This window comes from Haemaphysalis longicornis, unplaced genomic scaffold (assembly GCF_048455015.1).
Source record: "Haemaphysalis longicornis isolate Haplotype H1 unplaced genomic scaffold, Haemaphysalis longicornis Haplotype H1 scaffold_2, whole genome shotgun sequence".
Lineage (NCBI taxonomy): Eukaryota > Metazoa > Arthropoda > Arachnida > Ixodida > Ixodidae > Haemaphysalis > Haemaphysalis longicornis.
In genome coordinates, this window is record NW_027526295.1 from 206,355,239 (window position 1) to 206,426,774 (window position 71,536).

The window sequence follows — 71,536 nt, forward strand, 5'->3', positions numbered from 1 at the left end:
CGCGCCGGATTACATTTGAGAAGCCCCTGCACATATATCCATAGCATTTCAGGAATGTATCGCACAATGGAATGTATTCCGGACTGCAGCGGAAAGTTTTCGTACGTCCGTACGTCATACAGTTCCTCCACTTCGGCCGACGCCATTGGGCTCCCGTAAGGGGGAGCCCATCTAGTTTTTGTACGGGGCGGCCCCTTAAGGATCGCTCCCCACCCTCCCTGTAAAAAACTTCTGTAAACAAATGTTTTTCAGTCAGTCAGTCGCCTCCCACAACTTTAGCCCCGCTGTTTGCACTTCACCCTACCGGCTGAACTGTATCGGCTAAAGCCAAATAGCGTTTAATACTGTAAGATTGTGAAGGTGTTAGCCATTTCACAAGTTTTTCTCGAATCTCGCTTATGCCATGAGCACAGTATACTCCTCCTTGAAGAGGAGAATGTGTCGCACGATATGAGGCATACCTGGTCCCAACTTTACTATTTACTAGAATGCCTGGTCCTACAAGAGGGGAGGCCGAATGCCAATACTAGCGTATACATGCGGGACTGGAGTCCTTCAGTATTGTGTACACTCTCTTGAGGGGGGAGATTTCATCTTAGAATATGATGAATGGTTGACTTTAACCATGATGACGTACAATGTAATGAGGCATCATCGCAGCCTTCATTATAAGCCCCCCCCCCCTCCCCCCTCCGAATCCTATAACTTAAACAGGAGGGATGACCTCGCCGACGAAAGGAAGGAACGGTTGATGGAAGGGCGACGCAGCTCTTGACGAGCGACAGAGACGGATGAGTGTAGGTAGCAGAGTCGACGTACGACACTCTTCTAATCCTTCTTCTTGATCCATCTCCTGTAAAGGAACTATGACGTTATCCAGCGCACCATGGAATGGCATCGTTATTTCATTAAGGGGAAATGCATTGTTACCCTTACTGCACTCACGTGAGGGGGCCGCCTTAAGGAGTGAGCGAGTGAGTGAGAGAGAGAGAGAGAGAGAGAGAGAGAGAGAGAGAGAGAGAGAGAGAGAGAGAGAGAGAGAGAGAGAGAGGGAGAGGGGGGGGGGGCTGACTTGCCGTCGCATCTTGTGTTTTTATTAATTATTTCAAGAGAAAAATAACATTGAACCCCTCCTCATCCACAATACCCGTATAACGAGTAGATTTCGCGTCTTTCCGCCAGCCACGGTTTTACGTTATTCGGAATATATGTGTTGGGTATGGGTGCGTAAGGCCATTTTGTGCGAAGCGGTGCAAAATAGACGGACCAGATTCATCTCAGTTTAACTTCCTTCCTTATGCACTGTACTCAACGCGGATCCGCTAGAACAGAGTTTAGGGCAACGAAGCAGGTTGCGAATTCAACTTGGCCATAAAAAAAGGTGAGAAGAGCCAATGAATATAAAAAGCAAGAACATTAACAAAGGTACTGAGTCTCGTAAGAGGCTTAAACGAGGCAGGCACTCGGCTCCGAGGTTTCTCCGCAAATTATGAGAAATGCACGAAGCCGTAGATTGCAATCTGCGCAAGCGACGAAGAGCACAAGCGTCCGCTGACGGTGGCAGCTCCGAGGCTGCACTGCGATAGCCGTAAAGTCCTGGCTGCCAGCCTCGAATAATAAACCCCGGGGAGTAGGACAACGGATGCGTTCAGCTCCCCGGCTTGAAAACACGCTCGCAATGGCTGTGAGCGCACACAATGGATTCTCTTTGGCACGCAAAACGAGTGCGTTCTTTCTCATTGCGGGCCTTGTTTTTTTTTTTCGGTTATTTTTGCTTTACTGACTGTAGCGGAGCGGACGAAGTTGCACTGCCAGTTTTTTAAAGATTCTCATGCTATTTCTTTTTTAATTTTAAAGTGTAGCGATACTCCTTCTTGCAACACCTCATCGTAATGTAGGAGTTTCGAACCCGGCCAGCCAATAAGAATACTAGCAGCGAACCATTAACTCCGCCTGCCACGTGAGAGCAAAGCGAGATCTGGCGTGAGCTTCGAAATATCTGTCCACTTCAAACTGCGTTTTCAATATCGAAAATTCTTTAGTTACCTCCATTGCCATGCGCCTTCTGGCCGATTTTCCTCGTAACAAAAACAAGAACTAAACCCGCGCTCCCTGCGAGCAATCTCGGAGAGGCAGTACGCACTCATTCACATCTATACCCTCTTCTGATCAATGGTAATAATAAAAGTTGTTCTCTCGAACACCCGCATGGCTGCGCCGAAGAGCGCAGAATGGCAGTACGCACTTTTTCACATTCGCATGCCAGCGGTGAAACGCATTAATTCAATACTGGTTTTGAAATTCGTGCGTTGTAGTTGCGCGGACGTCCGTGATTTCGTTTTAAACCATTTATGAAGGCTGTTAGTCTCGATATTACCAGTCGACCATGGAGACTGCAAGAACATCGACAACATGCATAAATAAAGCGTTCACTCAAACTTTGCACTGGAGTGGCAATTTACAAGAAAAAGAACAGTGGCATTGACCTTTTGACGACAACTGAAGATAACGTCGATGGTACAATGCAAAAAAAAAAAAAAAAAAAGTTGCGTCGTGAGCGTCATACAGGGGCATATCGTAAACAATTGGCGTAGTGGTTTCTGAATCTTTTCTTCCTCTAAAATATTCAAGAATTCCAGCTAATTACAGTACTCTTACCAAGTGATTCCCAGTAACTCCAAATAATCTGAGTCATCCTCCCAAGCCGAACAAATGTAGGAAAAGCAGATGCTGGCATCGGGTCTCTTTGCCGCCGGTCCCGTAATAAAGGCAGCAGACGCCCGCACGCCCACACACACATACACCCCCAAACACACGCGCGCACACGCGCACGCATGCACGAACGCACGCACGCACGAACGCGTTTTTAGGTATAGACGGGTACGGTTAGCAAACTAAACTCTAAGAAGTTTTCCTTGGGTGTCTTCACCAAAATGCTCCAGAATGACCAATCGAAGTGGCTAAATGGGAAATTTTGACGAAAGATGTGGCTGAACATTCAATTTGAATGAAAAGGCCATCTTCGCAGGGATATTGCGCAGTGAAAAACGCCTTGTACGCCTTGCGTGCTGACCCCGCGCACATGCACTTTTTAGATGCGAAGGCATCTCATTCACCCGCCTTGTCCCTGCATCCGGCGTCGGCGTCGTCGTCGTTGGCGTCCGCCCCTCCCTCATTCTCCTCGCCGCGCGGACTGCGCTCTCCGCCGCTCACCCCCTCTCCACTCCGATAGCGAACACTCTCTCGCGAGGGGCATTGAATTGGATTCGATTGGATTGACTTGGCTTGGCTTGGATTTGGATCGGATTGGATTAAAGTGGATTGTGTTCGATTGTGTTGCGTCATAGCCGCGGCAGACGCACTGGCGCCGGCGCGTCCCCTCACCGTTATGCGCGCTATAAAACGCGGTGCCTGCGCCGCTCCGCTCCATCGTTCCAGCGCCGTTCCTCCGCTGTCCAACGCTGCAACGTGAACCCCCTATGCCTCGCATCTACACAGGGGTTCCCGCGGGGGGAGGTGGGAGTTTTTTTAGTCAACTCATATGCTGGGCTTCGTCACTCTCCGAATTTTCACACTTCGCCACTTCAGTTGGTCATTCTGGAGCGCTGAGGTGATGACGACCTACGGGGATTTTAACTTATATAGTGTATACGCCGTAAACATTTTTAAGTTCCTCAATTATAGAATTATTCGTTCAAGTTTTCAGCAATTTAGCGTTATTGACAACCTCCACGGGTCCACCGCTCCTAATCTGCTGGCAAATGTATGGGTTGCCCCGGTCTGGAGCACATCGAGTGGAAGACACCCACGACGTGACGGTACCTTGTTAATTTTGAGCATACAGGTAATTGTTATAAAGGAGGGGCGACAGAAAAGAGCGAGGTGCGTCTGGGTATGCGGCGCCATGACAGCGGTGCCACTCGTCAAAGAAGCGTGGGGTGACCGTTTCTATTTTCGATCTACGGGGACGATACAGTGCAGATACAGATACGCGCGACTACCTGCCCGGTTTGCGGCGACCGGAGAACGAAGCGCGCCGAAAGCGCTGAGCAAACTTCGTGTCGAGCACTAATTTGATTGTCCCTGGAGTATGCGGGGGTGGAGGAATGGTTGAAGAGGAATAATTCTTGAGCACACTCCCTTTCCTGTTTGCTCAAGTGCTGATCCCTCTGGGGACAATTTTTTTGCAAGCATTCGTTTTCGCACTCTGTGGAAAGTTTTTATGCCGTGTAGAAGATTACTACTTTCTGGCATAGTTATTTTTAGTTAGTTTGTTTTTATCAAAGCAGCAACGGAACTTCTTCGCAGTTGGCCCATGGCAACAAGTCATGAGAGCATACCCGTGCTTGCGACAAACGCTGCCGTTCTTCTGGGCCGCCATTTTTGAGCGCACGGAGTGCCGAAAGTTGCGAGGAGACTTTCTGTAGAAGTAATAGAAGTGATTTAACGCTTTCGTGCGCCGCTGCCTTTGGTTATTGTCTATTGCGTTTCGCCTATTTTGCTATTCTAAATAGTTTTCCTTAGTTCAGCGTGACACTTCTGCGACTCAGAAAGCCTTCGTATGGATGTTAAATAATTTGTTTGCCTGCTTGCCTGCTTGCTAGATTGCTGGCTTGCTTGATTGATTCCGGGGTGCATCGCAAGCGGTAGCCTTTCTGCATCCATGATTTTTTTCTTTCTTTTTTTTTTGTTGCATAGGATACTATAAGTGCCCCGTGACACGAACTTGCGTAGAGTAGCGGCATAAAGGGGCTGAGAATCTCCCAGGCAACCTGTGACACAGCTCAATTCAATGAAATTTATTCGCCCTCTAAGTAAAACGCCTCCTTCTAGGCCGCCAATCGCATACACGGCCGAAAAATTATATTTGGCTGAAAGAGTATACACGTAGTTGACGGATCAATGTGTACTGACACAGTCTTATAAGGGCTTCCGAATGTCATTACATTTTGCAACACAATCATTCTCTACGTGCTTCTCGATGGATTCCCAGTCACCGTTCCCGATGCACGGTGAGGTGGTTGAAGAATGAGCGTGACCGCATTGAAGGTGCGAGGAGATAGGACGGACGAGTTATAGAAAATTATATAGGAGGCGGCTTTAGATTGAAAATCGAGTTGCTACACCCCTCGGAGCCGGTTAAGTGGACGTTGAATGAGCTCTAGCGAGGGAAATAATGTTGAAGTGAACGAGCAACCAATTACTAAAGAAAACGCGGGAAAAATACGTTTTCGATTACGGCCTTCTTTCGCACAAAAATGCTGAATGTGTGGAAGTAACGCATTTAATTCTGTTAATAGTGTAAATGGAAATAATTTGTTAAAAGGAATTCAAGAAAACAGGAAATGAAGAAAAATCGAAATGGATGGCTTTATTCTAGCAATGTGGACTCTCTTCGACTTCATGCTAGAATAAAGTCATCTATTTCTATTTTTTTATTTTTTTGGTTTTTCAAAATTCCGTTTAAATGCGTTACTTCCACCCATTCTGCATTTTTGGGCAAAATCAGGGCGTTACTTGCTCTCATTCTGCATTTTCGTGCAAAATCAGGGTGTTACTTCCAACCATTCTGCATTTTTGTGCAAAATCAGGGCTCTGCATCGTCCTGGCCGGGGGATACTCGGCAAAGAATGCTACGCATTAAAAAAAAAGGATTTTTAACAGAAGCCCCTATACTCGCAGTTTTTGCTACATAGTTGGTCACTGAGATCGTTACCCGCTTTGACGAGCTCTTCCGCAAGCTCGATGTCCCAGGCCACGTCACTCACCTTTGTTCTCGGTCTCGTAACTATCCGCGCTTGTACGCTCGTCCCTGTCTTCCCAGGGTCCTCGTTAGCCGGTCGTCCTCCTGAAACTCTACCGAACTTCCTGTAACACTTTCCGTCGTTTCTCTCAAACATTCACCTAACACTAATCGAAGTATACCTTTTCAGTCACGCCTCGCACGCTTACCATGATTTGTCATTTAGTTACTCTGCCCTTAATGTATCCTCATCACCATTAGGTTTGGCCAGTCTCTTAGGCTCACTCGTGCTAGCGCTCTACGTAGCTCCTCGCATGGAACACACTTCTCATCAGTTTCCTAATCGCGTTCCTCTCGTCCAACCAGTAAGTCCTCCCCCCATTTAAAGATATTACTTTGGGATCGCAAAAGAGCACACCATTTTTTACGACAATATAGACTGGGGAGGCTTTTAGGTATGACGCCCCATCAGTATGCTGCACGGAACACTACTCTAGGATTAAACTTTATCTCCGTGGGCCATGTGCCATCCAGGTAATTCCTATCGCATCAGAGGTACGTTGATACGTCTGGCAGTGCGCCCCTGCTAATGCGTGCTATTCCTGAGCCGGGTACATGGGTATTAGGGGTGTTCAGTGGAACTTTTCATCCGCGCTTTTCGTGGGCCGAAAAACCGCTAGCGCCTTCTATAAAAGCGCGTCAAGACGAAATATAGTTAGGCAAAACCTTTCCAAACTACTACCACTGCTGACATGGTTGGTTCATGCATGTCCAGACTACTTAGCGCTCATTTAGCCTTGCACGGAGTTAAGGCCGAACACAAGTGGATGAACACAAATTGCGACCTTCTTTTAATCAAAACTTCACGTGGAAACGGTGTTTACAGAAATGCATAGAAGATTGGGATGACATAAACGCACCAAAGAGGTGAGACAGAAGCCGAATAAAGGCAAAATATTAAGAAAGACTCTGCCAAGCGCTCTCTCTAGTGTCGCCAAGCATATGCAAAACAAGAAGAATACAGGGAAAGACACTGACTGAGTTACGAAAAAGCGCCGAGGAGAGGCGAGATAAAGGCATAACCGAAACAATAAATAAAACCGAGTAAAGAAAGAGATATCCTAACTCCGGCTGTCACGACCGGCTTCAAACATAGTAACAACAAAACACACACTGATAACATTTTCTGGTTTCAGCTGCACTGGGGCAGTCAACTGCTTCGCCATTGCCCGAAATGAAAACGCGACGAAGACGATTCAGCTACTAAATCTACTAACTACGGGATAATTACCGAGTAAATAGTATCTCCCCAATGATTTTCTTTTTTTTTTATTGTTGTAAGCCATTAACTGGCTAACCCCCTTTACGGTGTTCGGCTGGCTCTCTATGAGCCGCCCTGTAGTCTCTTACGCGAGCCATCATCTACTTGTCTGTAAATGGTCCATGGGTATCATGGCAGTGATGCAAGCGTTAGTATTGACGCCCCGCATACTCCTACTCACACCGCTTCCACTATTCTCATTACTCGCACTACTCGCCCTGTGCGCACTACTCGCACTCACAGTACTCGCACTACAGGATTTTTCTCTTGTAAGGATTTACGGATCTCCGTTCGTGATCACCCGCGAGGTAGTGCTTCGGGCAAATTTCCGGGGCCAAAGAACGCTTCGCATTTAAAGACAATCACCAAAGACGAATTCTGTCTGTAATTTCGTCTTTTTCTTGGCTAAGCTGTCAGCGTCGCTTTTCTTGCGGGGTCTTTCGTGAATCCGGCGTTTGTCACAAAAACCGCCTGCGCAACCTGCGCAACCTGCGCATATATCCACGCAGACAGATTTGTCAGTGCTGACGGCAGCTACGATCAGAAGTTCAAAGGTAAGCGAGCCTCTCTTCCGAGGCATTTAACGGCCAAATCGCTCCCCCTCAATTCGCGAGTACCCGCTCAGGAGGATTGTAAAATGACAATCACAGCTTCGTTGCACTGAAACTATAGGAGTTATATATGTGCAATCTGCACTTTTTCTGCGCATGGGCATGCCCTGACAGTCTATATAAAAGCAATGAACTGATGCGCCATCCTTACCCTGCAAAAATGTATGTCCCGAGAAGCTGTTGCGACACCACTACACCATGCTGATCGGACATGGGATGTTTTATTGCTGTGTGGGACTGGTTATGGCGATCGCTTTCTGCACGCCAAGACCAAACCCAAAAACTGCCTGTACCACGTGGTGGGATGATTGTGGTCGTTGTAGCATGGGAGTCCCGAGTGGTGCAAGGAAAAGGCCCGAGATCTTACCGCTTTTTGCAAAGTCTGCATTTAAGTCGCCGTCGATTTTCACTGGTGTCTCATTCTTGTCTCTGCCTTTCGAAGTACCGCTACATGAAGGTATCCATGAGTGCTCTGGAGTTTCTATGGGTAGTGTTTATAGCTGTGAAAATTAGCATTCTGTCACTGGTGTTTACACCAGTGACATCCTCACAGGCGGTGTCATGCGTCTCTGATTTGAACATCAGATAGTATGCGCTGTGTGCTATGTCTTGCTCACATTTGCGAGTTTTGGAACTAACAAGTAACAGAAAATCCCGGGAAAAGCGTTGCACTATAGACATGTATAATGTACGTGTATATACTCCTCTACGCGTATATAACGCTGTCCCGGCCGCGGCGGCCGCTTTTCTGATGGAGGCGAAAAGCGAAAACGCCCGTGTGTCCGAGATTTCGGCGCACGTTAAAGATCCCCAGGTGGTCAAAATTAATCCGGAGCCCTCCACTACGGCGCGCCTCATCGCCTGCGTTGCGTCGGCGCGTTAAACCCTACAATCAATCAACCAATATAACGCTGTGAGTATTGGGATTAGCTCGAGAAAAAAACCAGAGGTAAGCGCCAATACACCTGTACGGGTACACGTTCTGCTCTGCGGGTGTACGTTCTAATACGTCAGTATGTGCACTCGCGCGAAACTAAAAATCTCAGAGTACTAAACGTTGACCAAAACCCCTTTGTGGGTATGCGCCCTTGTTAGGCTTAGCTGTGCGGGAAGTCCGAGCCTAACAGAGGTCGCCTTAACGCAGTGCCTATGGACGTGCCAAGCAATGTTGAAAGTTGTTGAAAGTTTATTGCGACACCATGTACAAGACTGGCTATACAGTTGTCGAGGGGGACGGTCAAAAAGGCTACAGGAAAAAAAAAAAAAAAAGCCTGACAAGGTGACGTCCCCCTCCCCCCCCCCCCACGTGTTGGCGCGACTCTGCGGGAAATGGCACGTACTTTGTGACAATAAAAATTAACAAAATAATGCACACAACTAACACATAGAAAATCAGCTTTCAGTTTACAGAAAGACAATAATTACAATGACAATTCCACTAGGAAAAAACATACACATCAGCTCTCGGATTTCAGGAAACAATGAGTAGAATTCAAGAATTCACAGCAAGAAAGAACAAAAAAAAGACAGTTCTCAGTTTTCATAAACAAACAATAATACAGTAAAAAGATTTCATACAGCGGAAAAAAAAAATACCTCAAAGTTTCTAAAAGAAACAAAAGTTGAAATACACGTTTTTTACTGCAATTCCAAAAGGTACATGTCTAATTTCCTCTTAAATCCTTGTTCAGATTTAGCATCTTGTGCCATGGTTAAAATTGCGGGGTGACTGTTTAAAATGTTAGGAATCTGGTAGCTCAATTTCTGGTGCCCGTAGTTTGTGCGAGTTTTTGGCTTTGTATATATTACCTGCCTAAACCCATATTCATGTGTTCGTGACGTGTATTTTCTGTAAAAGTCATTAGAGTCTGTCTTTGTCATTAGAGTCTACTCATTAGAGTCTGTCATTAGAGTCTGTCATTAGAGTCTGTCATTAGAGTCTACTCTTTGCTGCCGGTACCTGGTAACGTCGTTAGGCCTCGAAGCGAAACGTTATGCTTGCCGTCAGAAAAGTGCCTGGGAAAGATGGATGGTCGCCCTCGTCCAGGGGCTATGTCACGTGATGAAGTGAAACAGGTGGTCCTGCCCGCGTGTAGAGGGGACTGCCCACTGTTCAGCTAGCTTCAAGGAAGCACGGGGTGGCGCATATTGTTTTCTACGCGTGCACGCCTATACGATCGGTGTATTAGGGGCAAAGGTAAACATATTCGCTGCAAAGGTTTACGATGACGTGTAATCACTCCTTATTATGTAGTGAACGCGAGAGGATTAGCGCCCAATTGCCGAATGTGTCTTCTCATTATCATCGTCATCCTTTCCTTTCACGTCTTTTTCTTCTCTTTGTTACTATGACAGAGAGCCATGCCCCATAGCCCTTGTTAAACCTGTATCTAGGCCTAATGCTACGTAGTCATAACGCCGAGCTTTACGTCGTGCAAAACAACCAACTGTGCGTCAAGATGCAGATGCCGGTTGATGTTAGAGGTCAAATCAAAACGTTAGGCCTAACGCCAGTCCGGCACATACCGGCCTCCGCATCGCCATTCACTATATGTAGAAGCCGCCGCGTATACGAGCGCAGGTTTCAGTGGAGCGCCGCATGATGGTGCCATTAACGTTAGGCTGACACATAAACGCGTTCGCGATATCCCGTTTCGAGATATGTACAAGCCAGTGCGACGCAGAAAGTTAATTAAACGTGTTCCTATGCCACGCCCGCCCCTAACAGTCAGAAAAGATACCAAATCACCCTTATTTACGAAAAGAATGCATACTATGCATTCTTTTGAGTTGATTGAGTCAACAATATATATAACTGTAAAAAAAAAGAAATCATAGTTTGTGGGAAAATTTTCTCCACTGCTGGGGCTCGAACCCGGAAGCGTGTTTCCAAACGCTTCGCTGCACAGAGCACGCACGTGACGTGTGATGTCACTGCGCGCGCTATTCTTTTAGGCTCCTGCTAAAACAAACCCACCGTTCTGGCTCTGTAGCCTTGACGTAGAGCACTGAGTGCTGGCGCTGACGCCTTGGGTTCGAGCCCCAGCAGGTCTATCTCATGGGTTATTTTTTTTTCAATTGCGTATATTTTCTTAAATATAATTTTTTTTAGATCTCAAATCTACGCTTTGTTTTTGTTAATAATGGTGATTTGGTATGTTTTAGGTCGCTTTAGGCTTGGGCGCAGCCAATGATCACGTTGAATTACCGTTTTACATCGCGAGAACAGACATGCCACGTGGGTGCGCTGTGCAGCGAAGCGTTTGGAAATACGCAACCCGGAACCCGTGGTTCTACCGATTACGCTTCTGAGGGCGAATAACGGGTTTCTCGTAACAGAAGAATTGTTACAAGTGAAAACTATAGGCGGCGTTGGGTGCGTACAGGAAGTGGCGGGCTTGTACCCACAACGAAACGGAATCTTCTCATCGCCAAACAAAGAGGGCATTTAGCGGGAACACACAGAGATCCCTTGATGAGCGGCGGGGAGGGTGCGCTGGGCAGCTCGGAGTCGGAAGCCCAAAAAGTACGCGTCACTCGGGCTGCCATCGTCGCCGCTAAACTCAAGACGGCGGCCATGACACACCACCAACCCACGGGACTCAATAAACGTGCGTCTTTCCCGCTCACTCTCTACTCGCCATATTGCTGCGTCCGTAATTAGTAAGCTCAAATTAGTTATGTTTATTTCCCGAAATGTCTCGATCGCCAATTTCACAATAGATGTCTACAACGCATTCACTATGTCCATCTTCAGATAGCTTGAGCCATGGAAGTGAGGTGGCGCGTTCGACTTGTGCTTCGGTGGGGATTCCCACCCAGACCCAAATTTACCGTTTTTCTTCAAATAGATTGCTTTACTTTTATTTTATGCGACGTCAGCCAGCTTGTCTTCTCAGTTACATCGACAAAGCTGGACTGCCGGCGGACCTTTCGACTAATGTTCTCGTAATAATACGCTGACATCACAACCAACTCTGGCGTTTCATAGATTACGCGGAGTCACTGGTTAGGTCGACGTTCCATTTACAGCGACAGTGCGTACGGGCATCTAAGTATCTTGTTAGTCAAATCAAAAAGATTTTGTGAAGGCCGCTTGTAGCCTATAACTTTATTTCCTTAACATAAAATGCCAGTGCCCTCGAAATGCTGCGCACCAACCGACTGTGGACGAGTTCTAGTAGGAAACTGGCAGGAATGTATAGGCTAGCATACGTATATAAACGAACTCACTGATCACCTAAACAACCATCAGTAAATTTCCCTTTCACTCTTCTATGGCAAGCTATCGCAGAGTCCTTGCTTTTCCAGTTAAATTCCTGGCGCAAAATTATCACAGTTCTCTAAAAAGGCGGGGACAATTAACTCGCAATGCCACGTTCAAGCGGCGGCGCATTTTCGCGAGGGATTCATGCCAGAGTCTGCGGGGCAGTTGTAGACCTTCGAAAAGTCCCCGCCGTTACGCAGTGCAACTAACAACTGCCGCCCGGCGAGAAAGGGGTTGCTGCTCATGCTGACGCGATCGCCCTTTTCGCACATCTGGAGCATGAGGTAGACGAAGAAAAGCTGCGACTCGCTCAACACTCGACCACCGGGAAGCCGCAGGGCGAGCACCTTGTCCGAAGTCTTCATGCTCTTCTCGAAGTGCGTGTACGCAAAGTGGGCCGAAAGGGAATCCAGGACCCTGTGTAAGCCAGGCTGCGCTCCATGGGGGCCGAAGCATCCTTCCACCTCCTGCAGTTTAGAGCGAGTATCCTCGGTAAGCCAGCCGGTGGTGCCGTTGCTCGAATTTCCTTCAGTTATCAGTGCATCGAAAAGACACCGGTCCAGGCGCAGCCCCACTCTCGACAGCTGCAAGGCGTCGATGTTGTTGTCGAAGGCTTGCGTTACGTTAAACACAAGAAGCGGTACATAGATGGTCCTAGGGTTCGGCTCAAACCAACAGTCTGCAGCGAACGCGGAACGGCTCCAGCGTTGACTGGAAGCGCGCTTCAGCGCTTCAATGAAGGTGTACTCGTAAGTGGCAACGTAAGACTCGAGGCCTCCCCTGGCACCCGTGATCGTGGGAACATTATTGACGAAGGCGTCGACCTGTGCGCCGCTGCTAATCCAGGGAGGGCCCAGCACACGTGTCTGGATAGAAGAGATCAAATTCCGGATAGCGATTTTGGAGCGGGCCTCGAAGAGCGCAGAGTTGTTAATGCCGCGTGAGAATTCCGCAATAACTTCGTAGACTAGATCAACAAACCTTCTCATGGAGACATGAAGCTTAAGGTCGGTAAACAGGGAGAAGACAACTAGAGGGAACAGCGCCCTGTCAATGACTCGGATGCATAGCTGCCAGCGTGGTAGAATGCCTCGACGTTTGCCGTAGAGGAGGGCGCCGTAAGAATCGGTTAAATTAGCGTGCGGAAGAAACGGAGACGTCTCGATCATCAGTCGCACTCCGAGATAATTCATCACGGTATGAGCTTCGGCCTTCCTGACGATCTCCAATATTCCACTAACGACGCCGGGGGTAAAGACTAGCACGTCCGAATCCTGCCCGGTAAAGGGTGTCCCGTTTAGTCCTCGGAACACCTCGCCAATGAAGTTGAGCAGCTCCGGCGTTGATTTTAGATTGTAGAGCACTGGGCTGTCCTCCTTCGGCGATAGCATGATTAGCTCCTCGATCTTCGTTGCGAGCTTGACGACGCTCAGGGCAAGAGACGGCGGCAGGAAGTCTTTCCTAAGTGTCCTTATTGCCGAAAAAGCGGCCGTCGTGTAGAGGTGGGCCGCTTCGTTCAAGTCCACGCTGCCCCCGGATGTTAGCATCTCGGGAGCACCAACTGACACGACGTCCCTATTCGCCCACGGATGGGAGCCGATGCGAACGCTGAGTAGGGCAGAGCTGCCGGTCTTGCGCAAGATGTTCGCTGCTGCCTTCCATACAGACATGCTTTTCCGCACGGGTGGTGTGAACGGGAAACCCTCGAGGGACACGTTGAACATGAGCTCCAGCAACGAATTCCAGCCTTCGCCGCCCGCGCGTCCGACGTCTGCGCACTTCTCGTACAGGTCCTGCAACGGCTGTAGCGCCTTGGTGGTCTGGGACTCGTCCTGGAGCAGGGCGAGCAGCCGCCTCTCAAGGTAGGCCACGTAGTCGTCATCGGCTGACACGGGGTAGGTCCCTGACGATGGGTATGAGTAGCTCGTCCAGTGCTGGCAGACGAAGGCGTAGAAATCATCGCATGGGTTCACTTCTTCCCAGGAGAGCAGTTGGTTAAGGTACACCGCGTTCTGGAGGCAGCTGGCGGAGACGCAAGTGGAGTGATAGAGCCCCCTGGCTAGTTTAGTGCGACCAGGTGACGCATTCAGTGGAGAGGTGAGAATGGTGAGCACTAGCATGAACACGAGGCTGAGCGAGAATGCGAGGGGGTAGAGAAGCCTCTCTCTGGTCAAAATACGCCGCCAGCTTTCGAGGACGAAACCTTCGTTGCTTTGTACGACAATATGTTCTGGTTCAGGGGAGCCAGGAGTCACCGTAGAATGGCGGTTCGTGCTGCCGCAGGGTACAGACAAGCTTGTGGCCTCTTTGCCCGTCGCCTGCCTCCCGTTGCTCTTGCGTGACTCTTCTGCGTCATCGAGCATGAAACTACCGGTTGATTGAACTTGGGCCTTTACGACAGGCCGCCGAGGTTTCTCCCGGTGGTTAAGGCGGGAGCTCCTCCTGCCGGTCGATTTAATAAGTGGCGTCATTTCACGCTCTGGCGAAATCGTGACTATACCCGATGGTCTTGGCTGCCTCACCAGTGGACGTTGCATGCAAGAGGTATTGATTTCGGATGGCTGGCAGCTCGAAGAACCCTCACCTGCATCGACATCCACCGGTCGTTTTCGCACTGAGCCTCGGTCGTTCCCCTTACCCTTTTCCGACCGCGAGAATTCTCTAGCTCGTAAGCTTTCCTCGCTGATCGAGTCTGAGAGGAGCTCGTTGGTTGTTTTTTTGTCTTCAATTGTGGTTCGGCGAATACTATCACTGGCTGTACCCTGCCGGGCCGGAACGGATGAAGAACTCACTGTGTTGTCTTCGGTTGTTGAAAATTTCCTTGGCGGATATTGGAGTTCGAAAGCGACACCGTCGCTTCTGTCCATTCTTGAGCGGTGCCCGTGCTCCAAGCGCGAATTATGCCGCTTTGCTCTTGACGTCTTCCAGGTGGTGGCGGTCGGTTTTGCAACGCCGGAAGGTTTCGGGTGCCCTGCCGACTGGAGGTTGGTCTGCCGGACGTGGCTTCCGGAAGAGGTAGATACCGTCGCCGCTCTGGGCTCAGCTGACTCTTCCTCGGACGATTCCAGACGCAAACCGGTGGGAGTGTCGAAAGCGGTGGGCGGATCGGAGTCATCGAGGAAGGCATCCATCGGGCAACCGAAAACGGCAGCGTTAGCTGAGCGACCGAGGGACGGCTGAGCTATCGGAATGTGCGTGAGGGTGAGCACGTAGTGCGTGATCACGCTTATTCTTCTTCACCTTCGAAGGCGGCACGTGTTGAATCAAGCCAATTTCGTAACGCCCCATGGCGAGAAAGGCTGATCCCTCGAATGTTTAGCAAAAGGCCCAAGCCTTTGTAAAAAGAGACAGCTGGTAAGGAGAAAAAAAGAGGGAGGGGAAAGGGAGAGACCGCACTGAGTAGCTGAGGATCCTAGCATGTGTAGAATCATTTTACAAGCGTTCCCAAACTTGCCGCGCGACTCCTTCCCATATGTAGTGTCGGGTGGTCACGTGGCGTGAGATATGTTGCATACCCATCCTGGGACATTGGCCGTGTAGACAACGTTATATGCAGTTAATGGCGAATCAAGAGTACAGCCTATCCGTCCGTTGCTCTCGGGCCGACAGCGCTATCTTGTAGCCAATGGCGAAGCTGCATTGAATTGATTGATTGATTCATTCATTGATTTAAAAAGCTTATCTGAGAACAGGATTGCCAGGGGTGCGATTGTGAGTTAGGGAAGGAAAAAATTCGTTCCGGTATTAATAAACTGTTCCTGGCTGCTCGGAAAACCGTTGGGAGCGCAGGCGCTTTTTGATAGGAATTCGCCATGCTTGCTTACTTCTTGGCTAGCAAGTTCGCGATCTCATACCTAACCGACTCTGAAGTGCGGTTCGTTGTGTCACGGTATCATCACATACGAGTAGCCAAGGGGGGTACTTTGGGTGAGGTCAGCTCTGATATAAAATAACTACTCCTTGCTTTTCGGCCAATCCCAACGTGTGGTATTTCGTGGCTAAAGGCGGTTTTTTCTTGCGAACCATGGGCGAAGGCCTATTTTCAAGAAAACCGGCCTTGAAAGGTGGTGCTGTAGAAAGGGTGGTCACTGCGAATTGATGTTTCCACAATGTTGGCGGAATCTCAAAGGGAAATTTTATGAGGGTGGTTACCCCATGTGCACTGGATAAGGAGGTGGATGCTCGCGACATGTCTTTTCTTATCGGGAATGTAGTCACATAAGCATTATGCATCTAAGAGGAGTATTTTGTGCCCTTTCCTGCATGGCGCCAGACGGCAATGAAACGGGGCTGTAGGCTCCGCCCTGAGCCTATAGCGTGTAGGTTCAAAAAAAAAAAAATTCTATCTCCCCGCGAGGGAACCATGGTGTGATGCGGCGCATCTGGGGGTTCAATTGGCGTTTCCATTGGGTTGATTCTCTACATCACGTGAAACGTATTGTGAACGCGTAGGATGCCTTCCATCACATACGGATGTTGTCATACACGGGACGATGGAGGCAATTTTACATTTTCATGCACATGCATACGCGAAATGAGAGAGTACACGTGTTTTAGCGGCCACCACCCAGCGCGACACCCGCTTTATGTTCACAGCGCTTGAAGGAGATGAGACCGCGGAGGAAAGTAGCGCATGCGCGCACATGCGCACCGGAGCAGCTGTTAACGCAGCGTTAACGCATCGAAGCGCGCGCCAACCAAGCGTGCCAGCTGTCGTTATGCTAATGCGCCGGAGTGAGAGTGTTGCACACAGCTGGGGGAGAGGCGAACAGAGGAGGGCTGCGGACGGACGCCGCCGCCGCCGACGCAGGAGGGACATGCCTCAGAGCAAGAGATGCGCCGCATCTAAAAAAGGTGCAGCTTGCACTAGTGGTGCAAGGCTCGAGAAACAGCAGGGCTGGCGGCCCCTCTCCCTTCGCCGGAGACCCGTCTTTTGCACCTCCCATAGATTTCTGAACTTGCCGCTGAAAGTTCTCCATCACTGGCAGGCCCGGATCGTTTTGTCCGCAGCCTTTCACATATCCCCCGAAGTGGACCGCGTTAGCACGCGCCAGAACCGGCGACAACCGGCTTCGCGAGCTCGGCGTCTGTATCGCCAACTCGGCGTCTGTGCTCCCCACTTCAGGCCCGAACGCACGTGTACTGGCGATGAGAACAGCACGCGAGAGACGACGCCACGAACGCTGGGTAGAATGCTCTCGAAAATCGATCTGGCCGACACCGGGCGCTCCTCACGAGGCACACGCTCACGTGCGCCCTGTCTTTTTTCTTGGTATTTTTTTCTGGTAGGGATACACGGCGGAACTAAAACCTTTATAACAGGGTAATTACAGGTGATGTGGCAAAACATTTTTGTAGAAGAAAAAGTAATTTGACCTACGAATAAAAAGAAAAAATTCTGCAGCCTCAAACCTAACACGATTTCCCTTGTGATTGGGGAGCTTCAATGCGCAGGCGCAATGAACACGAGTGACAAAGGCGGTACAAATTACGTGTGGTACATTCACCGTATCCCGAATAAACAAAACTACGGGCGAATGTTATGATTTCGTGAAGGCGCCTACCGGAAATACATACACTTGTCGCTCTCTTTGTCCTGATGAGCTAATTCACGCTTCGGCGGGCAAGACTGAGCGCGCCGCAGACCGTTTGGCCGCTCCAACGGCGGAATATCGTGCGAAAGCTGCAGCTTACATTTCTTGTTCTATACCTATGCGGGTATGGTGCAACCTTGCCAGTCTGGAACAATATTCTAGGCTTCAGAGCATGCACATATACTTCTTGCGGGCACAGATTCCATATTTGTTGTGTTGCGACGTGCAGGACGCACTGGCTTGCTGGCGACTGCTCCGCTGCTAGGTGAGGCAACGGCGCTTGTCAGCATCATGAACGTTTTTCCTTCGAGAGAGAGGAATAAACTTTTTTTAGAACACAGTGGAGTCTTCACATCTTCGCCTTCTCTCCGTTAATATGACTGAGAGCCTTGGTCAATTCCTATTGTTAGACCTATTTTGCAGCGGAGCTGTTATAGGCTGACTACCCTGTTTTTTGCGTGCGTAGACCGAGAAATGCCGCTCCTTTCCTCCTCCTCACTTGGGCACACCGTCACCTCCCTTCGGCCTCCTGTTCGCCTCCGCCACTTATCTTGATATACGACGGCTCATAATGCCCACTGAAAGAATGCCTTCTTAGCAATGAATTTGTGTGTATAAGTGAAGCTGACCTTAAAAAGATCGGTTAAGCCGGGTCTTTGTAACCTGGCTTTCCCACATTGTGTCTTGCACAAGGAAGCCTACCCATAAAGAAAAAAAAATAGGCAAATTCCCCGAGAAAGCGGCGGAAGGAGATCGCCGACGACGATCTGGCCGCGGGCGCCAAGTGTAAGCGAGATGCCCGTCGGGGCCCCGAATACCACCAGACGGAAAATGCACGAAAAACGTCAGCGTGGCTACAACCCGCTTAACGCTTCTCCGGCGTGGTTTGAACTAATTTGCGGTCATCCAACAGCCCGCAAACAGTTCCGCTGTTCATCCGCCTTCAAAGAGTGGAATGGCGCTAAATTTTTAGGCTTAACAGCATTAAACCGTAATTTTAAGCCAAACGACGTGCCAGACATCTAACCTATACGTCAGGCTGCGGGTACCGATTGACGACCTAAGACCTTGAACTCCATATAAATACGAGAGTAGTGATTTCGAAGTAAAAATTTTCTTCGCCATTTAGCAGGGCTCGTGTTTGCATTTTTCGTGACAAGCGCCCGCATGCTCGCTTCAAACGCAAGTCGAAAGAAAACACCGCTGCACTTCTCGATGCTGTCTGGCCTTAGTAAGAATGAAGTCGCTGCTGGTAACTTAGTTGCTAGGATGGCTCTATAGGTTGTATGCACTGGCGTGGCATGCATGCTGGCAACCATGCACACGCGCCGCCATGCTTCTGCCCAAACGTCTGTGTTGCTAAGGCGACGGCGCATGCTGGTTACGTTGGGCTCCACGAGATAGTAGTCGTAGTTGTCCGTGCTGGCGCCAGATAAAGCAAAGCACACTATGATGTTCCAAACTATGCCCCACCGAGCGCGAAGTAATACCTCAACCCGAAATACTGTTACGTGCAGCAACCTACGATCCACTTATCGCCAGACACGGTCAAAATCGTCGCAAGACTAGACAGAGCGGTAAATACTACAGAGCCTACTTATGCGTGCAGCTGCGTCGTGATGGGCCAAGTCGCATGCGTATGCGAGCGAAAGCCGATTGCCAATCAAGGTGTGTCGCCTGTTCAAGGAAAATAACAGAAATATTGTTGCCGAAAATTTCGCCGCGCGGAAGCCACACTAAAGGGTCGAACAGATGAGCGGAAAAAATTGTTCCTGCGTGGCGTGCGAACTAAACTTTTAAAGAAGGGCGATGACCCCGCGCCGGCGCCGGTGCCTGCGGAGGCCGCAGACGCGGCCGCGGAGACGCCAGCGCCATCTCTCGCCCCCGCCGCGGATCCTCCCGCGGCGAAGTGCGAGGAGGTGGCGCCGCTCGTCGGCACCCCAGCAAAGAAAGAACTGAAACTAAAGCGTGGCAAACTGTTCGCATGGCGACGCAGTGAAACATCCCACTCGCGAGGGGCACGATCAAATGCAGAGCATTTCCGGGGGCGCACGACGTTAAGTAGTTTGCGTTACGTTAATGTTGTTGCACTTGTGGCAACTGCTGACGAGAGAGCGCTCGTCAGCAGTAATTTGAATGAGTCAAGGATATAAGGCGCGTTCCTAGCGTCCCATTCTCTGTCGGCTTTGTGGCGCAGTGGGTAAAGCACCATCTACATTGCGTTCCGCCTGCAGGGTCGAGGGATCGAAACCAGGCGCCGGATAGTGTTTCATTTATATAGTGTAGGGGGAGGGGTGCGGACAACGACGGTGCGGACTACGACGGGACAACGCGGGTGACATCGTGAGTTACTGAAATGCTCTGCATTTAAAAGCGCGCGTCCCCGCACGCGTCTCCGCCCCGAGAACCGATTTGGCTGACGGATGACCCGCCGCGTCGACCGCTCCCACGCGCATCCAATCTGCTAGATATTTTGCCACGCCGCATCGGAAACCGGGTGGCTCGGACGCTTGTTCAAAGGTCGCTTGCATGCGATTCGGCAGCGGTTGTGCCGGCTGGGCAGTGCGACCACGGCGCAGCTCAAAAGACCTCGCATGCTTCAGCTGCTGCAGTACCATCGTATATCTAAATCGGCGTACGCGTGAAACGTTTCTTCAGACCAATTATTTGTTTCTTGTACTCAACCAGGCATTTGAGGCCACTTGTGGCGACATTCCTTGTCGCAGGCAACTGCAGCGTCGGCCTCTTGCGCGCCGTGTCGTTTTCGTCCGCAGCTGCGGTTTCGTTCTCCGGGGATGCGAAGCGCTCGAGGGCAAGTAGAGCGCCAGCACATAATGTGAGTGCGATGAATAATATACCTGTTGACGCCACCGCCGATAATCGGGTCGAAACGCAGCAGGCGATTCACGCTGGTTTTTTTTTTTTTTTGCGAGATGCGGGCGCAAAGCGCATGCGCAGGCACAGCGGGCACTGTCATGGCGGTTTTCAGTGTTGCCAAGCGAAGAAATCGTCCGGTAAACATTTCAGTGAATACCATATATAGGCCATGGTGAGAGGAGGGGGTGGGTGGTGTAAGACGTTGCAGACGCTTTGGACGCCTTCGTGGAGTGCGGAAGGGGTGTCACGCGGATAATTCCCATTCCTCGAGGGAATCGAAGAAGGCAATGTTGACCGCGAGCTGCTGATTGGCTATGTCGGCTGGGCTAGACCGCTTTGAATTGAGAAATTAGCCATGATGGTTAGGGTATCTGTATCTGCAGTACGGACGTGATTGTGCCACATTCGACAATAGTTCGATAAGTTTGTTATATTTCTACGAGATTGGGCTGAAATATGTGGTGACGTCATGACTGCCAAGTTTCACTCTTCAATCTAGCCCCCAACACGTTCGAAGATAGTTTGTTAAATTTCTCAAAGATGGCGCTGAAATCTCTGTGGTGACGTTATAATGGTAAGCACCATTCTTCAGTTTGTAGCCCCCGACTCCTCCCAAGATCATAGGAAGTGTTCGTCAACAAACTTTTAACCAATTCCTCCTTTTCACCTGAAGCATAGCCCAAATGGCTTGCAGCCCCCCTAGACACCGATATGTCCTTACGGCTTTTCTCAAATCACAACCTATTTCCATCATCTTGTCTGGCTGGCTTCAAATTCTTTCGGTGTTAGACCTTTTCACCACCTTCTTACGACCCCAATATTTTCATCTACTCCCTCACCAGCGTTACGAACAAAGATAAAATGACCACGATTGCATCTATAGGACACAGAAAGTTCATTTAGTAAGAACTCGTCTTTAACGAATAATGACGCCTGATGGACAGGTCCCTGATCAGTGGACCTAATTGTAGTGTAGAAGCCAACAATGTTGGAGGTAGAGATGAACTCGGACTTACCTGCGCAACCGAATCCTCTGAAAATTTTCACGTAATTCTGAGGAAATAACACACTCGAGGAGTGAAAAAGACAAGAACAAAATACGGGCTTAACCCAAGCTTTGGAATTTTATTGGCAAATACATAATATTCTAGTTCTAGCAACTTTAGTAGCGCTAGTATCTGTACGCGTCCGTTTGTGCGGTTCATTCTTCGAACCCAATGACTTTTGCCTAGACATTCAGTGCCGTCGCTATATTTGCGTCATCTTCTAAGCTATACCCTGGTAGTACTATATGCTATGCGGCGGATATATTTACAGGTTATCCAACGAATGTTGCACATGCTGCTCACTGAATATGCTTGTCCTGAGTGGTCGTACCAACCGTGTCGTAACTATCGTCACTAGTGCATTCGCCCCACTAAAATAAAATAAAAAAAGCGATAGCGTCAACTTACAGGCAAAGAATTACCTCTAAGACCACTAACTAATTTCATGCATTCGTAAGCAATGCGCTATCGCAAGTAATTCGAATGTACCTGAACTGCAATTGTATTCCCGGTGTAAAAGGTTCCACAAATGCTCACGCTGCTTTAGCACCGCTCTCTTAATTAACTAGAAGTTCATTACATTCCTGTGCCTCAGGTTTAGCTGACTCTGGACTTCTCGAACAAACGCTCCTGAAATTAAAGAACGGGCGGGCGATCAGGTGGGGCAGCTTACAATTCTTACGGCTGCTTCTTGAAGCGTGCACAGATGAAGAATGCGACGAAATTTTTGAATATAAGCGAGTGGGTAAAAACAGCCTTTTTTTCCTGAAATTTTGGGGCGTGCACAAGCCTTAGGTTACCTTAAGATCTCATTCGTTAAGTTCTCATCAAGATCTCGTTAAGATGTCATTCCTGGAAAAAAGTTAACGGTGAAATATCTGTACTTTTTTTTTTTTTTTTGCGTACGTGTGCTACTTCTATTGCCAACGTTGCTGTCTATACGTGGGGTCAAGGTTATTCGACTGGAACAAATCTCCGCGTACTAACATTCAAGAAGTTTCACCAGACGTTCAATCTTAAGCTAGAACCAGCCGGAAATTCCCCTGAGCTCCGAGTTTGTACGGTGAGATCCAGTCACAAATACAGTTCGTCCCTTCGGCGTTCGGGGCGGGGACATTCGCAATAAACTGTCACCGGGGTAACTCTGTACATACACTGTTTCGACGCATTTGGCGGGTTCGCGCGCCGAAGAGACACACTACGGGCGATCGTTCCGTCATACCCACCACTTCGGCGACCACACGCGCGCGCGCGCACACACACTCACACACGCACTCATGTCCGTTCAGACACGGTTCCAAACAAAACACACGCGGGCGGCAGGCGCCGAAGTGTCTGGAAGGAGCTGCTTCCTTCTCTCGAGCCATCTTCGAAAGCAGCCGCCGCTTTTCTTGGCACAAATTCATCCGCCCCGCAGTCCCCCCGCCGCGTGCGGCCGATGTTTGCGCACGCCTAGCGGGGCCTTGCGACGACTTCTGTATCGAAGCCGCAAGTCCTCCGGGTACTCTCGCTCCCGCAGCTCCGCCGGTCACGTGACGTCGGGTGCGCCGTACGAGGTGCTCCTGCAACGAGAAAAGACGACAATTTTGAGCTAAACATGTTTAATTGAGCTCAAACTTGATTGATTGAAACGGTTAAAAAATAAAAATAAAGAACTGTGGTTGATTCCTCGGTCATAGGAATTAGTAAAACAGCGAAATCTGTAGCTGAGCATGATTTGCAGGTCGGCGGCTGTCTTGTGGGTGTGCTTGGCGAGGGACGTCCTGCTAGCGGGTCGCTTATGTAAAAGCGTACTGGCGTCATTTCCGTGACGGATATGACGTCAGTGAAATCTGTATCGCGGCATAAAAGAATTTCGTGTTAAAATATAAAACCTGAAAACGAACAACCCTAAGTATAACCAGAGTAAGGACACTGGTATAACGTACTCTTTAGTACTAAAGGTTGCTTCCCCCCAAGAAGACCCGGTGTGCAGGGGTGCACCCTTTACAGACCGCTTGCTTCGTTGTACTGGCGTCACTTCCGTGACGGACATGACGTCAGCGAAATCTTCGTGTATACGGGAATAAAACACTTTCGTTTAAAACAGGACAGAGGATAAGAGAGATTATTGTCGTTCATGAACTAAGGTAGGTGGTGTCTCGGGGCCAAATTTTCCAGGTAGGTTGATTTGGACCACCGGCGTGGCTTAAAAATACCGTAAATTGTACACTTGCGGAACAATGGAGACAGGAGGGACGGCAGTGGCGGCTGTAACTGCTAAGCCTACATCAATGCCGTCGTCTGCAGTCATGCCCTGAGGATTGTTCGCACCATCCCATTTCTCCCATGACAAAGCGTCAGCCTGGACATCAAATTTCCAATTTAGAAACCTACCTACGTTTGAGCGAGTAATATTTCTGCACGCTAGTGTTTGTTGTGCTTCCCACCCGGGAACGCCAGCAAACAGCAAGGACAGTGTGTACTTTAGACAAGGTGGCATTACCCGCCATTAATCACAACGAGTTTTCTTTGTTACAGCCTTCCTGGATGAAGGGCGGGCAAGAGAATATGCACATATTGACTTTTCTTTTTGAAGAAGAATTTTGAGGGAGCCAATGCGTTTGGTGCAATACGTACGGTACAGTTAACTAGGTAAGTACAGGCAACGCGGGGTGAGATACGGGGCAAAATACGCAGCGGCAAAACTACGGAGGTAAGGCATTCTATTCAGGGTTTCTTTCGCGTACGCCACCTCGAAGCTCCCAGCGCGGAAACAGATCGCCCTGGTCGGCGATGCGGCAACCTTTTTCGTGCTCTGTGGCGTCTGCAGTGATGTGACGGGAGAATCCCTATATGGTCTCCCTCGGTTGTATACGCATCCCAGATATAGAACATCCGCGTGAGCTTCCATCGGCAGCGGCGACGCGAGACGGCGTTCCCCCCGTCTCTCCCGGAGATCCATAGGTGCTCATCGCGAGCGGGCTTAGGGTGGCTCACATTCGAGATAAAGACAGACGCGAGTTTCCCATATGCCTCGGCTCTTTTTGGCCAGCCATTACTTGTTTGGCGTTCGTGCCCTGACACGCCTCTGACTTCGCCGAGCTTACATATAAGCGCCACCGCGCGGCGGGCCGTTCGTTGATAACGTAACGGCTAAACCCTGCTTATATCGAAGGTGACGATTCGGCGCCAGCCCACCCACTCCTGCTGCCGCAACCGCCTCCGTGTGCGGGAGGAAAAGGCAAGGCTCTGTCGGAGACGGCATTGGGCCCGCCTGTATCCAAAGACAAAACAAGTCTTCGCTGTGCTGCGCCGCGCGGTCCCGTTGCCCGCGAAGTGATGCAGTTGATGAGCTATTTTCGTGACCTCCTCCTCTTCTCTCTCCCTCTGCGTGTGGCGTTCGGGTCATCCCGCGCAGCATCTTCCTCACCCCTCTTCGCATTCGCGCCCCGCGATCGCGGACGTTCTTCTGCGAAACTCTGTTTGCACTCTTTGCGCGTCGTTTGTTGTTCTTCGAGGGAATAGTCAGTTGGACGGAAGAAGTTTGGTTGCCCAACAGTCGGGACGAGTTTCTTCTATCTTTTCATTCCCGATTTCTTCTATGTTGACGCTTCGGTGCTCCTCTGGCGATACACGCGGTGGTCCTCGAGGACTTTTCTTTCGGTGTTGTTTATTGCGCGCCAGACGCGGATGAGCGAGTGGTATCGAGCGATGGGGCGTCGTCCAATTTCGTGTAGCGGCCATTCGGAAGGCCGCCCTTGACCGTTCAACGTACGCGCCTTTTTTAATTATTTATTTTCTCCCGCCATTTTCCCCCGAAAGTCAATTTCCTCGTCTCTATAGGAAATAATGCCGGTCGGCATGGACGAGTGGAATGGCTATGGAAGTGCGAAAAATAAAAAAAGACCAATATGTCTACCAAAATAAATGGCTATACTATACTTTCGGGTCGATTGTATATAGAGTCTTCGTGGCTCAGGTGTCGCACAGGGAGACGAAATCGAGTAATGGCCAAGTGGTTGCCGTCAATTGAGGAAAGAACGCGAGCCGCTTGCACGGTTCTGGCCTACCAGACTGGCGAACAGCAGAATAATTTTTGTAGTTAAATGGAGAAAAAACGACGCCAATTCGCTAAACTGTTGTATAGGTCCCGTACATCTCCTGTATTAGTCCCCGAATTTCTCGGGAAGGAAAAAGGAGCTAGACGCAGGAGTGGTCCTTTATCGAGTACCGTTTTCTTTCCACGCACGCCAGTCACCTTACTCGCCCGTAATAGTTGCAACTGCAGAGGGATCGAAGAGGAGGAGTATCGCTGTAGGCAAAAATTAAAGCCCTTCCACTCCATGTGAAAGCTGGAAGTGCAGAGCACTGCTTCGCCATTATGGGCTGTACCGCAGTTATCCGCTCACTGCTACCACCCCATGTAATTACAATTTCCCGCCTTCGTAGTGCTCGCGCGCCCCTGCCTTAAAACTGCGCCAGCGGAAGTTCTGTTCTTTTTATGCTCGATTTAATTTCGTATGGCGGAGCTGTTTTGCGTCATTTCGAACGTGCCATTTTCTTCTTGCGCGTGGAGCCTTTCTGCGTCATTTTGAACGCGCATTTTTTTTCTTCGCAAAAATCAACCCAACGAGCGTTCCTAACTAAATGATAATTACGCATATTTGGCCTCAAATGTACCTTAAGTTTTCTTTGCGCGAAACAACGGGGAAATGTAGGACAAGCGCCAGCGGTTCACGAGTTTCGAACGCTTATAACTATATAATCCGCTTGGCTTTCGAAGCCACTGGGGTACGCCGCGACGTTCCGCTGCAACGGAACGCCCTGTTGCTCTACTTGAGTCCAGCGACGAGCTACGACAAGGCGAGCGCCTAAAGTGCTCTGCACTTAAAATTCCTGCGGAGAGGGACCAGCGGTGAAATGCTAGATGGTGCACAGCAACGAAAAATAAACGTGAGTGGGAATGGTGGTGAAGAAAGAGTAACGGTGTAGGCGATATGGGCAGCCTGCGCGTTATCCTTGAGTGTGCAGAACTCCGGCGAATATGCCGAAAACCCTTGACATCCCTTCCTAAATAAATTTGAGAGACGCGAAAAAGCTTTCTCGCATCAAAACATTCGCTAAAAGAGCGTCAAACCTTCGCTGAAAGTGCATCCAATCGATCGCCAAACTTTCGGAGTCCCAAATTGCAAACGAAGAACGAACCCATGCGACGATTTTTCGTGCACTGAGTAAACACATCTACGAACAATCCAAATGTATACCGGTACGTTGTTTGCGAGATAAAGGCACATTATTGTACTCCTTCTTCGTGATCGATGCGCGCATTGTCTCATCTGGAACCATTACTTTTTCGCGATTTTCAAGTAATCGTTTTGACACAAAAGAAGCCCTGTTTCACGCATGCGCCGTGTGTCCAGAGATCTTAGAGCTTTTTAGTCGACCAACCGGTCTACGGGGAAATGCATTAGTTCTTTTTTTTTATAGGACGCCATCCGCCCCACTAAGAAAGTTTTAGCTTTAAAGGACGCATGAAGAGAAAATACAACTTCTTGTAATTTGAAAGAACCAGGATCCAGTGTCTCACTCAGCTCCATTACAGCCCCAAAAGATGTTTTTTAACGAAAAAAAAAAGCAAGAAGTATTTAAAAACTTTCAAATTTCGCGCCACAGTGACGTGTTATGAGCAAGAATGACGTCACGCGGGCCAACAATAAAACATAAGCTTCAATGCGTTAACTGCACGTTAGCATTCAAGTGACGCGGTCAAATGGAACTAGAGGCTCCATTACAGACGTCCAGTCATGTGTCGTCGCGACAGGTCAGTTAGACGGCCACCAATCGCACAAACAAGGTTCCGTGACGTCATAGAAAAGTTGCGGGAAATTCGCTAAGGGGTCGCGACTGCTTCACACGTTTTCTTTAATATCTGCGTTATTTGTTCGAAGATTGCGATGATATTGGTATCATTGTTATCCGGACTAAGCAGTCTTTCTAATAAACCCAACTTGTATTTTGTCTTCAGGGCTCCTTTAAAGGAACAATTTCTTTTTCAAGCCTCTCTATCACGTGAACAATGGAGTTAAACGGCACTCCACACCTCCACGGTACCTATATAATCTGGCCTGAACTCGCACACGGTATCTTCGAGGCTTAGGAAACGTGCGTGTTACCAGAGTCCTTCAATGTTTTACTGGTCACGAAACTGCTCCGTAACTCAATGGGAGAGCTTCATATGCTGCGTTTGGCCGCCGCGCGGTGGCGCCACCCTCTCACTGAGGTCACTCCTCGGGCGGCGTTGCGCTGGCTCGAACGGCGGAGCCGCGGCGAGTTGTGTTTGTTTTGTGCGGGAAAAAATGTAACGTGCATATCGCGCTCTTGTGATGCGACTTAAGTAGTGCAACGACGATGCCGAACATGTGTTGCGTCCAGGGATGTCGTTCCTTGTACAACGATACCACAGAAAATGTTTCCTTGTTCTGTTGACCGAGCGACGGGCAGCTGCGTGAGAATTGGAGGCGCGCCATTCCAAGGCAAGCAACGGGAGATTTCAGCTTTGATTATAAGTCTGTGACAGTGTGCGGAAATGCACTGTGTGTGAGAATGGAAAAAGCAATGTACCATTTTGAGAGCATCGTGGACCTAGAATTGTACAAGGCTAACTTAAAGCCGGATTTTTGTCATATCAGTCAGGTTGTAGCGGTGCTCCATTACCTGTTTGCAAACTTGTATTACCTTGCGCTCAGGCTCGCGTGTAAAACAGTTTTGGGACGTCCTTGTGCTTTTACTTTTCATATTTCCACGAATTATCCCTTAGGGTTCGTTTTGTTTGTTTTGTAACCGCGCGTGGCCGATTCCAGTTTCTTATCTGGCGTTTCAACCGGAGCGTCCGTTGGCTCTTTTTGTCGTACGTCCCGTCAGGCAATATTGTTTGATATGGAAAGGGTGCCACCTTGTCGCTAACTTGATTTTTTGTTTCTTCGACAATGTTCTCGATCCCATTTCCATGGATCTGAAATTAATAACATTCCGAGAGTAATGCATGCATAGCAAACATCGCGCAACTCACTTTATCGACGTTCATCTGTGCACGTCACACTGCGGACTGCTTCTTCGACGTTTGTGTTTCATTCTAGTCTTTTGTAGTGCAGGAGATCGCTCGCTGCGTTCAGAGAAGCTTTGCTTCGTTCTTGGCTATGTGGAAATATTCTGCTTTCTCCGTGTGCTTCACATCGCAGCGCGAAAAAATAAATTTTTGTACGCTGGACCACGCTCTTTTGTCTCCCTTCGTAACATTGAAATTTTTTGTTGCGTGTGTTAAGTTCAGTTTTATTGTTATTTTTTCGCTTCCTGTTTTTTCAAGTATTGCAAAGCGTGGATGCAGAAAGACACATGGTGCAACATACAGGGTGTCCCAGCTATCATGCACCAAGATTTAAAAAAAGAGAAATTGCGTAACTCGAAGAAAACCTAGTGCATAATGTTTGCAGTACTGTGAAGAAGCGGAGAGTGATTTTTTCGTTAATGAGACTTAATTAATTAATTGTAATTAATTATCTAACTCGAGAAATACTGTCGCAATCACTAAAGTGTCAATGAGGCACTTGTAGGTAACCACGAGGGGCATCTAACTGCGGCATTTTCAGCGTTGAACTAATTGCGTACTCATTTATTCTGACTGATAAAGGAAGCCCGCGAAATATGAAAAATACCACGTGACGACGCTTACGCGCGCATTGTAAAGCAGCGTCCCCAAACAAAGCTGATTGAAAGCAACTGCTTCGCGTGTTACCCGCCCGGAGAGACAGCGCATCACCTTGGTAATAGCATGTACGGCAGGAGCAGCAGCAGCAAGATTCGCGGGACGCGTGTGCAGATAAGGAACAAACTCGGTCACGATTTCTTCTTTCTTTCTTTTGTCTATTTCATTCTGGCTAACTCAGAGGCAGCCTGTTTGAGGGCGTTGCTTTACGGTGCGCGCGGAGGCACCGTCACGTGGTATTTCTCATATTTCGCGGGTTTCCTTTATCAGTCAGAATAAATGTGTACGCAATTAGTTCAACGTCGAAAATGCCGCAGTTATATGCCCCTCGTGGTTACCTACAAGTGCCTCATTGACACTTTAGTGATTAGGACAGTATTTCTCGAGTTAGATAATTAATTATGATTAGTTAATTAAGTCTCATTAAAGAAAAAATACTGTCCGCTTCTTCACAGTAATGCAAACAATATGCACCTGGGTTCCTTCGAGTTACGCCTTTACTCTTTTTTAAAATCTTGGTGCATGATAGCTGGGACACCCTGTATATCTCCGTGTTTTGATCCTTCGCGTTTCTGCAGCGTGTTTAGATGTTCTCAAGTATGTACCCACTCATCGAAACGACAATACTACTGGGCTATCTCTTTTAGCGTTCTGTAAATTCCAGAGCAATCAATGGATTTATTAGGCGTAGTCTGAACGACGCGTACTTGGTTTCTTTCAGTTTCTTTTTATTGTATTATCGATAGGACCGCAGCAGTCCGGGACTACGGAGCTACCGTATATGTGGTAATTACAACTTTGCTTTTACTAAAAGAAGCAATATAGATTTAAAAATCCGTAAACACGACGGCGCAGCGCTTGTGCAAGAGCACACAGAAGCCATTGCCGTTCGCGGCCGAAGTCAACGGTAATTTACTTCGAAAAATAAAACCCCATTGAAGGCAGGTGATATACACAATGACTGGACTATTCATCGCTAACTACTACGCAAAAAAAAAAAAAAACACTTAATCAGCGCGCAGAGACCAAAAGCAGCAAGCGTTTGCACGCCAAGAGCTGGCCAATACGCCGCACGCGCGGCGGCTGGATGACCTTCGTGCGGCGGTGGCGCCTGTAGCGGCGCGCGCGGTCCCTATATGAAACGAGCGCCGAAGTTTCGTGACCAGTAAAACATTGAAAGACTCTGGTGTTACGAATGAATGGGGCATGCTTGAGCCACTTGACAATGTCTGATTTGAGTCCGCTCAGTCAGCACTTAGAAATGTGTAGTTGGGTTAAAAATAAACACAAAAATCTGAAGTAATGTTAAGCTAACCGTAATGAAATACTAAAGTAATGAATGGTTACGCTATCGTGGGCAAGTTAGCGTTGATTCGAACTACAAGAACAATCAAACGCAAAATGAGTATGTAGTGGGATATATATTCAGAAATACGAAGGCGTACGCTGCTTCTGTCCCTAAAGGAAATTGTGTACAACGAATTGTACTTCCGTCAATGGCACATCAGGCAGAAACGTGGGATCGAGAGCAAGGCGACGACCGAGTTTTTTTTTTTTTTAAATTAGGTCAGCCCAACGAGCCGTAGAAAGAAGATCGTTAACGGTAACGCTCAAGGATAATAAAATAGCGTCATGGATTGGAGAACAAATTCGGATGGAGGACATGAGTTCAAATTTAGCGAAAGGAGTGGTTTTGGGCAGGCTATGTAATGCGGATGGCAAATAACATGTGGACTCTCCGTTCAACGAAATGGCTACAAAGGAGCGGGATAGGGGACGGCAAGTGGCCCTATCGAGGGATGACATAAGACAATTTGGAGGTAAAGAACGAACTTCGGAAACTTCGTAATATAGGAGTGGTTGGAAGTCACTGGCAGAGGCATTCGACGTAGCGTGTACACAAATAGACTTGTTGTTAATGATTACTATGACCTACAAATGCACTTTGTTTCGAATCTGTGGTCAAGAGCTGAAATATGCGCTTAACAAGTGTCTTTCATCACTACAATGCCTTCAATGAGCCGGCGCAGATCTCCTTCGTCGGACTTTAATCAAAATACGTCGGACTGGGCAAACTTGGCAACTTTAATACTGTATTTCACAGAAATTAATAATAACAACATATATAATCACTGTTGAATCCTCGAAAGGGCATGCGCCATGCTTCCCGCCACTTCGTGATAGAAATGAAAGAGGAAGATGTGCGAACGCATTGCCAGCGCTAGGCTCGTGGGTCAGTGATGACGAAGTAAGCAGTATCTACGAGACGTTCGGAACGACAGTGCGCTGTGTCGGTTCTTCTCCGCTCTCAGCATTAATAACAAAAACAATAACAACAATAGTCGCCACCCTTACAAGCGATTGTTTGCCTGCTGCGGCCTGGGCTTTCCCATCTATTCGAGATAAGCCCTGTCTGGCGTCACCCATACCAAATATTCCTTGCCTCCGTATTGTTATTTCGTTCGCCGATCCTAGTCACAAACACTTCTTCTCCAGTATCACTCCGTCAGTGCTGTTGTCCTTTCTATGATCCCATCCCCTGCCGGAGCTCTCTCCCATCGTTTAATGGAAGAAAGTGGCCGTAATGGATCTGTTTTGCGCAGGGCTCTTGATCACGCGCACTGCAATTTATACAGCGCAACACCCCGATCCCAGCAAAGCCAAACAAACAGCGACGGTTAGCGCCCGAACCATCAGGCTGCTCCGCTCGCGTGCAGCGAGACACGCCCACACGCCGAAGCCCCGGCTTGCGGCGCGCCCACCTTCCTTATCATCCGATCAGCCGTGCCCTTTGTCTGGCAATTAGTCCTCCTTGGCTTGGGTCCTGTGGTGGGCGCCTTCGGAATTTCATCGCCCCGCTCAGCATGACTCGCGCGTCACGTGACTGCAGCCTCGGAGTGAGCCTCGATTTCCACGACAGGCTGCGATTCTCGGAACGCCGCTCCCGGCTCCTCCTCCTCCGCCGCTTCTTCCAGCTCGCCGCATCATCCGTAGATAGAAGCAGCCAAAATCTGACCTGGCTGGCGCACGCACGCCGCCACGTCAGCCGGAGGCGCCAACGCAAATTGCCTCCCCCTCTCCTCGCGCCGTCTTCTCCGGTGTTTCGGCCGCACCACCACCACCCCGACGCTGTTAACTTTCGTGCCCCCACCTCCGCACTGGCCCGGCGGCTTTCATTATCCGCGTACGGTACTCGCTTTCCTATGGCCCCGCCGTACTCTGGGCATCTTTTCTTTTTATTTTCTTTCGCTTCCTTTCTCGAGGCACAATCCTGACTCCGCCACTCCTGTCCTTCTCTTCACTTTTCTTTTTATTTGGATAATATAGGTGAGCTCGCCTTTCTCCCTCCTCTGACTGTGGAAAAAAAAAAAAAAAAGACCCCGTGAAAAGAAAAGAGCTCAGACGTAATCATCAGGCCTCCGGCTGCGGTTGTTGGTCTTTCTTTTTGAGTCAGCGGCTTCAAAACACTCGGTAGAGAGGGAGAGAGGGAGAGTAGCGCGAAAGATGATTTGAGGCCGGTTTGGGGTGGTTTCGGCGGATGGACGGACGAGAGCAAAGAGCGTCTTCTTGCTCGTTCTCGTCGCTTCGCCTCGCGGGGGAAACCGCGCCGTGCGGTTTCCCCCTTTGCGGCTGTTCCAGAGCGGGCTCGGTCGGCGGCTCGCTGCTTCTCGAGAGCTTGAGTCGCAGAGGACGCGCCTGTCCTCATCTGGAGCGCGCGGGCTGCGCTACGGAACGGTGGATACGCGCGCTTGGAGAGCGAATGTGTGTCTGTGTGAGAAAGAGAAGGCGCTTTATTCCTTGCAAAGGCAAGAAGAGAAAAAAAGAAATGGAAGCGAAATCACCGCCGAACGCTCGCTGCCGACTACGGGGACCGAGCCAGGCGCGTCGGGCCGCAGTTTCACGCAACAGCTGCGGCGGAGTCGGAAGCGATACGGAGCGCCACCGCGTCGGCGCCATAGACCGAAAAGTCGAAGCTCGGCCGCCAGCGGCCGCGTAAACGAAGGCGCGTACAAAAAAATAAAAGAAGACGCTGCGAGGGAGAAAAGAAAACATTTTTTTTTTTCCTCCGCCAGGAGTCAAAATAAAAGGAGAGAGGGAGACTCAAGGGGAAGAGCACGCGGAGACCGGCGGCAGCGGCGCTCGCAGGAAAAGGCCGTCGATGTTCGTACCGTGATTTGCCTGTCTGGCGGAGAAGCTTGCTTTCAGCCCAGCGGAGTCAATCCGATTGAGCGCATATCTTATCGAGCGGAAGGGTGGCCGCCGCATACTGACCGCCTCTCTGCTGCCTGCTGGAAGGATCGCGAATCGGTGACAGCACACGGTGCGCACAGCACGGGGTCGCAGCCCGCCCGCGGCTCGCTCGTTCGTGAACTACGCGCTCCTGGAGGAGCGCGCGCCTTTTTTTGTCAATAAACCGAATCTGATGCGAGTCGGATGTTCGAAGGCAGGCACGCCGCGCACCCCATTTTTTTGGCTTTTGTTTTTCGATTCCATCCCGGCAGCGACAGGAAGTGACCAAGAATGAAACTTGGGAGACGACGACCTGGTGGGTATTTCTTCACGCTTGAAATATTTGGCATCCAGCGCGCACTCATGTGTGCGCTTCGCGTTTTTCGACTTCCTAATATTTCGTTGCTTGTTCTTCCTCCGGAAATTTTTGGCAACCTTGGAGCAGAGTTCGTTCATTTTTTACGCGTTACGTCTCCGCGAGTGGAAACCGGAGGTATGGAATCGCACTTCACTGAAAACTACATGTAAGTGAAGCATGAAATAAAACAAACGAACAAAACAAGCGCGGAAATCGTACGCATCGACCGAGGAAGCCTATTTTCAGTGCAGTTCTCAAAGGACGCGCGCACATGCTGAAATTCTTCCCGCCCGAGAGGAAATGGAGACGAGGGCGGCGAATTCCACGGGACTTATTTACCATGTACTTTTCGCCATCTCGCTTCAGCTCTTTTTTTTTTTTTTTTTTTTACCGCGCGTAGCGTAGTCGCAGCGGAAATGGAAGAGGTATGTTCTGTGTAATATTTGTTCAAACAAGAAGTCACGGGAAGTCCCATCACTGGCCGGTGCTGCAGCAAAGGCTTTTTCTTTATTTTACAGTCTCTCCCTCGCTTTATCTGAACTGTATCTCTGTAAGCATATACTCTTTCCTGCTGACAAAAAGGAACGTGACGAGTCGGTTACAAGAGCGGCAGTGGAGTTGAATTACCCATCTTGGCGCGAGTTCCGGTGATTGAATTCCTGCAATCCGTGCTTTAGGTATTGCTATTGCTAGAAACTCTGTCCCGCCTTTCCTTGTGGAGAAGGAGGCGCGGCAGATAATAAAGCTCGCTTTGCGTGATGGGATTGAAGCGGAATAAGTAGGCACAGGATTAAAAATGGCAGCGTATCTGCTCCTTTCGTTGCAAATGTCGCCGAAAGACGACAGTCGACTGGCGACCATGCCAAGTAAAGGCCTCCCTTCTCTTTCCCGCTCACCTCTCATGCTGTTCCTCTCCCGTCTCGTTCCCCCCGAGATAACACGCTAGAGTTTGCTCAAGTAAATTTAAATTTACCGCGTTCTACTGCTCCAAGCCGGGCGTCTCGATGCCAGCGCTGCCGCACCGCGGAGACGCGAGTGAATTGAGGCACCCTACTACAACGTTCATAGAACCACGGTGCCCTACTCTACGAGCGTTCCAAACTGAACGTGGATCCCATCTAGTGGAACCTTTAGTTGCTATTGCCGTTTGATTTCTTAAATGCCGCCAGGAGGTAGCGCTGGAAACAGCAGGCGACGGTTTTCTGCCGTTGATGTAGTATTTCATTTGCTATCACAAAAATCAAGCATCCGCGAATTTTTAAATAAAGGAACACCACAAATACTACTTATGTATTGATTTGCTGTCTTATATTTGCGTAATTTCTTGTTCTTGTTCAACAACGTTGACAAGTATGAACACTGACACCGGACTTGGACGTTTATATTTGGCTGTGAATATATAAGACTATTGCGCAGCTTTCGTTTCACTTTGGCCGGGTGGCTGAATCGAGTCACAGACAGACAGACCAAAATTTCTGCGTTTAAGTAGCTCAAGAAAGACTAAATTCTCCCGACGCTAGCAGAGAAGCTGCACGCATGCGTAGTAGACAAGTTTTATTCGCATTAACGTTATCTCACAATTTCGAAGCAACTTTTTGGATAGGTTGGTCGAAGCACGTACCCGGCTGGCGTCCGCCAATGGCGCGCGCAAAAGACGCTTGTCCGGAAAGCACGTGACCTCCGTCACCGGAAGTGACGCCAGTGCGACGACCTGCCCAAGCAACGCTTGGCGCGAGCTCAGTTACCACTGGATGCAACGCGTTTCATAGCGCGGGCACAAGAAACAAAACACGTGGCGACCGTCTTAGCATACACGAAGGGAGAGCGCTCTGGCCCGCAGTCTGAATTGGTCATGAGTTTTTTAGGGGCGAAGCCCCCTTAGGAGCTAGGGCTGTTGGAGTCTCCTGTCGTCGTCGTAAGCGTCGTCTCATTCAGTCACGGTACTAAAACACCGGGAAACTAGTTTACGCCTCACGCTAAAACGTAACGCGTGTTAAAAAAAGCCCTAGTGCCCTCGCTTACGCCTCGCGCTAGAGAGCTTCATGCTTCAAAGATACGAGACTTTTACAGCAAAGCTGTATACCTGTACCCCCCCCCCCCCCCAACGGTTTAATCTCCGTTGGCAAAAACGCGAAGGCGCCAAGAATACACTCATACACTGCATGCTTCGCCCCTCCCCAGGTTTCACGTTAGTGGAGGTGGCACGGGATTTTTTCTGCGGAGGCGGTGTCGCGCCAACATGGATAGAGATTCGGCAATCAGTAGCTTCAGTGAGGCTGATGTCGGTTATAGGCTTAGCGGCACAAGACTCATCCACAAGTTTAACCGCGAGAAAAGAGTTCACGTTCTAGTACAATGAGAATATGGTAAGGTATACCCTGAAACCTTCTTTTCTGTAGATCCTTCTTAATTAAAGGTAAGCTTAGGGGTGTGTGTGTGGGGGGCGCTTTACAGGGTCACCTCTAGCGTTTCCCTTACACTTAATTTTGAAAGATTTCGAAGGAAATCCAAAAATGAAAGGAATGGAGAAAGTAAACTTTATGTACGGTAACATTCACAGACCTACCTTCAACCGGCCTTTCTTTTAAACTCGAAACTACAAATTTACGCAAGTTGACGCCAGAACTACCGACTTCGCTCCCTCAGCAAGTCTCAGTCGTTAAACTAACCTCATATAATAACAGGGTTGCGGTCGATCTGAGGTTGTCCTCATGAAGGCGAGGCATTGCACGGTGCTCAGCCCCGCACACAAAGCACAGTTGGGCACCGCACGGGCCGAACTTGCTCACTGATAACGGGGTCGAATGACAAATTTCCATGGGGCCCGGCCGGGCCAGGCTGCACGTCACCACGTCCACTGTGGACAAATATCACGGCCAACGAAAGACTTCGAATACTGCCTCTTGCTCATCCTGTTTGTTCAGGCATGCACAATTGTGCACCCTTATTGGCCGAGAATTTTGCAAGTTCCACGGAGTTTTCAAGTGTTGAAACAGATTACTCCTTGCCTCTACGCTCAAGCGCACAGAGTCTGCCGTAAGCTTTCTCTTTCCCCATTCAATTGACTCGACGTGATGCCGTGACGCTTGCAACTTTGTGGCGCGGCAGTTACAACTATCAATATGGACGGACGGATAAAAAAATTATCAGCCACTGTATAGAACTGATCCCACTGTTCACCGCATTCGACTCAACGACGCTTTTACTAACCATTTTATATGTTTACTTGCACAAGACACGCCGAGTTGCCTTCTCGCACTGTCACGCTTGCAGTTTTCGTGAGGACATTGAACACGTACTGTGGGTGTCCCCGTTTTGACACTCTAAGGCTATAGCCATGAAGGCACCATTGGGACTGCGTGCTGATGCACCCCTTTAAACTTAGTGATGTAATCGGTCCATGGCACTCAACTGCCGTGGTAGCACGGACTACATGTGTCTTGGTGTAATTTCTCCGTGACTCCGGCCCGGGCAAAACTCTGAACGTTTGCCTTAACTTTACTACAGTGCGTTTGCATGCGTTTTTGTGCCTTCGCTTCCTTCGCCCGTTTTCGCCCCTCTCATGTTCTAGTAGCAAGCCAAGCTCGCATCCAGGCTGACCTCTCCCTCCTAAAGCTCTTTCCATTTTCTGCAAAGTGCCTTTCCTCGGCAGAGCTACTACTGCCAAGGAGTCGCATCACAGAAAGCCGAAGTGCGGGTTGTATCAACGCGCCGGGCCAGCAGTCACGACGCGGCACCACCAGCACCGCGGTAGGTCTTCTGGAGCACGTGCACCCGGTAGTACGCGCGAGCACCGTGGCGCCGGCGAGGAAGCGCACAGCCTCCTCCATCTTCACGGAGCCGCTAGCCAGGGCATCCCCGTCCCGTTCGCTGTCAGTGCCACAACATAAAAACAGGGCTGTGCAGCGGCGGAGAAGAGGCGAGGGGTGGCGGGTGTCCCCGGTCCCGTTTCACGCTGGGTGGCCACGCGCACAGGTCGTGGACATCTGGTCCCTTTCCCACGTGCGCCTAGCCGCCTCTCGGGGATTGCATGCAGCGCGGTGGAAGATATGGCCGCAAGACCGGCCTGCGCTTTCAGGATAATCTGTGACGCTGCGGCTTTTGTCGGTACCCCATATAGGCCGGGAAACGTTCAGCCTACACAGGTAACCAAATGCCCCTCAAAAAACATGCACCAAAAGGTGGGCGTACACACAGATGCTCACGTGGTTCTATGTCGTTTTGTCTGACGCTGGTCCAACGGCCAATGCGGTGGAATTGGCCTGTTTTAGCAAGGTTCCAGACAACAGACGCGACTGCACGTGCTAAGTCGTGTCGACGCAGCCACGCAAGCGTGTTCTCCGCAGCCACGTGCGCAGTTCACGTTACACCATATTTGCACGCAACGTGCATGTACGGCGCAACATGCACGCAAGTGCAATATGGTCGTTTTGAACTGCGGTGGGATTAGGATATCCGAAGAGCAAGCCAAGTTCACGCCCGAAACGATAGCTTTGTTATTCGTAAAGATTTGCGTCTTTCCGACGTGCTCAAAGCTTACGACGTGCAACTAACCTGTCAATGAGAAGCTCCTTGGTACAGTAGCCAGCCCATATAAATATTTTTGCGGATGTATTACTTTTCAGTTTTATTTTTCGAAATAACGCAGTTTTTTGTAAAGCTTCATCAAACTTCTGTGACTACGGCTTGAACCCGCACCAGGGAAATTGTGCTTCAGCGAATCCGAAGCTTAGCCGTAATTGCTAGCCATCGTTAGTCATTGAGCCAAGTCGCAGTGGGGAGCCTATTTAAAATACGCGCCAAACTCGGGACCTACTGCACGGAACTGCGGAGAAGGAGAGCTTTGGCCGCCGTTGGCATCCAAGCAAGGCACCCAGCCAGCTGTGGGGAACCGGGGCCGGGACCTGCGCGAACCACGATAAGGCCCGAGAGAGAGAGACCTCCTGTCTGCTGGTCCAGAAAAAGCACTGGATGATAACGGGCAGCCGCGGGAAAGAAAAGTTGGTTTAAAATTGGGCGGCAGCGAATGCTACGTTCGGACCTGTTATTAGAGTAATGACCCCTCGTCTTTCTTTTGCGTCGGGCAGAGCTACGCTAGCCCTGTTTGGACATGGTCCGAGTATGTTTTTTTTTTTTTTAAATAAAGGGAAAGCTCTCTTAAACCTCCAGAAATTACAAAACGAAAACCCTGAAGAGGGTAAACGTTTGATCCTGTGGCTAAGAAATAAGGTAGAAGTCCAGCCTTTTCAGGAGAGCCTTGTGAAGGTCTCAAAAGAGATCCCCAATTATGAAAGGGGCCGCCTATTCGAAAAACACACATCCAAGTCTTTTTTTTTTTTTTTTGTTTAGGCTATAAGACAAATGCAGCACAACGTCTGCGCGGCACGGGAAAGTTTTTAGGGGCGAAGCCCCTTAGGAGGCTGGGGCTGTTGGCGTCTCCTGTCGTTCGTCGTCGTAATCGTCGTCTCATGTAGTCACAGTACTGAAACAGCGGGAAACTCGTTTACGTCTCGCGCTAGTACGTACTAAAGAAACACCGGAACCCTCGTTTACTCTCCGCGCTAGAGAGCTTCGTGCTTCAAAGATAGGAGAATTTTACAGCTAAGCTGTATACCTCTACCCCACAACGGTTTCATTTCCGTTGGCAGAAACGCTAAGGCGCCAAGATTACACTTATACACTGCATGCTTCGCCCCTCCCGAGGTTTCACGTTAGTGGAGATGGCCCGGGATTTTTCTATGGGCAGTTGGAACAGCGTCGGTTTCCGCTCGTCTGTTATCCTGATAGCGTCCATCCGCATGTAAAGCTCCGCCCACTAGTCTTCTTTCCCTAAGGTTTCGGCTCTTTCTTTTTTAAAGACGATAGTCTTTCTTGGGCTACTTAAACCCAGAAATTTTGGTCTGTCTGTATGTCTGTCTGTCCGTCTGTCTGTCTGTGACCCGATTCAGCCACCCGGCCAAAGCAAAACAATGCCTGCGCAATAGTCTTATATAGTCACAGCTAAATCTACCCGTCTATGTCCGGTGGAATGTTCATAATTGTCAACATTGTTGAAGAAGAACAAAACATTACGCAAATATGAGACAACAAATCAATACAGAAGTGATATTTGCAGTGTTCCTTTATAAAAAAATCAAACATGCTTGAATTTGCGAAATTAAATACTTCATCAACTGCGGAAAAAGAATTCACTCCGCCGTCGCCTGCTGTCGCCCACGCCACTACAGCTTCTGGGGCCATTTTAAGAAATCAACCGGCAACAGTTACGCAAGGTTCCACTAGGCAGGCTCCACGTTCTGCTTGCAACGCTCGTGGAGTAGGGAAACGCGGTTCTATAAACGCTGAAGTAGGGCGCCTCGATTAACGCGCGTCTTCGCCGTACGTCAGCGTTCGCATCGAGTCACCCGGTTTGGAGCAGTGGAACGCGGGAAATTTAAAATGATTTAAGCAAACCTTTGGCGTCTTTACCTTGGGAGGAGCGCGACGCAAGAGGAACAACATGAGAGGTGAGCGGGAAAGCGAAGGGAGGCATTTACTTCGCAAAAGCCGATAAAGACTATCGTCTTTTGACGGCATTTGCAACTAAAGGAGCAGATACGCGGCCAATTTTTTTATAAACGGAACGCACTCGAAATAAAAGACGCATAAATGGCCGGCAACACAAGGCTGTTGCAATTACGACGGCAATCGTGGGACTGGTAGAGTGTGTACTGGGAAAATGGGGCTTTATTTGAACACGGCGCTTTTACGTCCAGCTCCGCCGAACATTTATAAAAAAAATAAGGAGGGGATCGAGCGGGCAGCAGATACGCGAGTGCGGTTTTTACGGTCCGTTAAGTGGTCGCCAGTGACAAAATAAAACATGCTCAACTGATGCGGGACTAGGCTGAGCAACAAAAAGTGAAAAAACTAATTTCTGAATGTACTTTCGAACACATTGCATCGCTAAAGTCAAGACACTCGAACAAGTTTCAAAGCGAGAGATCATAACCTTGTGTTTCTACCGTGATCCCCGATTTCGTGACCCCGTATTCGGGAGACAGTAGTGGTTTATACCTGCTTTGTTTAGCAATATTAAAGCGAAGCTGTACTGCCCGCGCTGATGACGTCTGTAACGCGAAAAACTCCCTGCAGCAAAGCCAACTTTTTTCTGACGATGATGATGAATCATCGTGTGTAAAGTGAAAGAAAAAATTAAAGCCATTCCACTAAATGTGAAAGCTGTCGGAAGTGCAGAGCAGTGATTCGCCGTGACGGGCTGCAGCGCCGTTATCCGCTTACTGCCTCCACCCAATGCAATTCAAATTTCCCGCCTTCGCAGTACTCGCGCGCTCCCTGCCTCAAACTGCGCCAGCGGGAGTTCTGTTCTTTTTGTGCTTGCTTTAATTTAGCATGCTGGAGCTGTCTTGCGTCATTTCGAACGCGTTATTATTATTTTTTTTTCTTGCGTGGCTGGAGCCTTCCTGCGTCATTTCGAACGGGACGTGTTTTTCTTGCTCGACCGCTTGTTTCTCGCTTACTATCGTAAAAACCAACCCAACGAGCGTTCCCATAGCTGAATGAACGCGTGGGCTGCCGGTTACATACACAGATTTTGCCTGAAACGTACCTGCAGTTTTCTTTGCGCTAAACAACTTGACAAGCACAAGCGGTTCACGAGGTTCGAACGGTTATGACTATTTAAACCACGTGGTTTTCGAAGCCTCAGCGTGACCCCCTGACGACGGTACATCACGCTCTACTTGGGTCCGTTATCTCGCTGCGCCGCCGGATTCCGGCCGTTGCACCGACCGTTAGCGAGCTACGACGACAAGGCGAGCCTAGCAAGTGCTCTGCACTTGAAAAAAAACAAAACAAAACAAAAAGAAGCGCTTCCGCTGGCCGGAATCAAAACTTAGTCCCCTGAGTCATGAAGCCGGCGTCTATCCGATTGATACATTTTTTTTCTTTATTGCCTACTTGTACATAAAGAGGTATACTCAACACAAACACTAAAATAATGCATCAGTGATTTTGCCGCCGACGCGTTTTTAGTTTCTTGAATAAAATTCCGGTTGCTCCATTTTGACATGGTGGAATCGGTTTGGGGAAAACTCAGACGACAACCAAACAACCCGCCACGAGAAAGTCTCGCGTTCAACCATCGTCGTCGTTAGACGGAGGAGTGCATGATTTTTATTCTCACCTACCCGCTCACTCTCCAACGCACATTCCACTAGAAGGGAACAGTGAAATTCCTTCCGGACGCGAAAAGGCACACTGTTCGTTCCTTCTCGAAACTGTTCTCCCACTTTGACTTGTTAAAATGCAAATTGAGGCCTTCGCAATACGAACACCAGCAAAAGGCAAGTGCGCTGATCCATCGCACGTTCAACACCTGGGCGATTATGCGAGTAAACTGCCTCTGTTATTGATTCGCCACAGCCCTCCCTCTTCCCCGTTCTTAATTCACCGTTCGCACTTCGCCGGATGTGCGCGCATCAGTGCGTGCAGAGGCATGCAGAGATTTGATGGTCACGCGCGATTGCTCCAAGCAGAAAAGCTTCCTTTTTTCGTACCAACCAAACTCATCGGTCCGCGCTAGAAGCGATCTCCCTCAAAAAAAAAAAAAAAAAAAAAAAAAAAACAATGTCTGAAATTCATTATCTGAAATGTTGGGGGATTCCGGTACTTCATTATGCAAATTAGCATCATGAAGGTCATTACATATTGCGATGGCCAGCGGGGGATATAAGCACATCCAAAAAGAGTGATGCATTTGGTTTGAACCTTTTCAAATTTTGTTTATTTGGCGTGGGCAAAGAACAAAGCAACTACCCTCTCTTTATATGCACGAAGTTACAGCTGCGCACATGACCCTCGTATTTACACCTCGAATGGTCTGCAAGATTTCATAAACAAATGGCTCAAGCCCCAACTGAGCTTACTCACGCCTATTTCGGTGCGACGCATTGTTCGAACTCGTGGAGTACATAAACATTGTATAAGACAACAAGCCGCCTTCATCGCCGCCTGCCAATTCCTCAATTCATGTCTTAGAACCCGAACCTTATCGTTATCGCCCACTAAACCCGACTTCCACAATTATGACGTGAGGGTTGTTATTCATATATGGAACCCCCCCCCCCCCCCCATCCCTTTCCGCTTATTTACGCCTGAAATACGTTACCCTACTCGGAAAGGGGTAGGAGGGAGGGGACGGGCTGGCCTCAAACTGAACACACTAAACGCTGCTTTTCAGACGCATCTGGTACTCTAAACTGCAGTAAATGTATAGCGCATTCAAACAATGTTCCCCAACTGCGGCGTATTCCGAATATCCTTATCCATGCTCCCACAGGCATCCTTACCCAGAAAATTCCATCTGATGCCTGGTGAGACGACGCTGGCATTATTGGTGTGCAACAAAGTTCACCTTTTTGTGTGCGTGCGTGCTTCCAGCTCAGGATTTTCACAGAACAAACCCAGGGCACCAAAAAGGGCAGCATCCCCGCGACGCGCGAACAGCCTGGGTATCTACACTGACCGAGCACTGGGAAAACAAAGCACATCGTTCATCCGGGCCAGTGGAGCCAATCCGCAATCTCGGTCGGCCGTGATCGCAGCCATGCGCAAGAAAGACGAAACAGAAAATAAAAAAGAGAGAGGGAACTAAAACACATCCCTGGGGCACACCAAGCCATCGGTGTACGATCGAGTGAGCTACACCCCAACGCTAATCTCCTGGCCGCAGCCGGGGGTTGGACGGCAGGAGGCGAGCGCCGAGGGCAGCCAGCCACAGGCTCCAAGGCGGGACAGGGAGGGGAAGAGACGGGTCAAGCCGATTACGGGCAGTCTCCCGCGCTGCCCCATCTCACGACGCTGTGCACGGGCACCCACTGCCCTCTCCTCCAAATACATACGAGGCCTCGTAGCCCAGCACGAAAAGCAACAACGCGTCTGTATATAGCCCCGCGCGGCGACACAACATATCCGCGCCCCCGTGCTCGGCGGCCCTGTAAAAACACAGCCTCCACCTCCCTCCTTTTACCGACTGGTTTGGTTACTTTACTCCGTGCTGCGCTTTTTTTTTTTCTGCCAAAGCAGAAAGCGAAGAAAAATGAGCAGAGCTTAAGACGAAGACGTCACATAAACTCCGCGAGACAGCCGTGCGGAAGCGTGCAGTTTATACCGGTGCCGATCCATCACGGCGGAAGCGCGCTGCTCTCGCGGTGTCTCCTCGAGGGTTGGCCGACGCCGCGCTTGTCACCACGCCTGTCGGCGATCGGCGGCCCGAATTTGGTGGACAGGCGCGGTAAAGCACAATAAAACTGTTCGCGGCCAGCTAGATGACTGAGCGGAAGCGCCACTACACAGCCACCGGCCGTTTCGTTGGTCTCACCTGCTCCTAAATTGGACGGCGTTCGAGAGTGATGAATGTATGCCCGGCAGCAAGTGTATAGAGCTGACAGCTTAATACCGAAGTCGTTTATCGCGCTCGCGCAATCGTCGAGTTTTTAAGAACACTGTACTCCACACGTGCGCAACTAACAAAGCAACTCACTGATCGATCGATCGCGTAATTTGCGATGGTTCACGTTGCGCGAGACGAAGCTCACGTTTAATACGCTTGTTTATAGTGGCCAGCACACTGCGCAACCGTGTCATACTAATTTCAAGAAGCGAAAAACAGCGCGTATAACCAGGCCGCTAGTACAAGCGACCTCGAGCTGCCATCACCAAGGGAGCCAAGGCGTTAAAGAAGGACTGGCAGACCACAATCGCTAATCCTTCATTGCCGTGATCAGTACCCCCCCCCCCCCCCCCCCTACCTTCCCGCGTACACGGCCTCCTCCCAGACGCTGTCCAGGCCGTTCGCCACCGCCCACGAGCCACACGTTGCGTCAATACCAGACACGCTATTTCGACCACGCCCCGCTAGCGACGGCCATTCCACCCTCCTCCCAGTACGACGTCGGCGGCTATTTGCGCGAGCTTCGCTATCTCCAACCCCCCTCCCTCGCCGGAGCTTCCTTCAATACCCGGGGCAATGTTTTTGTTTTTGGCTGAAGTCCCGGCGACGCGAGGCCGCCAGAAACACTGTACAGCAGCGGCAACTCCGTTCGTGACGTGGACGTTGCCGCTGCGGTACGGCGGCCTGCCTCGGCCAGACTCGTTTGGCTTGTCCCGGCATCACGCAGGTTGGCGCAGGTTACCTCGTCCGACCAGTTGATGTCTCTATTGAGCCGGCCCTTTGTCGGTTTTTGCTTGCCGTAGACGCGAGCCTCTCGCGGCGCGGCTGCGATGTCCGCGGGCTGCCTTATCTCTCTGCCCGCATCGGGAGCGCCGCTTTGTTCCTGGGCTTCGGTCGGCCTTTGTCTTCGCCGCAGCCCCGTCCTTGTCAGCCAGTACGGCACCGTCCTCTTCCGGAAGGCCCTTTTTCTGGGCACGTAGACCCTCGTTCTTTTTTTTTCCTTCTCGCGAGTCGCGCGCCGTTCGAACTGTCGCGACGGCAGCACGCCGGTCGCACGCGCGGGAAAGATTAAACGTCCCCGAGAAGTACGGCGGCACTAGGCTATTGTTGTAGCCGCCGCTTTTCGGGGGAAGTCTGGAAAGCCGCCACTTACAACGCAGTTGGCTTTTCGTTTGTCGTCCTCTGTGCATCGGCGCGCAAAGCCGGGAGGGAGTGCTCGCGTTTGTTTGGCTTTGGTGACGGGCTATCTCCAAATGACCGTGCCGTTGACGGCTTTTGTCTCCTCGACCAACTCCTCCCAGCGCTGCTTCAACGCGCCACATACCGGCGCTTTGCCAAGGACGCATCTTCTAGCGAATCTGTTCGTCGGGATTGGCGAGCTAACAAATGATGCGTTTAATTATGGGGCCTGGCAAGGTTTACGCCCGATATCGAACTTAACTACGTTGCATTGGTTAAAGTAGGGGGTTCAGCGTCTTCGGAGACTCATTATGTACGAATAAAATCGAGAGCGTTGATTTACGGGCTTATCGTTGGCATCGGGAACGCATTCGCAGCATTTCGGAGCTTTCTTTTTGATGGCTGGAAAATTTGAATTGGGGAGCGCAGTTTTTTTCCGCGAGTTGCCTTCGGCTCCTTCACTTTAGTCGCTATAAGCCCTTACGTCACGAACACACACGATTTGGCGGGAGAAACAAAATTTTAACCTAAATTGATTAACTTCTCAGTGAATACGGCATCGTTTGCTGCCGGACAAGATCTGGGGGCACTATAAAACACGAAATCTTTCGAATAAAACAAACTTGTATTTTGTGTGCATGGCCCCTTTAAGGCGCCCTTTGTCCCTTTTAGCCCCAACCTCTGGGCAGCTTCACATCTGCTGAATGTTGGGGGACCATTCTTTAATTGAAATAGGATAGGGATACTATTCTAGTACACCATAATAGGGAATCGGCCTTGGATGTTTTGAAGCCAGAGACAGGCTTGCTTTGGCAGAAAAGCGTGGCGCACACTGTAGCGTATGGAGCTCCCAACATCGTTTCCGGGGCTTTGAGCTGCTAAAACCGAAACTGACACCACGAGTGGCGCATTAATTTATGTTCGGCAGGCTGCATTAATTCGTGCGTTATTGTTCATGGGCTATCACGGATTGATATTACCCCCGCTCCCCTAAAAAAACAATTTGGTGTCAGTATATACTCCTTTAATAATTCGCTGAACGGTACTAGTTCATGCAAAGGAGATCGGAGACCATTTCAGCAAGCCGTAAAGACGGTAGACCTATACCAGACGTTGTACCCTTGTCTCCATTTTGGCACGTCGCTACCCCTCTCCTTTACCTCTGCTTTCCTTATTTAGGATGATGGAAGGCTCATTAGCTCCGAAACGACGCCATAGCGTAAAGGTGTCCGGGCTCGTAAGGCATGATCACCCAACCATATACCGCGAGCTCAGGCCTCATTTCGCCTTCCTCTAAGGGCCGCGGAAATAAGCCGGGAGGAGGTAATTAAAAAGAGCAGAAAAGAGTCCGCTCGCCCAAACTGAACTTTTTCCCCCGGCATCTCCTATTCGCTTGGCCCCGCGATCCCCGTGCCGTATATATAATAAAACTGAGAGCGCAAATAGCGAGCTGGCGAGCTCAATTTTCCTTAACGTAAGAATCATTATACTAAGGTGTCAACGATTTTTCTCCAACGCACGTTAGACTCTGCACTTTTTTTCCCTCCTTGCGCTAAATGTAGTGGCCTGATGGACGCATAAGCGCACGAGTAAGTTCACATATACTGACGAGTGCATACTACGTGTACGTATGCAAGAGTATGTTGTGACCACAGGGTTCATGTATGTATATATATATATATATATATATATATATATATATATATATATATATATATATATATATATATATATATATATATATATATATATATATATATATATATATATATATATATATATATATATATATATAAATATATAAGACAGAAATAAGAATTGGCAGTCAAGAAGACCTCGGAAAGCAAAGGGGAGGATGTAGTAGCTCAAGATAAAGAATTTGGAAAATAACAAAGTGGAGAAAAAATGCCCGCCAGGTGGGATCCGAACCCACGACCTCCAAAATACCGGTCTGGTGCGATAACCACTACGCTACCGGCGGGGCTACTTTAGCCTCCACTTTTTGGGGTATTTATGTTCAGGTGTTTTTGTTTCCTGCGCTTGGGGGTGGTAGCCAGCGCCACTCGGACTACTCGGGGTGAAGGGGACCTTCTTTTTATACACGCACACACACGTCACACATGCCAATCGGAGAGTGTTTAGATGTTCAGACAGCATGATCTTCCGTACGTACTCACTTGCCATCAGGCTCAAACGTCATGTTAGGACCTGTGCTCTTGCAGCACAATCATGTCGTAATCGTCCAGATTTAGTCAGCCGAGAGTTTGTTTGAATGCACTCACGAGGGCCCTTCTGAGCGAGTACAGGTAATTTTCACAGGTAGTATCCCCAGGTATATGGATATTTCAGCCACTTCATGGTGACTGCTAGCAAATAAATTTAGCTTTGCCTGTTTAGCGACACTTAGAATCAAAGATATGGTAATTTGAATCACTCCTTTCCGACACTTACTCGGGACCTCTGTACTTCCAACACCTCCCTGGACCCTGCAACACTCTTTGAGCAGTGCAAGTAAACTTGCGCGGCGTTTAGATTACACTGCCAGGAATACCTGAGGAATACCGTGAAGCGGTGAGCGCGCAAATCGCTGTGAAAGACGCGGAAAAACAACCGCGCTCTCTTTAATTTTCCTCATTATGCACCCCTGGCATGGCCTAAACGACGTCATTGCGGCCCCGGCTGCCCTATTGACTGTCGCTGGTCAACTTTGCAGCTTATTTCTCGCATTTTTTGTGACAATCCGCCGTCTGCGGCGCTGTGTACCAACCTCTTCTATGCCTGAACCTGTACGCACAGTTTTGGCGTTCATTTTGTGTTATTTTGAGTGCGCGCGGAGTTTGAGCTTCCCGGATCAGGCAGTTACGGTTGACGGGCCCGCATTGAAGAGAATGAAGCTCGGTTTAAATGAAAATTACTTGAAAGGTTGTCACTAGGGATAACATTTTCTAAAATGACGCCAAAAGAACCCCCCCCCCCCTTTTTTTTTTATTCGTATTCCCCAATCCTCAGAGCATGTGTATAGCATTAAAAAGCAAACATGCGAACTTTATGAAGCTGTATTTTGCCCATTACTGCAATGAACTACGTGCTGTTTGCAGGAAGCCTGTGACAATTCTGAAAAGGAGAAAATACTGAAGAAACGTGCATCAAGTGGCTGCACCTCTAGCGTTTCTACCAACGAGTCCCAGAATACTCCAAAACGGCCGAACCATTCGTTCTTTGCAACAGGGAAATAAACTGGTCGGTAAAAAAAAAAAAAAAAAAAAGGTTTGGAACGAGAATCTATTCACGACGTTTCCGCCCTTTTATCAAGCGTAAAATTATTCACCGCTAACAGCACCAAAATTCGGGAAACGGCAGACGAGCTGCGGCTTTGGAAATTCTTCGAGCACACTGGTGAACGCTCTTAAACGGATGCGGGAATGAGGGAAAGCTCAGTTGAAAAAGTACAACTGGAGCAATGCGGGGTTGAAAAGCGAAATGGAATTTTAGATGCCTCAAAAAAAAAAAAAAGCCGTTTTTCAGAACGGTTTTAGGGAACTTCTTTCCTGATGCATGCAGATTGTGAGTGGATGTATTGAAAGTAATTCAGACTGTCGACATTCTGTTTTGATGGCCCTTTAAGATATCCTTTTTTTTTGCGTACAAAGTGTGTATAAAGTACAACATAATAGACGGCGATAAGCACTCACAAGAATATGTCGAAAATTCAGATTGCTGATCTCTTTTTCTGACGGTTCGGAAGAATGACCGGTGCTGCTAACGGCATGCAGATTTTCAAACTAATGTTGTAAGTAGGGTATAACCAGCCTGTTCTTACTCGGGATGTGCTAAAGCATGTATTACACAACGGGGTCAAAGAATTGAACACTCGGCAGGTATTCTGTCATTGACTCAAACGCGTCCCTATCTGTGCTAGCTAATATGACATTGCAAGCGATTCAGCGCCATCGCATGTACAAATGCCACCTTCGTCCGAGCGCAGTACACATTCGCATGAAGGCAAAATGAAAATAACAGCTTGCCACTGTTACGAAGCTTACACAAACGTTGAGAGGCATGAAGTACAACTGGCTTGCAAAACTGTACAGGAGAAAGCGTGAGAGGAGAGGGTGTGAGAGGGAACGTTTCTCAAGAAATGGTCCAGACCAATAATTTAGAAATGAATTAGCATGCGAGGGTCGACATGAACTTGTAGCTATGGAGAGCTGGAAATCCACAAGCTGCGCGGTGCAGTGCGCAAAGGTATGTTCCATGCACCGTGAAGAGCGTTTTCGTCGAGGCCGCGGCCAAAAGACAAGCTCGAACTTTGTTCAATTTGGAGGAACTAGCTTTTGGTAACTCACTCCGCTGACTTCATTCCATCCACGAAAGAGGCTTATTAACCGGAAAATGCAAGGAATAAAAGGTATCGAAATTCGCGCTAGTAATGTAATATGGGCCAGAACCAGAGTTTTCAGTGTTAACTGCCCGTTAACATTCAAGTGATACGTTGACATAAAGCTAGAGGCCCCACTACACTCGCCCAGTAATGCTTCTCGTCTTGGTAGTTTATACACCGTTTTCTGAAGAGCGCTCTTCAAGCAGGGGCGCTACCTAGCCCATGGCGTATATTCTTACCGCCTTATCTGATGCGGTGAAATCCAGAACATTCCGCCGAGCATGCGTGCTTGCCTGTCGCGCTCCAGATATGTATGCTGCGCATGCGCGCCCAATATTCGCAGCTACTGCTATCTCAAGAAAAGGAAAGCGGTCCTCCTTTCTGGTGTGTCCAACGTACTATACGCAATATAATTTACTGGGGTCAAGAATATCCGAGAAAATGGTCTACAAGTTAGCGGCCGCCAATCGCACAAACAAGATTGTAACGTCATAGAGAAATTGCCGGAAAGTGGCTGGGGGGGGGGGGGGGGGGTCGCCACCACTTCATCTGTTTTTTTTTTCATTATCTCCATTATTTCTTTGAAGTTTCTGACGAAGTTGGTATCATTGTTATCGGGACAACGCAGCCTTTTTAACGAACAAAACTTGTGTTTTGTCTTCGTGGCTCCTTTAGCACCAATCGACCGCCGCCTTGGCGTATCCATAATGCACGCCAGTTTCGCGCGAGTATAGTGGTTCGCAGGGTCCCAAAACTGCGTGACGGCAGCCTGGCCGCCATAGGCTACGGCTTATTACATTTAGCAGAGAAGAAGCGTTGAGGTAATCTCCGGTTTCTCCCCGGTTTCAAGATAATTGCGCCGGAAAAATGACTCCCATCCGGACTTTTTTTCTCCTGTGTCCGCGCCCCTGTGGGAAGGGGGAACGGTGAGCCGTTTCCTCGAGCGCCCATTTCCTGAATCGATCCGGACCGAAACTGGACCTCCGGCCCTGCGCTGCTGCGGAATAACGTATATAAGCTATGGGGTCCGACAGGGACGATTAGCGACGGAAAAGCAAAAAGCTAGGGCCAAGTTTACGCGATATGTTCTCCACGAGAGCGAAGAGGAGACAAACACGGCACCCGGACTCCTCGAGGTTGCGTGCCGGTGGTGGTCGAAGAAGCCGTGTTCGAAGAAAGGGCCACCAACGCCCACGAGTAATGGGATTGCTATTACGGCGGGGGCAACGTATTCTCGAGATGTGCGCGAGTTTTCTTTTCCTTTTTTTTGCGTTACGTAACGGCAAATGCATCGCGTTTACTCGGCAGACAGAGATTTGATGAGACGAAACGATCGACGATGGCAAGGCGTAATGCTCCGGCGGCTTTGTCTTTCTGGTTTCCTTGAAGGAATTACGAGTGAACGACCGGGCAACGCGCTGGGCGAAACTTTTCCACGATTGTGGATTTCGGCCGCGCGTCCTGGTAAGTTCTTGTACGCCCGTATGTTGGAGTTTCATGCTATTGGTCGATAAACTACGGTAAAGTCTTCGTGCGCAGATAATTTGTAACAGTAGAAGGCAAAAAAAAAAAAAAAATGGTGACGGTAATGCACAGAAAAGGAGACGAGCTTGCAGTCGCCTCCTTGCTCGAGCGTCGTTTTATGGCGCTAATCGCTAAGACATCGTACTAGAGCCGACCAATCCAATAAGCTATTAGGAAATTCGAGAAGGGTGTGCAGTGAAATATCGTTAATTCGAACTTCAGTAATTCAAGTATATGACCCGCCGCAGTGGCTAAGGTGTTGTGCTGTTCACGCCAAGGACGCGGGTACGATTACAGACCGCGGCGGCCGCTTTTGTGATGGTCGCGAAAAGCGAAAACGCCCGTGTGTTCGAGATTTCGGGGCACGTCAAAGATCCCAAGGGGGTCGAAATTAATCCGGAGCCCTCCACTACGGCGCGCCTCATCGCCTGTGTAACGTCGGCGCGTTAAACCTCATCATCAATCGATCAATCAATTCGAGTTTATAGAAAATCAGAACTGCACGATTTGGTCCGGCCAAGTCTCTGTAGAAGTCTATATGTATAAAGAAACGTATTAATTCGAACCAGAGTAGGTTCCTCTAGGGTTAATTCGAACTACGCGTCATTGCAACGGCGCCTGGCACACGGCCAGAGAAACGCACCCTGTGCCTACACACCAGGTTGCGTAAAATGGAAACGACAAAATACGGTATAACTAGTCTGCATCCCGCACGGCGGGTGTTTCAAAAAGACGTCTGTGCTAACTACGACGATGAGGACGCGAGCATTGTGCGTTGACAATGAGGGAGTCATGTGTCAGGTCAAAAGCGCAGAAACTGCCGCCGCAAATGACAACGCGGAAGGACGAGGATGAAGCATGTGCGGCGTCCGTTCAGAAGTCATGGCCGGATGAAATGCCGCCCGTATATTCAGTTTTCGAGAAAGCGAATATGGGGCTTTCCGCTACATTCATTCGTTAGAGAAAGAAGTGCTGACTGTCTCCTGTAGGGAAGAAGGGCAGGCCGCAGTTACGGGATTTTTGAAGCATCAAAGTGTTGACAAGCCCTACTTCTTCAAATTGCGGTTTACTGTTATCGTTCACTTTCGTTACTTCGAACTTTCATTAATTCGAACTGATGTGGCGCCTCCTTGCGGTTCGAATTAACGAGTTTTTGCTGTACAGGGCTCACAACGGTATATATTATATATGTTTCATAAAAGATGCCCTGAAACACCTTTCGGGCATTTAGAAATGAACGAGTCCACTCGTCGTTACGTCATGTGGTGTAACACACATCGAAGTCGAACGGCACTGCGCGCATCGGATAACTTGCATATTCGCCGGACGAGTGAGTGTCTGCAGCTTCGAATTTTCTCCGAGGAACTTTCGCAGCTTTGTGTGCGTCCGACAAACAGCTGCTTTTGGCTAGTTTCCTGGCGGTGCGGGGAAACTGTCTAGGTGATAGAGTGCCATAAAACGAAACAGAGTTAAAGAGATGCGGGTACACTCTAAGAATTCCCCTTAAGCGCAATGCAAAACGCCATTCACGCCTGACGTGCTGTACCTGCTCACATGTACTTTTTTTTAGTCAAATTATATGTTGGGCTTCGTCATTCGCCGAATTTGCACACCCGGTCACTGGCGAAGACCTACGGGGGCTTCTATTGAGTGCACGAATACGGCCGTGCAGATATGATGTGCCGCTTTTTAAAGTTTGCGATTACGCGACCGCCCAAAAGTGCAAACATGTCACGAGAAAAATGCGCAGAATTGGTATACAGGAAACGGCAAGTTCTCACAGAGAAAGAATACCCCAGAGAAAGTCGAAGCTTAACGCCGTAAAAACAAATATTCCGTGTGGAGGAACTCTAAACCGCTTCCTTATTCGATTGGTGCGCTTGTTCGGACGGTTCTAAATACAGTGTTTATCAACCTAACTTACCACAACACACCCGTGTTTATCCTCCTAACTTATCACAACACGATATGTATCTGCAAGGTACCGGCCGGTTTGGCTCTGCGGCGAAGCAATTGCGCTGCTGAGCACGTGGCTGGCAGGTTTGACTCCCGGCCGCTGTATTTTTGGTTGAGTTGAAAGATAGAAGACAAATACGCCCACGTTCACAAAATTTGTCTAAAGTGACCCATGACGCTCACGGTATGGCGCGCGCATGCAGTGAGACTATTCTCGCCCATGCGCGCTTCGAGCGCACGGACGGCTCGTTAAGTTCAAAATTTTAATCCTGGGTTTTGTAGTAAAAGTTGTTCTCGGGACGTGTTGCGTTGGCCCGACGGGATGCGGCTGAACTAAGACCACATTTGGTTGATTGATTAACACGCAACGAAGTCACATCATACACATGCAAGCGTTTCTCGCCTCCGTTCTAAAACTGCATCGTTGTGCTTTTGAACTAGTGTACTACATAACTTAGTTAATTGACGAACGCGAGTGTCGCGTAAGAGAGAATTACAAGTTAAAATAAACAGCGGAGGTGGTTCCAACAAAGCTGCTGCTTTTAGGTGCGCAACAGGCAGTTTTAGCATATCGTTACCGTGTTACCGGAAGCGCTGGCCGTGTTACCGGAAGCGCTGGCGATGGGGAAGTCTGTGCCGGTAAGTTACCGTTCGCGGTAACTCTTGCGCTGTGCAGCCTACTCCCGCAAACACGGTAAACGGTAACGTAAACACGGTAACGATATGCTAAAACTGCCTAATGTTGGCAAACTTGTTTTCCTCGGTGAAAAGGCGCAGTTCTGCCAGCCACACGGCTCGTGCGACGTAAATTCCATAACAAATCGAAAGCGACCACGCAGTTCCCAATCGGGAAATTCCACAGGACTGTGGGGTTCTCGTTTGCAATACGAACGGAAGGAAATATCTTTCCTAACATGCACGTAAGTGGCGAGGTCATGGCAAAGACGCGCAAAGAGGATCGGCGAAGCGGGGCCACGCGGCACGTACCGGAAGGCAGTAAAAAGCGCGTCGATTCGCGGCGCGTTCAGGCCCTCAGGCACGTGCGAGGCCGCCGGGCAGACGCGCGGAACGTAAAACGTCCCTATCCAGTTTCCTCCGCGATCAGAAAAATGCAGGGACGAAAAGCTTAGCGATAGCTGCTTTCGTGAACCGGACCTGTGGACAAACAAAAAAGAAGATAGTAATACGCTCCCGCAAAATAGGCGAAGTGAAGCGGATAAGAAATAAAAGCACAAGGGCATCATGATCTGATCGCCGCTGGTTGTAAAACGGAAGCGCAAGAAGTGGTCCGAGATGCATTCGCGGCTGTGTGTGTCATAAGAAAGTCAAACAAAGAAGTAGGGCGTGGAGACCCTTCGGGGACTTGGCGAACACCCAAATTACGCACGTTAACGTCGGAAAAGGGGAGCGCCCAACAGGCGGCGATACTGAGTAGGAGGGTCTAGTCGAATCTTATATGATGCTTAAAAAGCGAAGAAACGGAATCCTGAATGTCTTTCCTCGGAACTTTGACAGCCCCATCACGTGCAGGAAGGTTCCGGTAAAAGCCTCCAAGGGTTTCGCGGAGGTGGTCAACAGGCAGTCGGGGAAACTCACCTGTCGAAGAAGGAAGCGAGCAGCAACACGGCTGTCACGACCATCAGCTGTGGCCATCCCTCCGGGAGCAGAGCGGTGGCCGCCGAGCCCGGCTTGGGCGTCGTGGAGGGTTCCTGCCTGCCGTAGCACAACTGGTCTGTCCGATCGCGGATCTTCTGGCAGGGGAACTCCTCGGAGCCGTCGCAGTAGCACGAGCGCAGCGTGTCCGACCGTGGCTGCCTGTTGAGTATGGCGAGGCTGTTGTTGCAGCGGGGCGTGCAGCGCTTGCCGTGGAAGGCGCCTCGGCAGTAGCGGTAGTAGTAGGCCAGCGCCGTGCCGCACTGGGGCTCGGCCTCGCACATCCAGAAGGCCACGGAGCACGGGATGCGCGCGCCCGGCGCGATCAGCTTCTCCACGGCCTCGCGGCACACCTCGACGCGAAGCTTGCTCTTGCGGCACACGTCGTTCTCGCCGCACTCGCAGTCCGTCAGGCCCCTGCCCTCGTCGGTCGACGTCAGCGCAGCCAGGGCCCGCTGGCAGGGCGACGGGCACTGCGTGGCACCGGCCTGGATCACCTCGGCGCACTGGTACAGGTAGGCGTGCAGCGCCGAGCCGCAGCCCTTGCGCTGCGCGCACCGCATCTGCACTTCCTCGCAGGACCGCACCAGCGGCGGGGCCTCGTCGTTGTCGGAGGACGGCGGCGTGGCCGACGAGCGCCCGCGGGCAGCCGCCGCCAGCAGCAACAGGGCCACGAGCACGGCTGAGCGGCACGCACTCATTCCGGCGGGAGCATGTCGCTGTGGCCCACGGCACGCAAGCGCGCTCCTCCGACCGTAGTGCGAGCGGGCAGGTCGGTTGGTCCGTGCGGTCCGCCTGGTCTTTCGCTACTGCGGGCCGCTTCTTTTTTCCCGCTCTCTCCGGTTCTTCGGGGGGCCGGCACCGGGGAGCGAGAGGGCGACGACTTGTTTTCTTTCGCAGGGAAGGGAAGAACTCGCCGCCGCGCGTCTTCCCTCTTCGGCCGTCCTCTTCTCTCCTTTCCGGTTGACGCCCCCCTCCCTTTTACCGCGCGCGCGCGCTGCGCCGCGCCGCTGCGCGCCTCCTTCTCTCCCTCGCCATCGCATCCACTTTCTTCGGGTGCGGGGCAAAGCGGCGGAGTTCGCTCTTTCTAGCCTCCGCACGTCCTGCTACGACATTTCGACTTTTCTTTGCTCTCAGCCGCGCTCTTGCTGCTCCTCTGAATGTCAGCGATGCTAATGTTGACGTTCGTATTTCCAGCCTTTGTTCACTTGCCCGCTGCCCCACCCTTTTTATGCTATCTCCGTTTCTTTATGTGCCGCTCTTATCTTGGAGTCGTCGCTGTTACGTTTCTGTCTTTTTATCCCTCGCTCTTCAAAGAGCGACAAGACGCAACGCAGGCCAATGTTCCGGCCGGCGCAATTCCTACCCTGTCCCGAGGGCGCATTAGTTCCGCTTCCGTGTTCTAGGAGATAGGAACACGCGGCTGCGCGGGTTCGGGCTTCTCGGATGCGCGGAGAGGGGAGGCAGCGGTGGTCATAGCGATGTATGCCGAGGTCGCTGCACCTCGCCGGGTGTGCGCACTTTCTTCCGATGCGCCCCGACATCGGCGCAATGCCCCCGACAGTGCACTTAGGCAACGGCGTGCTCCACCCATCAGCCGATCGCCTACTCCGTTCTGCGTAATTCGGAAACGTTGTCTTCTTCCCAGCGCCGGCGCTCTTTGGAGGAGCCTACAGAAACCCTTTTGTCACGTGGTTCCTGGCCATGCGACTCCATTTCCATAATGGAACGGGCTCGTGTATCCGCCAGCTGCACGGTGGGGCGCCTTCACTCCGTACGAGTTTCCGACGTCGCGCGCTTCGTCCGTATACTTCCTGATCATGTTTCATCCGCCAAAGCTCTTTGCCTTATACCCGCTTTTATCAGAATTTTGCGTCTGCTAAACGAAAGTTGCGCCCTTTATAAAGGTAGACACAAACACAGATCGTCATCTTTTCGGCAAGGACACATGCAATATGTATACGCACAGCATGGGCGGTACTGCAAAAGCGGAGGTAGGGCACACGGTTAAGCAGTTGGATCACGAACTACACTGGGAATGTAGAGTTTAATTTCCCTTCCCTAGCTGTACTTCAAGCGTTTCGTTTTTCTCCCACCACCACATACTATAAACAGCGTGACGATGGACTCGCATGTAACCCCTGCAACTAGAGACAATGGACGAAAAACGTAAGCTGGAGCTTGATAACATTCGTGTTATTTAGATATATTTCCCGCTACTGAACCATTTTCTCACAAATCTCTCCTGCCCCACTTTCTGCCCTTTCTCTCTTCCTGCTGTTCACAAAGAATGCAAACAGTGACAGATGTTATCCCTCGGTCCCTTCAGAGTAGATGGTCTCTTCGGACCAACGTCGTCAAGCGCCTCTCAACGTACGTTTTCAGAGTCTACTTGACCGTGGCGCCTTTGATCGCTTTGCAGAGGTGGTGTTTATACGGCTTTTTGTTCTCTTTTCGCTCGAGTTTCGACTCGGGCCTTCTTTCGTGTCGAAGTACTTTTGATCAATACACTGAGAAAACAGATGACCTTGAAGTGCTGTGTTTACGAACAACAAAACCGGCGAGCGTTTTTACTGCGTTGCAGTATACCTCTACCAGCGAAAAAAAAAAAAAATGTCTTGCCCGCGGCAGCAGAAAACACCAGGCTAAATGGAAGAAATAATTGGCACCTCCAGGAGTCGAACCTGGACCCGAATAGAGAAACGGAGCGACAGCCCGACGTGTTACCGAGTAAGCTACGCCCACTTCTTTTCTTTTATGCATGAAAATTTTAGGGAAAAAAAACTCAGACAAGACAATTAACACACAATATGAACACTAACAGACAACAAAGGGTAAGCACGTCAGTCTAACAAAGGTCGTCACCATTTCCAAACTCAGGCAAGCAAACGCACGCATCCAAAAGATGCAGCCACTCCAGTGGATCACTCTGCGCTGCATAAACGCTCCGTACCAACGCTGCCTGTTCCCGAAAAATGCACTTGGTCGGCCTAGAAGGTTCAGCATGCCGATCAGCCATGCGGCACTTCCACAAGCTAAACAATCCTAGGAGAACAAAAACGTCATATGGCACCCGATTAACATCCTCAAATGGCAAGAAGCGAATGGTGTAGGGGATGATGTCAATGTCCTTCTTTAGTGTCCGTCGCAAAACGTCCATGAAAAACACCGCGTCACGGCACACAAAACAATGGTCAATAGTCTCTGGTTGGTTGCACAAGCGGCAATTGTCTGACCAAGGGATCGACATTCCTTTTTCGCGCAGCCGTGTTTTAACTAGAAGCGTTTGCGAATGGAGCTTAAAGAAAAACGTTTTGGCATTTGGCGGCACGCACATACGCTTGACAAGGTCGAAAACATTATTCTTATGGTCCCGCAAGTATGGCTGGCGACCACACGAGGAGACGGGGAGACAGATGGTGTACTGAACGAGCACAGCGGCAGGTCTACCACCTGCGCTCAATCAAAGCCCTCGTATGAAGTGAAAACCGCATAATGTATGATAACGGCGTTCACGTGGTTTGATTAGCGGTGAAAGGAACAGCGTTTGAGGAGGGGAGGGCGCTCCTTGGCGGCGACGATGAAACAATACTGAGGGGAGCCAGTGAGCGAGATGATGCCATTGACGCGCGTGCCGCCCTTCTCCTCACTCTTCGCTAGACGCTCCTCTCCGTTTTCTTTTTGCCGTCGCTGCTGCGTTTGGTCATTCGGTTACGCGGGAGCCGCCCCCGTGAATCCCAGGTAACGGCTGCCAGCGTCTGGTTTCACTTAGAGCCACTAGATGAGGTTTCAGAGTATCGGCAATCTTTTCTGTCATTGTTCTATGCCGCCGACAGCGGCTATTGGTCGAACCACGCCACGTGACATTTGTTTACCTCAGAAGACCCATGGGCGCTGAAATTTTGGTGCCTCTTTGTTGCCGCGCAGGCGCTATTCAATAGGTCATGATTTCCGGAGCGCAGTGCGGCTGTATAACACGTTGGTAGTGAGTTTTTAAGCCCCCAGACAGAGTAGCGATGCCGTTCTGCCCTGTACTGGGCTCTTTCAACCGTCGGGATGGTGGAAAACGCCTGCATCGATTCACGCTGGGAAAGAACGACAGTGGCCTAGCGTAATTTCATCATCACCAGCCTATCTACGCCCACTGCAGGACAAAGGCCCCTCCCCTTAATCTCCAATTACTCCGGTCCTGTGCTAACTGCGCCCAATTTATCCCTGCAAACTTGATCTCATCTGCCCATCTAACTTTCTGCCGCCCCCTGCAACGCTTGCCTTCTCTAGGGATCCACTCTGTTACCCTTAATGACCAACAGTTATCTTGCCTTCGCATTGCATGCCCTGCCCACGTCCAGTTCTTCTTAATTTCTACCAATATGTCCCTAACACGCGTTTGTTCCCTGACCCACTGCGCTCTCTTCTTGTCCCTTAATGTTGCACCTATCATCTCCCGTTGCATTGCCCGCTGAGTCGTTCTCAATTTAAGTTGAACCCTCTTATTGAGCCCCCAAGTTTCTGCCCCGTAGGTGAGTAGCGTAATTTATAGCCACTTAAAAAGCGTAGCTTAATTAGTGGCTCTAGCCTAACCTAGAGCCACTAAATGAGCTACGCTAGCATAACCGAGCCTGACCCCATCGCACCGGCGCGCTGTCTCTAAATCTTCGAAAAGTTAACACAACTGCCATGGTTGCCAAGCGGCGCCCGGACCAATTCCGCCCGTCAACGTCAGCCGCAATAGGTCGCATAAAGCTTGCCACCCTGACGTCAGGCACCAAAATAGCTGCCGCCGTTTGTCAGTGTCGTTACTCTTCAGCGTAGCTTTTACTGGCTCTAGTTTCACTCTTTGTAAAGCCACGTGTGTGAATTCAAGCGACGTCGCATGGGTAATCGTTGTGGGTGTCGTCTACAGCTTCGCAGTCCAACCACCTTCACAGTGTAGATTGGAGCCAAATATTGTGTTTAAAATTGGTACATAACTGTATTCTGCAAAGGAAAGTTTGACATCCACCTGAATGCAGCCGTACGGCTACAAAGGAGAGCTATACAGCTTCCCCAGGAACTTCGCAGTTGAAGAAAAATTCATCCTGGTCCAGGATTCGAACCCGGGACCACCGCTTAACCGGAGCAGTCGCTCTACCAACTGAGCTGACCAGGAGGCTAATCGTTTGTAGCGCGAAAGAGAATTGGTCAACCACTCGAAGTGAAGGACAGGTGTAAGACCACATTTAGGGGATTTACCCTAAATATGGTCTAATAACTGTATTCTGTTTCACATTTAACCCAGTCATGAACGATTCCCTAAAGTTGGCTTTCTCTCATTATTAGTCTTTTTGCAGTGAAGCGTCCTCTACAGGCTGTTCTGGTAAGCGAAATGTCTGCTGTGAGCAGCTGTCGCTGTGAAAATAAAGCAGGGCACATCGAGAGATCGAGTTATTTGCCCACCGAGGCTTTCGTGAAGCAGAAGTTGATTTGCTTCCACACAGTGATCCATTTGGGTACACACACGGGGGGTAATTCAGCTGTGACGCGTTTTATGTTGTTTACAGCTGAGAGGCAAATAAAATCACGAGCAAGCAGTACACTGAGGCTTACGATGGACGAAGATTGAAGGCTGGCGCTTGACAGCATTCCCGTTATTAGTGTGGTTAGCGTTTTCGGCCTGTTTCATCAACATTGCGGTGTGTGGGCATGTCCAAGTGTAGTTTTTTACACCGATTTTTCTGCGCGTGACGCCTCGACGAAAGTTGACAGGGTGGACTGGCAGGTTTGTGGAGGAAAATAATTGGGAGATGGAGGTAAAGGAATGAAGGAAAAAAGTGATGAGGGAGGCGGAGGATGAGGAGGCAAGAAAGGGTCAGTAAAGTGAACTCAGTTCGTCAACGTAAAGCTGTTACACAACAGGGATCGCACCGCAGCGCAGACCCCACCGAATCCGTCCGAATGATCGGCCCGATGTCACCACGCATTATTCTCTGTTGAGAGGTCATGCATGCGGTAACATTTCTTTGTTACTTCTACTTGAATACTGAAGATCCTCCACTGGTGAGGCAGGGGTAACACCACCCAACCCTGCCAATGCAAAGCTAACCGAATTTATTTAGATAACCATCCCTTCAAAAAGCGGTACTGCTTCATTTTTCTTTTATATTAACTTACACCACTACAGACTTTCCTCGTGTAAAACGACCTTGGTGACGCTGTGGCTACGCCATCGTGCTGAGTGGTCGCGAGTTCCATCATCGACTGAGGTCCTTGTTTGCAGATGGAGAGGAGATTTAGAAATGCCCACGCGTAGAAATTAAATATGAATACGCGGTCCAAAATAACCTCTTAGCCTCCCCCCTACGTCGGACGTCGCCGCCCCCAGGTGCCTCTTCGGCCCGCAGAATCAGAATTTGACCTGTTTTGTTTGCTTCTTGCATCAATACACTTTTACGAGCCCTTCATTCACGTAACTTTCGCTAGCACCATTAAGGTCGAGGGGAATATTTTTGTTGCGCTCTGTTAAAACTGAATTGCAACTATTCATTCCTTGACAGACGATTACAGTGAATATGTACGAGATTTCGGCGCACGTTAGATATCACCATGTGGTCAAAATTAATCCGGAGCCCTCCACTACGGCACGCCTCATCGCCTGAGTTGCGTCGGCGCGTTAAACCCCACAATCAATCAATGACAGCGAATATAGTGACAGCGACGAGTTTTTGCAGATGCAGCGCGGTGCTTGGGCGCCAAATGTGAATGCTTTAGTTTTAATATCCCCAACGCGACTGCGCTGTTAGCGTGAATTTAGATTGATTAGTATTGGGCGATTACCGATAAAGTAGTGTACGTTATCTGTGTTGTGATATTTTTCCTTTCGGAGCTTGTTGAACATAGCTGATCTGACATGGGTAATTTTCGTAATGCTTTGTATCAGAAAAGAATAAAAAAACACAAAAACACTCCCCCTTGCAAATATTGCCACGAAGTCAGGGAATAACAAAATTTGTTGCATCGAATTTGAGCTCCACGATAAACTTCGCAAGCAAGAAACGTCGAAGCAGCGCTCAAATTGAACAATGGGTACAGTCCAAAGTAGGGGTGGTCGATTTATCGATTAATGGTTTAGTCGCGAATATTTTAATGTGTTAATCGGCTGAAACCTAGTGAGCCACGTGAGCCAAGCGCCAATCACGATCTGGATCCCTTGGACGGGTCCACCCATTGTAAAAATGCCGCTGTGCGTCCCGGTGACTTTACCGCCATGCGAGTGTGTGTTCAGCACGGCCGGGATGACTGCCAAGAAAAGGAACTCCCTGCTGCCGGAAATTTTCAAGAAGTCGCCTGGCCTCCGCAACTGGACGAATTACCATTGATCGTGTAAAATGACGAGTAGCGTCGACAATCTGGCGATAAAAACAATAAAAAGAAAAAGAATAACGGGCTACTTTTAGGCCTTGTTCTCCTGAATGCACAATCGATTAATCGGTTGGTTAATCGATTAAAGGCATTCGATTAATCTGATTACGATTTTTAATCGAAGTCCAGCTGTAGTCCAAAATCGGTATTTCTGCGAGAGTCCCCGGCTTTTGGTCTGCGGCAGTTTATCCTGGAGCGAGGTCCTTTCTAGAAACATTCAATCGGACCGTCAATGTTGTCGATCGAATCAGAACAACCAAGATAAGTGGCGAGCTGCTTACAGTCTTTCACTATCAAACAAGGCAGTCATGCCAACACCCCCTGAAGAATTTTGTAAGGCCTGAGTGCTCCTGCGGTGACGTTCTGGAAAGGGGGTATACAATCACGGCCAGGTAAGGATGAGTTGAAGGAATCGTGACTGAGATCAACAAGCCGTGGTGTGCTCTAATGAACCTTTTCCACTCCAATAACATCGCTATAGCAGCGGCGAATACGAAAAGCACAACCGGTGACTATTTCGACCATGGTTGCCGGTGACGCTGTTGTTCAATATTGCTAATAACGGGGCGAGCCCGTGATGATAGCTAATGCGCCAGATTTGAATCCGCTCATCGCACACAAACAGCGCTCTATGAGTGCGCTGTTGACGATGTTGAATACGTTTCACAATGCCGGTGATTGGCGGTCTGATGACTTGGCCATGACTTGGCCATCGGTATAATGACTTGGTCAGCGGCTACCGAATGCCAACGAGAATTTATATAGATGCATGATATAGGCAAGTACATGTAGGCAAGACCGTTCCAAGGAAATAAATCTGCTGCCATCGCTCATACATGTCCCCAATATGCTGTCAAAAAGAAGGAAAAACGTCAGGAAGTTTTCGGAGAAAGTTTAAGTGCATAGCTGCAACGTTCGTATGATTAAAAATATACGTTGGTCGGTTTTTTTTTAATAGCAAGTGAAAGAAAAATGCTAAGTCGGGTGCCGAAGAGAGGCGAGATGATAGCAATCTCTAAAACAAAAGAAGTCTGCGCGAGCTGTTTTAAACTCAACAAAAGCTAAAGGTTCAGTATAATGGGTGGTGGGAGAGGGATATAGGAGGGGCTGTTACATTGTAAGGGGTTGCAGAAGACGGTCGACTTTCGACGACATTCGCAACGAAGCAAGCAGATACATGGGGATTTTTTAATCAACTAAACTTGTTCCGCAACGGAATACGTGCTGCAAATACGAGGACCAAAACAAAAAGGGGCAAAGACAAGGCGCTGATTTTCCGCCATCGCAGGCCGTACGCTGCTACAGAACTGGAGCTTGGTTCTAGCTGGCGCAGACTTGCTTTTAATGAACATCGTGATGACAAGTGGTTCTAGTACAACCTAGATTCACTTCGAGATCCCTGCCTTCACCGTGCTCGTCACTGCAGCAAAGGTCGCTGACAGGTGTTTAAAATCCATTTTAAAGCACAAGTTCTTGAAGGGTGGTTCTTGTGATGCTTCAAGGCACCAGCCGCGCCGTAGAGAATGCCCGGTATGTCTGGCTTCTCGTACTGCAGGAGGAAAGGGGGCTGCGGGTGAAACCCTGCAATTTCTTCTTGAGTAGGACGCCTTCATGGTGAGCTCAGACCTTGAAACTCAACGGAAGATCATCAATATAACTCAGGCAGCCACCAGGACGCAAGGGATACTGGCCAAGGGGGTTAAAAACCATGATCGATAATGAACAAAAGTTTTCCATCAGCATCATCATCCGTGGTTATGATGATGATTATTCATCTATATTCTTGCCATTTCACGTTTAAATGCATATTTATACATGCGAAAGCTTGTAAAAGCAAGGTCACTGTGGTGGGGATAATTATATGGTACTGGGTGAAGTTATATAATATATTGCCAAAGGAAAATCTCTACCCTATGTTGGCGTCATGATGACAATTGTCGCTACTGCGGCACGAGCGGTTTTGGATGGCAAAAACGTGGAGAAAGAGGTTTTTGCCTGTGCGTCGGCGTGGCAGTGACTTGGGTTGTCGCTGGTAAGGCACTCGCTATTGTCTTGTAGAAGGAAGGAAGGAATAGTACAGGAAAGGCAGGGAGGTTAACCAGAATACTGTCTGGTTGGCTACCCTACTCAGGGGGGAGGGGATACGGGAAATGAAAGGGAAAGAAAGGACAGCGGTACATATTAAAGGAGAAAATGAGAGAAAGAAAAGTAGAAAAAACACAAGGCGTGACCAGGCAACTATAAAGGCGGTACAAACAACGCACACAACCAGAAAATGCACAAAACTAATACGGTCCACTGATAAATTGGGCGAACTAAGGGCACTGCACTATAGTAATGTCCCTACAATCGTTCAGACAGGCCCGTGTCCTTCAAAAAGAGCAGTAGGGCTTTTATAGCCTTTTCGGCCTGTGTCGGACAGCGCCTATGGCACAAAATTGTCTGCGCCGTAAAGGGGAGGTCGTCGAGTCGGCGAAGTGTGGTGGAGAGCTGTTGCCTCGGCGTTATGAAGCGGTCACAATGGCACAGAAGGTGTTCAGTCGGTGGCGCACGCATCACAAGCAGGGCTGTTGGCCATTCCAATGGTGTAGGAGTAAGCACCGGTGAAGGCAACACCTAGCCACAAGCGACAAAGTAAGGTGACGTCCGAGCGTGGCACGTTATTAGGTAGGTGGCGCTGCAAATCTGGGTCGAGCGAGTAAAGACGAGCGTTAGAGAACTCGGGTGTATTCCACTTAGCGAGAGTGATTTCCCGGGCAATGGACCGCAGCGACCTTGCAGCATCAGTGCGTGATAGAGGGACGCGGGTCAATCTTGCACTTGTGTGGGCGCCATGAGCCGCTCTATCCGCCTGTTCGTTACCAGTAATGCCGCAGTGGCTTGGGAGCCACTGGAAAACGATATCATGTCTATGCCTGACTAATGTGTCATATAAGCACCGGATTTCAGCCACAAGTTGTTCGTATGGGCCGCGGCGGAGGGCAGATTGGATGCACTGAAGAGCGGACCTCGAGTCGCATAGCACAACCCATTTTTCTGGCGATTCCTGCTGGATGAATAGAAGGGCCTCCCGAATAGCTGCCAATTCAGAAGCGGTTGACGTCGTCGAGTTTGAAAGCTTAAAATAAATTTCGGTCGACTTCTGTGGTATCAAAACAGCGCCGGCAGAACTGGACGTGGTGACCGACCCATCCGTGTAGACATGGACCCGGTCTCTGTATGCCTCATGTGGAAAGAGTAGGGATAGCTGTTGAAGACCGCTAGGTGGAAGGTCCGCTTTCTTTTTTATTCACGGGATGTTTAAGTGCAGTTGTGGCTGTGACAGGCACCAAAGTGGCGACGAGGGCCGAGACGGAGGTGTATAGCTCGATGGCAAGCTCCCACTGTGAGCGGCAACCACCTTACAAAAAGATGCCTGCGGTCGTGTTGAAGGCAGGGATGCAAGCTGGTGATGGGGCAACCGGGTGAGTTGCCTAATGTGTGCCCTCAGTGTCTCCACTGTCATGTGGGTTGTGATCGGGTGATCCCTTGCAACGCAAATTGTGGCCACAGTTGAGGCGCAACGCGGGAGACCGAGACATGTACGAAGACCCTGGGCCTGTATGGCCTGAATTGCCTGTAGGTTGGTTTTACATGTGTTGGTTAATACAGGCAGGCTGTAACGCAAAACACCGAGAAACAGGGCATCATACAGGCGTAACATTGAGTGCACGGAGACACCCCACGTCTTTCCGGCCAGAAACTTGAATAGCTGGACCACTGCAGTTAGCCTTTTTTTCAGGTATGAAACCTGAGGAGTCCATGATAAATCCCGGTCCACGATAACTCCCAGAAAACGGTGACTTTTGACGTAAGGAATATGTTGTCCATTTAAAGAAATCTTATACTGCGACATTTTTTTGCGGGTGAAAGCAACCAGTGCACATTTCTCCGGAGATATTTCCAGCCCTTTTCGACGCAGGAACAAAGACGTTAGCGCTGCGGCTTTCTGAAGTCGGGCCCGAATCTGAGGGCGTGAAACTCCTGATGCCCAGATGCAGATGTCATCAGCATAGATGGAGAGCTGGACGTTGGTTGGTAATGCGGTGGTGAGTCCTATCAACGTGAGGTTAAACAATGTAGGGCTAAGCACACTTCCTTGCGGGACTCCACGAGAAACAAAGTGTTGTGATGTTGGGCCATCTGAAGTCTCAACGAAAAAATATCTTCCTGATAGGAAGCTTTGGATCCATCTAAATGTCCGTCCACCGACTCCTGCATCTTGTAGGCCGCCCAGAACGGCGTCATGCATTACGTTATCGTACGCTCCTTTTATGTCTAAAAACAAAGCGGCTGTCAAATGTTTGAGTGATTTGTTGTGCTGTACCGATGTGACAAGGTCAATTACGTTGTCGATGGATGAACGTCCGCGTCGGAATCCAGCCATAGCATGGGGGTAAATTTTACGGTGCTCAAGGTACCATTCCAAACGACCTAAAACCATCCTTTCCATTAATTTTCCTATGCAGCTTGCAAGGGCTATAGGACGATATGATGCCGGGTCAAGGGGAGACTTGCCTGCTTTAAGAACTGGGACCAGGCGGTTAGCCTTCCAATCCTCAGGGACCAAACCATCTTGCCATGACTGGTTCAGCCGATACAAAAGAGTGTGACGGGCTTCTTGGCCGAGGTGACGCAGGGCGGCGTACGTCACTCCGTCTGGTCCTGGTGAAGATCTACTTCGGCACAGATGTAACGCCGCATCGAGCTCTTCCATTGAAAATGGGACGTCCATGCAGGAGTCGCGTGATACGGGGACGACGCGTATGTCCGCTTGGCTGGTCGAAGCTGGACCATTGGCGATTCTTAAGCAAAAGTCCTCCGCTACGTCGACCTCTCGGCGTTTCTGATGAAGCGCCAAAGCACTGAAAGGCCGACGTTGCTGTGTTGTTGTTCGAAGGCCCCTGACAGTGTTCCAGATGTTAGATAGAGGTTTCCGAGGATCAAGTTTCTCGCAGAACGATTTCCAGCGCTGTGCTTGTACTTGTACGATGCGACGTTGAATTTTTTTCTGTGTACGTCGGGCCTCCCGAAGGTCATGAATATACTTAGTGCGCCTGTATCTTCGTTCTGCACGACGACGAATACCTCTGAGATGTTCTAGCACTTGGTCAAATTCTGTAAGCTTGGGATGCACCCGGAAAGAACGCATGGAATCTTGCGCAGTGCTGGTTACGGCACTTTCAAAAGTCGAGGAGAGCCCTTCGCAGCAGAGATCTTCCATGCGAGATTTAAACCTCTTCCAGTCTATTCGTCGAATGGTTTTCCCAGGAAGAAAACCATCAAAGCCCTCGATCCTCAGGTATGTTGGAAGGTGGTCACTTCCACGGGTTTCCATGTCTGTGAACCATTGAATACTGTCAATGAGACTTCTTGAGACAAAAGCCAAATCCAGACAGCTACTATACGTCGTACCACGAAGAAATGTTGGGCTGCCATCGTTGACACCACAAAGCTCATGACGGGACGCCAGTGAAACCAGTTTTCGACCTCTTGGATCATTTCTGTGGCTTCCCCAGAGCATATGATGGGCATTAAAGTCCCCCATAAGGACCCAAGGACCAGGGGTGTCTCTGATGATTTTGTCTAATCTGCTGGAATCGAAGCGACCTGAAGGAGATAAATAAACTCCTATGAGTGTGAACGAGACATTTTTCCTCTTCACTGTGAGGCAAATGTATTGGTTGCTGTCATGAGGTTCCACAGAATGGAGGTTATATGTTAGTTCCCGTCGGACGAACACCAGAACTTTACTAGAAGCATCACTAGCTGGTGACGTAAATGCTTCATATCCAGAGAGCCTGAACGCGTCCGTGGCGTTCGGTTCGCAAATGACGATGATGGGGAAATTGTTTATAAACACAAACTGTTTAAAGTCCGAAAAACGGGGCTTGAGGCCTCTTGCATTCCATTGGAGTATGGTGGCGCGTTTGACTTCATCCCGAAAGGATCTTGAATTAGAGGCCATGATGCTCCGAAGGGGCATTAAACTGGTAGGAGCGTCGCAGTAAACCCCAAAATGACAGGTTCCAGGTTCAGCATGGTCTCCAGAATGGTTTTGAAGAAGCTTGGTGTCATGGAAGCAAGGTGGGACCGGAGGGCTATAAAAAGGGCTCGTACAACTTTTGAATAGTCGTCTACCTTGACTTCCCTTGAAGGGGCACGACGCTCCCTCAAGACGTTGGCGTACTGATCGCGTCCGCGTGGAACTGTAGGAGTGGTGCACGACTCTCGTGGCTCTGGTTGTGCAACGCTGGTGCTAGGTTCCGTGCTTTTTGTCGCCTTTAAGGACTCCTGCGGAAGCAGGACCGGAAAACTGTCACTGTCTGGTGGCGGGGGAGGTGATTTGGGTCCCTCAATGAAAGCCTTCCTCCTGTGTAGTGCGCTAACGCGAAACGGGCACCCGCTGAAACTTGCAGGGTGATCGCCGCCGCAGTTGACGCAGGCAAAGTTTTCCTTGCATTGCTGAAAGTCATGCGGGCCACCACACCGTTTGCAGCGTTGCTCTCCTTTGCAGAATTTCGCGACGTGCCCAAAGCGTTGACACTTGAAGCAACGTGGAGGGGTATCCGTGTAATCGGCCGTTGCGTGCCTTGTAAACCCGAGGTTAATCACATTCGGCCGTTCAGTGTTTGGAGACACTGTAAATATAATACATACGGTAGTCGTTCTTCCGCTACCTAAAGGGAAATTTTAGTCTGTCTGTCTGTCTCTCTGTCTGTCTGTCTGTCTGTCTGTCTGTCTGTCTGTCTGTCTGTCTGTCTGTCTGTCTGTCTGTCTGTCTGTCTGTCTGTCTGTCTGTCTGTCTGTCTGTCTGTCTGTCTTTCTGTCTGTCTGTCTGTCTGTCTGTCTGTCTGTCTGTCTGTCAATGAAACCGCCTGGCAAAAAAGCAGGATAACAATGCTTGAACACCAAGTAGTCCAATGCTTGAACACCATAGCTTAGAACGCTCTTATCATTATAATTATAATGATAAGAGCGTTCTAGGGTACTAAACCTGCGGCCACGATTCATACATGCCCACATTAATCCACGCGAGGGAGACCTCAGGCGAATTTGAGGCAACATATGGTACCGTTAATATCACCTTTCTATAAAAATTCAAGTTGGGTGATCTTTACGATCGCAAATAAAATAAAAAAAACCCGGTAAAGCCGGTGTCGAGGAGAGAATTGATTAAAGCCAAGACTTAAACAAAAAAATGCCGTCTCGAGCTGCTACAAACACCACAGAGGCAAAAAAGCCCCAACAGACGGCACGAGCAGTGCGAATGCGGGATTGAGTTGACTGCAATCGTCGTGCACTGATTGCTTAGGCCGTTCACGTCTTAATATTTATCATTTTATTACCGCTTTACCGCTTGAGAGAGAGAGAGAGAGAGAGAGAGAGAGAGAGAGAGAGAGAGAGAGAGAGAGAGAGAGAGAGAGAGAGAGAGAGAGAGAGAGAGAGAGAGAGAGAGAGAGAGAGAGAGAGAGAGAGAGAGAGAGAGAGAGAGAGAGAGAGAGAGAGAGTGCTCTTTAATGTGAACTGGTGAGGTATTACCGCTTGACTAATGCATTAGCTTCAATGGCATCTGCGGAGGAGTACGTTGGCACAGGGTGCGTGACTATTGGGCACAATGACAGCGCTTTTACAGCGCAAACAAGTGGATGCTTTGAGTATACACGGTGTTTCAACTATCATACACCAAGATTTCAAAACGAGAAATGTTAATCCAACAAAACCTAGTTCATAATGTTTGCAGTGCAGTGGTGTAGCGGCCAGCAATTTTTTCGTTAATCAAATGTAATTAGGCAGTAGTATTATTATTATAAAACAAGAGAAAGTTATTAAAGTGTCAGTGAGGCACTTCTAGGTTACCGCGAGGGACACCTAACTGCGGATTTCGAGCGACGTCGTAATTGCGTGCTCATTTTTTCTCGCTCGTAGATAAACCCGCCGAAATGCCAAAAAATTCCCCGCATTTCCCCGAGGGGAAGAATGTGAAAGTGCGAATGCACGAGTTGAATTTGCGCGGTTCGGTAATGTTCGCGAAAGAGAGATCACACACACACACACAACTACAAAGAAAGAAAGATGCATTTATTCACAGACACCTATTTGTGTTGTCGTTGTACTTGATTGCTAGAGCGGATCTCAGCTTTGAAATTTCGTGTCAGTACTCCTTTAAGCGGGTGCATTAGCCCTTCTCACGCCCGATTCCTGGCCAATCCCCCACGTGGGTATGTGCCATGTCAGCGGCCAGGCAGCACGCGCCCATCTCCCCCCGTTGCCAAGGAAGACGAGGAGATTCCTGGCCAATCCCCCACGTGGGTATGCTATGCGGACATCGCCGGTGGACGCAGGTTCAGGGTCGCTTAAGAAGTGCATTGCACTTAAAAAATACCACGTGAGCGCTCCCGCCCGCGTCATAAAGCAGCGCCCTCGAACAGGCTCACTCTAAGTTATTCAGAATAAAATAAAGGAAAGGAAGAAAGGCGAAATCACGACCAAATTTGTGCTTTACCTGCCACATGCGCCCACGAAACTTGCTCTTGATACTTCTTACATGAAATTATCACGGTGATGCGCTGTTTCCTCGGGTTTGGGATGAGCAAGCAGTTGCTTTCAACCAGCTTATTTGTAGGCGCTGATTTATTATGACGGTGGGAGCAACAACATGACGTGGTATTTTTCATATTCCACGGGGTATATTTATATATGAGTCAGAAAAAAATGTGTACGCAATTAGTACGTCACTGAAAGTCCGCAGTTAGATGTCCTTCATTGTAACCCACAAGCGCCTTATTGATACTTTAATTACTGGTACAGTTCTTCTCGAGTTATATAATTGATTACTATTACCTCATTAAATTTGATTACCGGAAAAAAAGGCGCGCCAATTTACCCTGTGAAGGTGGTTGGAAAGCGAAGGTGTAAACAACACCCACAACGATTACCCATGCAACGTCACTTGAATTCACACACGTGGCTCTGCAAAGAAGGAAACCAGAGACAAGGTAAATGTACTTAACCGCACCCTTTATTACTTAATAGAGATATTTTTTGCTAAGGTTAAATCACTGCATGATTCATGAGAGGTGGTTGGTTGAGTTGTATTGGTGAAGCCTATGAGAGGAAACTCTTTTCTTTTATAAAATTACAGGAATCTCAAACACG

General features: G+C 49.4%; 2 protein-coding genes across 2 annotated transcripts; both read right to left on the bottom strand.

Annotated features, from left to right (window-relative positions):
* Positions 1-12,055: 12,055 nt before the first annotated feature.
* On the bottom strand, positions 12,056-15,073 carry LOC144168477 (endothelin-converting enzyme 2-like). Its single transcript, XM_077697451.1, has 2 exons — positions 14,991-15,073; positions 12,056-13,964 (listed from the first exon to the last, which is right to left on the bottom strand). Exons 1-2 carry the CDS (start codon positions 15,071-15,073, stop codon positions 12,056-12,058), a joined length of 1,992 nt encoding a protein of 663 aa, XP_077553577.1.
* A 6,438-nt stretch (positions 15,074-21,511) lies between these two features.
* On the bottom strand, positions 21,512-56,066 carry LOC144169825 (growth arrest-specific protein 1-like). Its single transcript, XM_077699186.1, has 2 exons — positions 54,881-56,066; positions 21,512-23,021 (listed from the first exon to the last, which is right to left on the bottom strand). Exons 1-2 carry the CDS (start codon positions 55,636-55,638, stop codon positions 22,988-22,990), a joined length of 792 nt encoding a protein of 263 aa, XP_077555312.1. The 5' UTR covers positions 55,639-56,066; the 3' UTR covers positions 21,512-22,987.
* Positions 56,067-71,536: the final 15,470 nt, after the last annotated feature.

Bases quoted from the DNA above. Each gene is read 5' to 3' on its own strand.
- LOC144168477 (XM_077697451.1), bottom strand. From the start codon at position 15,073: ATGGATGCCTTCCTCGATGACTCCGATCCGCCCACCGCTTTCGACACT. The intron at 13,965-14,990 runs GTCAGCTGAGCC...CGTCTCCGCCAG, and splicing joins CTGGAATCGTCCGAGGAAGA to CTGCCTCCAGAACGCGGTGT.
- LOC144169825 (XM_077699186.1), bottom strand. From the start codon at position 55,638: ATGAGTGCGTGCCGCTCAGCCGTGCTCGTGGCCCTGTTGCTGCTGGCG. The intron at 23,022-54,880 runs GTGAGTTTCCCC...TTCTCGTTGCAG, and splicing joins CTCGCTTCCTTCTTCGACAG to GAGCACCTCGTACGGCGCAC.